At 42.3% G+C, this 72,089-nt stretch overlaps 1 protein-coding gene, 1 long non-coding RNA gene, 1 other non-coding gene and 2 pseudogenes across 7 annotated transcripts; 4 read left to right on the top strand and 1 right to left on the bottom strand.

Annotated features, from left to right (window-relative positions):
* Positions 1-4,215: 4,215 nt before the first annotated feature.
* TRNAS-UGA (transfer RNA serine (anticodon UGA)) lies at positions 4,216-4,297 on the bottom strand. Its single transcript has one exon. It is a non-coding gene; the product is annotated as a tRNA-Ser (tRNA).
* Positions 4,298-41,042: 36,745 nt separating this feature from the next.
* LOC103633557 (cationic peroxidase 1) lies at positions 41,043-42,846 on the top strand. The gene is made up of 3 exons (XM_008655244.3): positions 41,043-41,432; positions 41,577-41,771; positions 42,091-42,846. The coding sequence occupies exons 1-3, from the start codon at positions 41,214-41,216 to the stop codon at positions 42,649-42,651; spliced, it is 975 nt and encodes a 324-aa protein (XP_008653466.1). The 5' UTR covers positions 41,043-41,213; the 3' UTR covers positions 42,652-42,846.
* Positions 42,847-44,580: 1,734 nt separating this feature from the next.
* LOC103633556 (uncharacterized) lies at positions 44,581-49,614 on the top strand. Of its 5 annotated transcripts, none has more exons than XR_004851628.1 (10): positions 44,581-45,231; positions 45,524-45,566; positions 45,763-45,970; positions 46,261-46,414; positions 46,496-46,609; positions 47,099-47,381; positions 47,539-47,684; positions 48,181-48,312; positions 48,931-48,995; positions 49,364-49,614. It is a non-coding gene; the product is annotated as an uncharacterized lncRNA (long non-coding RNA). The 5 variants fall into 5 exon arrangements; XR_556574.3 differs by having other exon boundaries at positions 47,539-47,875; XR_556573.3 differs by having other exon boundaries at positions 47,099-47,684.
* A 2,769-nt stretch (positions 49,615-52,383) lies between these two features.
* LOC109941223 (uncharacterized) lies at positions 52,384-54,600 on the top strand (annotated as a pseudogene).
* Positions 54,601-56,401: 1,801 nt separating this feature from the next.
* LOC109941224 (uncharacterized) lies at positions 56,402-59,119 on the top strand (annotated as a pseudogene).
* The last annotated feature ends 12,970 nt before the right edge of the window (positions 59,120-72,089 follow it).

Below are 72,089 nucleotides of genomic sequence, written 5' to 3'. Positions count from 1 at the left end.
GACGGACGATCTTCTGGTGGCGATCTACCGTGAAGTGTGACAAGTACTTGTCCGCCGCCTCCTTGCGCCGTTCGGAGAGTTTATGCAGCAGTTCCGCCTCTTCGTTGTCGCGTTGTTCGTTCCATTGCCGCATCACCTCCTTCTCATCGCGCATTACGAGGTCTTCAAAGGGCATTTGGTCATCAGCCGGGAGCGCCTCCATGGCCGGCTTGATGATGTTGGTGGTGGAGATCTTGGTGTGATCCTTAGAACCGGCCATCTATGGGCCGATTTTTAGCAGGTCTAGACACATATTCCCCAGCGGAGTCGCCAAAAAGTATGTTGATACCTTTTCGGAGGCGCCAATCACTCAAGAAGAACCGGCGGCGGTGCCCTCTGCACAGGGGCGGACGGTCCGCGCGCAGGGGTCGGACGGTCCGCGGCCTGGTGCGAGGCGCGGTGGTGCTCTCTGCACAGGCGCGGACGGTCCACGGCCAGGGGCCGGACGGTCCGCGACCTGGTACAGGGGCTGGCGATCCCTGCCTGACGGCCGGACGGTCCGCGCCCTAGGGCCGGACGGTCCGCGCGTGCGCAGGGGCGGCGGAAGATCGCCGACGGCGCCTGGATCTCGCTCCCGGGAGGGACCCCGTCGGGGAGGAAAGATCCTAGGAGTTGTCTAGGCTCGGGCAGGCCGACCTAGACTCCTCTAATCGACGTAGAGTCGAGGAGAGGCGGAGAATTTGGGGATTGGAATACTAAACTAGGGCTAAACTAGAACTGGACTAGAACTACTCATAATGCATAAGGTAAAAACGAGTAATAAACTTGATTTGTTCGATTGTTGGGGTTCAATCGGCCGTAGCCCTTCATCTATATAAAGGGGGAGGTCTGGATCCGTTTCCAACTGTTTCCCGATTTAATCCCGCGATTTTAGGTAACAAATCCCGCGAGAAACTAGGAACCCTAACTGACTCTGCGCGCGCGGACCGTCCGCGCCACCACCGCGGACCGTCCGGCCTCGGGGCCGGACCGTCCGCACTGCTCTTTTTAGAGCTCAACAATATCCAAACAAATAAATAGTAGTAACAAAGATGCGCACTGGTCGGTCGTCTCGTCGCCGTACGTCTGCTGCTACGGTGCACGTATATACGTGTAGCTGGACTCCATCGACGTGACGTCCACAGATCACATACAGGCAGTCGGCAGTCCATGCACGTAGGTATACACACATGAAGTTTGCCGGCGGATATTTTTGGTCGTCCAGGCCTCAGTATAGTTTGTGTGAAGACGAAAACCACAGACCCGGGCCTGATGAATGAATGGCATATTTCCTTTTCCAGGGGGTGCGGTGCGGTGGCTGTCACGCAGCGCATCGACCGTACCGTACTGTCCTGGCATGTGGTTCTTGGCGATCTGCCGCAGACTACCTACCTACTGTTAGCTAATAGCTGGAGCAACACTACAGCTAATGGCCTCCGCTTTACATCTGATTTGACCAAACATTCTGTTTATATCTGACTGAATTATCTAATACACATATTATGTCTGTATGATTCTATCTAATCTAATACTCTCTCTGTTATTTTTTATTTATCGCGGTTTAGTTCGAAAATGAAATAGCTGACTCAATATTCGAAAACGGAGGTAGTACCGAAGAGCCAAACATTTTTTTTTAAAAAAAACTTTTTTTCTTGTTCTAAAACGGCTTCCGTTTCGCTCTTTTACTTTTGATTAATCTGTACTTATTTTGATACCATCTATATGTATTGAAGGTGGAAAAATTATCCTTTAGCTTGATAAGGTATGTATACCGGATATGTGCACGAGCGTACAATTATACTTGAAGTTGTTGCAAGTATCCATGACATCTTCAACTATTGAATCAAGAACAACAATCAAAGGAATTCCTGCCGCTTGCCGCTAGGTCGAAGGAGGTAGGGAGGACGTCGCAACTCGCGACATCCAAATTGGGAAGGTGCAAATGGATCAGCGACTGCTCCGGCATGTCCTGGCATCGGAGGACTAGAATGTCGTCCACCTAGACCTGTTAGGCTATTCATAATGGAGGTTTCATGGGATGTTTCATGTATTAATTAGCCTGTCACATCAGCTATTTGGATGACATGTCACATCATTTAAGAAGGAAGAGTTTCATGGAGTTTCATGGGAATGAAACCATGTTAACTCGTTTTCAATGTCTTGGAAACTGTGTGAAACCTCCACTGAGAGTGTTTTGTTTCATCTTCATATAATTGAGTAAATCCTATTGGTTATTTATATGCAGCATTTAAGAAGTATATTGACATATGAAATAGTGAGATGAAACTCTCTATTAAGAGAGAGTATTTTATTCATCCATAAATCTGATGTGGCATTTTTGGAAACATAGATATGAAATCCTCGTTGTGAGTAGCCTTACTCGCAAGGCGCCTCCGTCGCGGTCAAGGTCTCCGTCGCCAGCCATCTGGCAAATTGGGGGGAAGCTGCCAGCGATGGATTGGTCCATTTTTTTTCATTTTTTTGTTTTTCCTTTTTTAAATATTTTTTTCTAAAACTGCTTTCGTTTCGCTCTTTTACTGTCTTACTCTTTGGTCCATTCTATATACAGACATATATATATTCTCTGAACCGCAAATATGAAAATCATAGAGAATTTCTCTCCCCCCCCCCCCCCCCCCCCCTCCTTCACCTTTTCATATTTTGTTTTTTTCCTACCATCCCTATCTGTCCGTCGTGTTTCATCCTTTACACGTGTTTTTTTTCCAGTTTCTCTCTTTCATTTCTCTTTTGTTTGTAACTCTTTTCCTATGTTTTCCCGTTCAGTTTTCTTCCCCGTTCTCGTGTTCGTGTTTGGCTCTGTTTTTTTTTCACCAAAAAAAAATAGAGCAAAACCGATGACTTTGTTTTAAAAAAAAAGTATGTGTAGTCCAATATTAGCTGACGATACGATTTACGTGTCTGTCTACAACCAAACAAATCAAACTGCGTGTCAGCTGACGTTTCAACCACCGTGTAAAATATAACCACAGAGAAAAACGCCCTGGCCCACCGGGTTGGATTCCTGTCCTGGTCCTATTAAAAAAGGCGCTTTCTTTTTATTTTAGGGGCTACTCAAATTCCTCGAAGTGAATTTAGGTTTTCAAATTTAGCCTTAAGAGCGTATCCACGAATTTTCCAGAAGTCTCTCATAAATCAAGTTTTTTTTTGAAAAAACATAAAAATGTGTCTTGAACAGTTCCTATAAAACGTTACCAACTTTTTATAGCTCTTAAAACAACCCTATTTATAGCTATAAATGAGAGTTTTTTCTCTCTAGAAACAATATATCATTTTAAGAGATCTGTTGTATAAAGTATTAAAATCTACCCTCACTATTTTTTCAGATATTCCTTTAAACTAATTTTTAGGACTTATTTTCTGAGCGAGCTCTTGGAGATGCTCTAAACCCGGTAAACCCGGTGATTTGTTTGCCAATGAGATTTCGGTTGATATGAATATGGTCATCCAAATTGGAATCAAGCGAATGTAGTCATCTCGATGATTTTGGTGGGGCCACGCGTCTACTACATCAGTAGGGAAAGGGAAGCCCGAAGCGGTGCTCCATCCGGCCAGCACTCTGGGAGTCCGCGTCGCGGCCGCGGGCCGCCCCGGAAGTTTCTCCAGCGTCGTCGTACGTCGTACCGCAGACCATCAATGAGTTGAGGGGCGCAGCGGAGTTGAGCGGAGCGCGGCCGGCGACGACGACGACGCGCGAACCTTCCACCGAATTTCTCGGCACTGTGTGATGTATGGAGACTGGAAAGTGGAAACTGATGGGCGGCCTGGACCAAACTTGGAACCTCAACTCATGGCGGCATCAGAATCCACTGATGACACAGGCTGCTGGTGACCTCACCTGACCTGACGGCGACGGCGGGCGAGACCCCAGTGCCAGTCGGACTTGTTGCCGGTCGCCCACCGCCGCCGCACGACACGAGCCTATGCGCTTGGTTGTGCGGCTGTGCCCTCGTAATACTCCCGCGACAGCCGAGTTGAGACGATCCTGAACCTCGTCTCATGGGCTATGCAGACATGCAGTACAGAAGAATAGTTCGACAAATCAGGCCCAGCCCAACGCTCAACAATAGTATATATTATTATTATAGTAAATAAATAATTAATAAGAAAAGAACAAAAAAGACAAAAAAAAGCTCAACCGAACGCTCAACAAACAAATAAGAAAAGAGCAAAAAATTTCGTCGACAGCAGGGTTCGAACCTGCGCGGGCGTAGCCCAACAGATTTCAAGTCTGTCTCCTTAACCACTCGGACATATCGACGCCATGTTTATAGGAAAACTTTTAGTATTATATAGCAGAGTATCTTCGTGCTGGTTGTTAGATAAAAGAAAAAAACTACCTCACTCCTTCTCCTTCAGAAGCCAACACAGAAACCAATTGGTCACTAATCCTGTTACATATGCTAATAGCCAGCCATGCTCGTAGCCGAAATTACTCGAGGCAAAACTCTGGAAGTACTATCCTGAAGCCTTCAGCAGGCCGCAGGCGTCCACCGTTGTGTATACGCAAAGGGATTTTGTAGGCAAAATGCACTAGCTAGTCAGCTTGCTGATGACGAACCTTCTTCACAGTTGCGTTTTTATTGCGCCCCTCTAACTCCAAGCGCCTAGCTGGCACAGCTCCAAACTGATTGTCCAACCTGGGACCATAAAACAAATAGTGTTATGTCTATTCATTGTATTGGACCATTCCATGCCCACGTGGTTCATGGTGGAAAAGACAGGTTAGAAGCAAAGGAAACCATATGGTGGCAAAAGACAGAGTTCACAAACCAGAGAGACGCCAGTGGTTACTTGTGAAATCAGATAGAAGAGAAGAACATCTGAAACTTAGTGAATACTTGTGGTACATTTCAAGTTCACACAGCACCTGATAACTACTACCAAACAGAAATATCAGTTACTAACCTGCTATGAAAGAATCAATGATCTAGGCACCTGATAAACGTCACATGCTATGCTAGTAAAATTACATGAACATGAACTAGGGTCAAGTTATTAACAACTAGCAAGGTAGACTACGATAGTTTTCTTTTCGCAGCGCAAGTTGACTCCAGCAGTTCTAATGTGATACTCCCTCCGTTTATTTTTAGTTGTCACTGGATAGTTCAATTGAACTATCCAGTGACAACTAAAAATAAACGGAGGGAGTATCTTTTTCTTCTTGTGCTTCGCCAAGAAAACTGAGAGTCCTGTAAAGGCAAACTTCTTCCTCTTTCCTGAGAATTTCTTCTGAGCAGTTGCGTCGCTGCTATACACGACGGCGCGGCTGCGGTTCAGTATCTGTCCAAGCGACACATTAGAAGCTTCACTTGCATCGTCCCCAACACTTTTGCCATACCCATCTGGTCCCATTAGCTTCATGCTCAATGTCAGCCCTATCGACAATGTTGGTTTCAAGGGGGCCTTTTGAGGCGTCAGCGGTATCCATAATCTGAGAATCTCTGGAACGGGGAGCTGGATGTTTGAATCCATCTGGTCCCATTATCAGGATCGTCGTTGTCGCCGTCTTTGTTTAGTTTCTATTATTTAGTTATTTTTGTAAATACATTTTGCTTATATAATAAAGGTTGTGACACTGGTTTTTATACACCGAGTCATCATTTATGTGAAATTTGACGCTAGCACACATATGAGATGCATCTATATTTGACTTAAATTCGAGTGTGACAATTAATTATAGACTACACGTTAGAAAGCCACTAGGTCATACACTTGCATAAGCTTTATCTTTGAACAAATCTATTAGATGGTTCATTGTTCAATTAGGGGCTACATGTTGGAAAGCCATAAGGGTCATACATTTGCACATTAGCTCATACAATGAACCACTGGAAAGCCATTAGGTTATACATTTGCATTAGGTCATACATTTTTTTACCGGTTTTTATTGTTTTAACAAAAATGCTCATTAATTTTTAAAATAAAAAAATATGGGATATACCAGAAAAGATTTAGCCTTGTATCGTATTTTTCTGTTTTTTCCACGATTTTTTTAATTTTGAACAAAATTTGAAAAAAAAAACTCAGTAGGAAACCATATATATCAAGAGACCGTCGGTTTCGGACTACCGTCATTTTCTGTAACCTTGGCTAGGCTTAACGATGGTTCAAGTCGATCGTTGACATGGCACGACCGGTACTGATCGACTCGACTTTAAAGTTGGTTAGTTTGGACAGTCGATCGATGAATCTATCAATCGATTTAGTTAGTATCAATTGTGTTGGAGCCAAACCGATTAATATTAATTGGCTCGTACGTTGGAGAACAGCTTATGGCCAACCCGAACAATCGATATCGATTTCATGTAGTCATGTGACGTGTTACAGGGATGTGAATTTAAACCCAAAACCCTATGGGTACACGACCCGATGGGGTGGGTGCGGGCGAAGATTTTTAGCTCCACATATTTCATGCATTATATCTGATTTCTCTATTCCGTGGGTGAAGTGGGTTGCTGGGTACGTAAGTACTCACTCTTGCTTATTTGTTGTTTTTCAGAGGAAAGATATCGCTGATCGGGTAAGAGTTACGCATGTTTCCTACCATGCCTGTAGATGTTGGACCGCTGATTTGCTTCACTACGTATATCAGGCCACTTCAGCCCACACTGATGATATATCCCGAATTGTGGACCAACTCTTAAAGTTGATCGCCACATGTATAGATCTGTTTTATTTAAGAAAATATGGAACCATTTGATGTATAAATATGTATACTAGCCTCCTCAGACTAGTATTTGAATCACATTTGAGTCCTAAAAGATTGGGCCGCTTCAAAAGGTGGGACCTGGACCCCCACGTATGTCGTCCGGATCCCCATAGGCGGGTCCTAGACCTCCACGTATACTGACCTACCCCCATACGAGGGTTCTGGACGTCCTCGTTTGACATCTGGACCCTTGGCAAGGGGGTCTCAAGACTTCAAGCCATCATGTGCTCTTGGTCCCCGCTCTCCGCCCAGGTAGGGGTTCGGTGATGCCACATGGCCTGTGGGCACGTGGCACAAGCCTTCGACTGGAAGCAAGCTCCCCCACCCACATTCAATGCGAGCGGCTGAGGCACGCCCTGCTGTGCTCAGGGCATGGGCAGTCTTTTGTGGGATTTCAATATTGATCATTTATTTAATTGGGTTGGTATGCCATTTACTTATACTTAGTAATTGCTAATAAAATATGAGTAACAAAATTAAAAGTTATGCTCAGCCTCAGCTAGTTTCATTGGTAGGCCTTACACTTATTGAGCTCCAACCATAAGTGAGCTCATACACACTTTTTCCCACAGTTGCCGAGCGATGATCGTATGTGAGCTCACCCTTGCTATAATCACACTAGGTCAAGAGCGGGTACCATCGGAGGAAGATCACTATGAAGAGTTTGGAGAGAACTAGACCGTCGTCTCCTAGTTAACTATGGTTCTGGAAGATCGTTGTCGTCATATGGTGTATTTTATTTAATTATTTTGTACATAAATTGATATTGTTTTCTGTACATTGAGTCGCCATATGTGTGAGACTTAATCCTGTCACACATGTGAGATATATCTGGATTTGTCTTTAAATTCAGGTGTGACACCTTAGGACCAAGAGACGACCGTTAGCGTCCAAGTGTTGTCAACTGCTCTAGGGACTGAATAGTTGGAGCACATGTACTCTTTATACACCCCTAAGCCGTAGGAGCCACTGAGAAAGGAGGGGCCCATATGTTTTGATCGCTCATCGATGCCCTAATGCACAAGACACAAGTAGAAAAAAGCTTAAAGTCTACAGTGGTGTTTAATTTTTATAGGCGGTTTCCGTTATCAAGCGCTAGTGCTATTTTTATTGACAGTTTCTTAAGAAAACCGCATATTGAAACCATATTTCTATAGGTTACTTAAGAAAACCGCCACTAAAAACCCATGATTTCTATAGGCGATTTTTAAGAAACTGCCGCTAAAAATCGGTTTGTAGTGGCGATTTTCTTAAGAAACCGCAACTAAAAATCATTTTTATGCTGAATTTTTTGAGTTTTTTAAATGACCTCGTATGAAAAAACCACCAACATAAAATTTACAGATCTTCAAAAGTTATAAAACTTTGTAGTTGTCAACTTTTTTATTTAAAATCATTTTGGCTCTAAAACATTGCATCTAAATTTATCAAATTTAAAATGCAAATTTTGCAAACGAACTCGGATGGGAAAAGTGCCAAAATAAAAATTCTAGAACTTCAAAAGTTATGGAATTTTGTAGTTGACAACTTTTTCGCTTTAATTCATTTACAACCTCAAATAGTCAATTTATACTCTAATTGTTCTAATATGTGGGCAACAAAACTGCAATATAGACATGAAGTAAGTGATAGACGAAGTGGTAGAGGATGCTACACGCGAAGGTGAGGTAGTGGGTTCGATTCCAACCGATCACGTAGTCATGAGTTTTACACGGAAATCGATAGGATACTACGGACCCTAGTCTTTAGAGCGCCCCAGGGCCTAGTGGCCTTTAGTTCACTTGGTGGATCTTCATGAGACTTAGAGACGTAGCTATTCCTTTAAAGTACCTTGATGTCACCCTAGTCTTTAGAGCGCCCAGGGCCTAGTGGCCTTTAGTTCTCTTGGTGGATCTTCATGAGACTTAGCGACGTTGCTATTCCTTTAAAGTACCTTGATGTCAAGTTTACTCGAGACTTAGTGAAAGTGCATTCATCCCTTTTGTGAGTTTTGGTGATTTGGATAACAACACATTTAAAGGTCTAACAAGTTTGCTAAGTGTTGAACAGGAAATTCAGTATGATGAACATACTTGAATAGTGTATAATGATCAGTGAACAAGGTTCAACACAAGGTCAAATAACCAGTGAGACAATGCAAATGGATATAATATGGTCTCTATATTGGTTTGAATATATGGACAAGTCCTGAGAAATCACTATGCATAAATATGATCATAATAGAGGTTGAAGTGATTAAGAGGATTGGTCAAGCCAAAGTGAATAAGATATGAGGAATCGTGAATTGGCTTGACCATATTACTATCAGTCCATATATGCTTCTATGAGAATCAAACTAAAGCTTGATTAATCTTAACAGTTATATTTAGAAGACATTCAAGCAAGGTTCACAATATTGAAGAAATGATTCTCTCAATGAATGCTCAATAGGATGTGACTCAAGAATGGCTTGATAGGGTGAAGATAGCAAGGAAAGGGCTTCGAGGAACTAAGCGAAGGTGAAGGCCAAGCGACGGCTTGTAGACCGAGGTACCATGGCTAAGGTGAAGAAGAGAGTACTTGCACTAAGTCGATGAACTAATCAGCTATGAAGAGTTATAACATGTTGATGCATCAGTAAGGTGACTTGAAACCATGATTTGAACTCATATATGGTGATATGGTACAAGTCACAGGGTTTGATTTGTGTTTGCTTCAAAAGGTGAGACAAAGATGTTTGTGATCCTTATGAAGCAACGCCATAGAGAAATCACACATGAGACACCAATGACTCAAGGAGTTTACTTAATTAATTTTATTTAATTTGAGTATAGGAATCGTCGTACTATAAAGGGGGATCCAAAAAGAAGGTTGGTGTTTGCCAAAGCTCAAGCCTCTATATTCAAAAGCTATTTTTTGAAAACCAAAAATCACTTTAACATTATTTGGTTGACCATGGTTAGGGTTGAGAAACCTAGAGTGTTCTTGCTGAAAAGCAGCTGAACTTCTTCATCTCCAGCTGAGCTTTCCAGCTGAACTTGACTTCAGCTGAGTTGAGCTTCTTCAGCTGCAGCTGAGCTTTTCAGCTGAGCTGAACTTCAGCTGAGTTGAGCTTTCTCAACTTCAGCTGAACTCAACTTCAGATGTGAACCTCTTTGACCATACACCAGCTGAACTTGCCTCCGGGCAGTTGAGCTGGGGTTTTCTCTCCTAAACTCACTGGTCAAGACCGGTTGAACTGGTCCTGAGGGGCAGTTCAGCTGGTCTCTGACCCCTCTGACCTCTGATCTGCAGTCTGCCAGTCAGACTGGCAAACAGGTCGCCAGGAGCTGTCAGGGGCGGTTCAACCGCCCCCCTGGGCGGTTCAACCGGTGTTGGTCAACTTTGACCAGTCTGCGGTCAGTCTGCGCGTCAGTCTGCCAGTCAGACTGGCAGACAGGCTGCCAGGCCTGCCAGGGGCGGTTCAACCGCCCTAGGGGGCGGTTCAACCGGTCTCAGGCAGAAAAATCTGCCCAAACGGCTAGTTTTGAGCTCCACCTATATATACTCACTCCTACCTCTCACCCCATAGAAGCGAGCACGATTTGAACTCCATTTCCAACTCAAGAAACACCTCCCTCTCTCTCACACATCTCTTGCCTCTCCCATTTCAAATCTTTGGAGAGAAATCTTTGAGTGAGCTTGAGAGCTGCGGTTTTTGTGCTTCATCTCTAAATCTCTCTTGCTCTTCTTCTTGATTCGAGCTTTGGTACTACATCGAGTTCTTTGTGGATTCATTACTCTTGGAGCTTCTAGCTCCTAGACGACTAGGTGTCTCTTGTGAGTCTCCAAATCTTGTGGAAGACCACAAGAAAGTTTGTATTACCCGCTCGTTTGAGCAAAGATTATTGTGTGGGCTTGACCTTTGTGGTCGGCAAAGGGAGGATTAGGGTTGAAAGAGACCCGGCTCTTTGTGGGCGCCTCAACGAGGAAGTAGGGCACCTTTTGTGGTGTGACCGAACCTCGGGATAAATCTTGTGTCTCTTGTGTTCTTGCTCATTGTGTTTGTTAGTGTTCTTCGTTCTCTCACCATTCCGTGGAAGATTGTTTATATCTTTTTGGTGTGTGGATTTTGAGAAGTGCCCTTCTCAGATCTACTACTTTGAACCCTGTGGATCATTTAGAACATCTCATTTCCAAAGTTAACTGGGTGAATTTCGAGATCAATTCAGTTTTACCCAGTTTGCTTCTAGTTTTTGTTGAAAAAGTTTTAACTTGCCTATTCACCCCCCCCCTCTAGGCAACTTTGAAAGGGAAATGTGCCCTTGGGCCATTTCTAAGTATTTTGGTGATTGAGTGCAAACACAAGGGCCTAAATGTGAATTTATGTACATGGATGAACAAGGTGAAAATCATGAAGTAAAGGTATGTTTCTAAGCCTTAGTACATTGGTTTTAAGTACTAATATATTTGTCTAAGTGTTAGAAACAGAAAGAAGAAGAATAGAGAAAAGGAGAAGGGACTTGGCTGTGTGCTGCCAAGACCCAGCTCGGTCTGGAGCACCGGACTGTCCGGTGTGCACCGGACAGTGTCCGGTGCGCCAGGCTGGCGCGACTCGAACTGGCCGCTCTCGGGAAATTGGCCGGCGGCGTACGGCTAAAATTCACCGGACTGTCCGGTGTGCACCGGACTGTCCGGTGAGCCAACGGTCGGCCAGGGCCAACGGTCGGCCGCGCAATCCGCGCGGGACACGTGGCCGAGCCAACGGTCGGAAGACGGCACCGGACTGTCCGGTGTGCACCGGACATGTCCGGTGCGCCAACAGCGCCAGATCTGCCAACGGTCTGCAACGGTCGTCTTCGCCGTTTAAGGAAACAAATCGGGCACCGGACAGTGTCCGGTGTGCACCGGACTGTCCGGTGCCCCCGACGACAGAAGGCAAGGATGGCCTTCCGGATTTGCTCTCAACGGCTCCTAGCTGCCTTGGGGCTATAAAAGGAGCCCCTAGGCGCATGGAGGAGACACACAAGCAACCTTTGAGCATTCTTGATCATCCACACTAAGTCTCTGCGCATTCGTTTGTGTTTCTAAGTGATTCGAGCTCTGTTCTAAGTGAGAACTCTGAGATAGTCTTGTGAGCTCGATTCTTGGCCGTGTGTGTGCGCTTTTGCTGTGGATTTGTGTGTGTTGCTTCCCTCCCTTACTCTGTGTTTCATTTGTGATCATATACTTATAAGGGCAAGAGACTCCAATTTGTGGAGATTCCTTGCAAACGGGATAGTGAAAGGAAAACAAAACACCGTGGTATTCAAGTGGGTCTTTGGACCGCTTGAGAGGGGTTGATTGCAACCCTCGTCCGTTGGGACGCCACAACGTGGAGTAGGCAAGCGTTGGTCTTGGCCGAACCACGGGATAAAACCACTGTGTCACTCTGTGCTTGATTCTCTTGTGGTACTGTGTTTTGTTGAGACTGTTGAGACTTCACCTTAGCCACTTGGCAATAATCGTGCTAACACTTAACAAGTTTTTGTGGCTTAAGTTTGAAGTTTTTACAGGATCACCTATTCACCCCCCCCCCTCTAGGTGCTCTCAATTGGTATCAGAGCCGTTCTCTTCACAAAGGGACTAACCGCCCGAAGAGATGGATCCTAAGGGGAAGGGTATAGTGATCAACGACAAAGAGAAGGAATCCTTCGTCAACGAGCCGAAGGACGATAAGCCTACCGACTCCGGCTCGGGCCCAAGACGGAAGGAAGGGAAGAAGAAGAAGACCAGGCGCATCAAGGAGATCGTCTACTACGACAGCGACGAGTCTACTTCTTCCCAAAAGGACGAGGACCACAACGACTACGAGAGAAGAAAACCGGTTAATTCGAACTTTTCTTTTGATTACTCTCATATTCCGCAAAGTTCACATTCTCATTTGCTCTCCATTCCACTCGGCAAGCCCCCACACTTTGATGGAGAGGACTACGGATTTTGGAGCCACAAAATGCGTAGTCACCTATTCTCTCTCCATCCTAGTATATGGGAGATTGTAGAGAGTGGAATGCATTTTGATAGTTCGGATAGTCCCATGTTCATTAATGAACAAATTCATAAGAATGCACAAGCTACTACTGTTCTTCTAGCTTCCTTGTGCAGGAATGAATACCATAAGGTGAGCGGCTTGGATAACGCCAAGCAAATCTGGGACACCCTCAAAATTTCTCATGAGGGGAACGACGTCACCTTACTCACCAAGATGGAGTTGGTGGAGGGCGAGCTTGGACGGTTCGCAATGATAAGGGGCGAGGAGCCAACGCAAACATACAATCGGCTCAAGACCCTTATCAACAAGATAAGAAGCTACGGGAGCACGCGATGGACGGACCACGACGTCGTCCGCCTAATGCTAAGGTCATTTACCGTTCTTGATCCTCACTTGGTGAACAATATACGTGAAAATCCCAGGTACACCAAGATGTCGCCCGAAGAAGTTCTTGGGAAATTTGTTAGCGGGCGAATGATGATCAAGGAGGCGAGATATGTGGACGACGCCTTGAATGGTCCGATCAACGAGCCGCAACCTCTCGCTCTCAAGGCAACACGAAGCAAGGAGGCGCTACCTAGCAAGGTGGCACAAATTGAGGCGGCCGGACTCAACGATGAAGAGATGGCTCTCATCATCAAGAGATTCAAGACGGCGCTAAATGGTCGCAAGGGGCAGCCAAGCAAGACCAAGACCAAGGGGAAGCGCTCATGCTTCAAATGCGGTAAGCTTGGTCATTTTATCGCTAACTGTCCCGATAATGAAAGTGACCAGGAAAAGGGGAACAAAAGAGAAAAGAAGAAGCAATACAAGAAGGCAAAGGGCGAGGCGCATCTAGGAAAGGAGTGGGACTCGGATTGCTCCTCCTCCGACTCCGACAACGAAGGACTCGCCGCCACTGCCTTCAACAAATCGGCTCTCTTCCCCAACGAGCGTCTCACATGTCTTATGGCAAGGGAGAAGAAGGTGAGTACTCAAGACTCCACTTATGCTTCTTCTAGTGATAGTGAGTCTAGTGATGATGACATAGATTATTCATGCTTGTTCAAGGGCTTAGATAGATCTAAGATAGATAAAATCAATGAATTGATTGATGCATTGAATGAAAAGGATAGGCTTTTAGAAAAGCAGGAGGATTTATTGTATGATGAACATGATAAATTTGTAGAGGCACAAAAATCATATGCTTTAGAAGTAAAAAGAAATGAAATGCTTTCTTATGAACTATCTACTTGTCATGAAACCATTTCTACTTTACAAGGTTTTAACAATGATTTAAATGCTAAGTTAGAAGTAGCAAATAAATCTAATTCTTGTGTAGAACATGTTAAGATTTGCACTAGGTGTAAGGATTTCGATGTTGATGCCTGTAGTGAACATCTAGTTTTAATTTCCAAATTAAATAAGGAAGTGGCTAGTCTTAATGCCCAACTTAAGACTAGCAAGAATGAAGTTGATAAAATAAAATTTGCAAGGGATGCCTATACGGTTGGTAGACACCCCTCAATTAAGGATGGTCTTGGCTTCAAGAGAGAGGCCAAGAACTTAACAAGCCATAAGGCTCCCATCTTCGTCAAGGAGAAAGGGAAGGCCCCTATGGCTAGTAATGCTAAAAAGAACCATGCTTTTATGTATTATGATAGGAGAAATGCTAGAAATGCTTATAATGATTTTGATTCACATGTTTATGATTCTCATGCCATGTTTGCCTCTAGTTCTTCTTATAAGCATGATAGGGATATGCCTAGGAGAAATATTGCTCATGTGCCTAGAAAGAATGTTATTCATGCTCCTAGGAAAGTAGTGAATGAACCTTCTATAATTTATTGTGCTTTAAACACTTCCTTTGCTATTTGTAGAAAGGATAGGAAAATAGTTGCTAGGAAGTTAGGGGCAAAATGCAAGGGAGACAGGACTTGCATTTGGGTCCCTAAGGACATTTGTGCTAACCTTGCAGGACCCAACATGAGTTGGGTACCTAAGACCCAAGCCTAAATTTGCCTTGCAGGTTTATGCATCCGGGGGTTCAAGCTGGATTATTGACAGCGGATGCACAAACCATATGACGGGGGAGAAGAAGATGTTCACCTCCTACGTCAAAAATAAGGATTCCCAAGATTCAATTATATTCGGTGATGGGAATCAAGGCAAGGTAAAAGGGCTAGGTAAAATTGCAATTTCAAATGAGCATTCTATATCAAATGTATTCTTAGTGGAGAGTCTTGGATATAATTTGCTATCTGTCAGTCAATTATGTCAAATGGGATATAATTGTTTATTTACAAATGTAGATGTGTCTGTCTTTAGAAGATGTGATGGTTCACTAGCTTTTAAGGGTGTACTAGACGGCAAACTTTATTTAGTTGATTTTGCAAAAGAAGAGGCCGGTCTAGATGCATGCTTAATGGCTAAGACTTGCATGGGCTGGCTATGGCATCGCCGCTTAGCACATGTGGGGATGAAGAACCTCCACAAGCTTCTAAAGGGAGAACATGTGATAGGTCTAACAAATGTACATTTCGAAAAAGATAGACCTTGTGCAGCTTGTCAGGCAGGTAAACAGGTGGGAGGAGCGCATCACAGCAAGAATGTGATGACCACGTCAAGACCCCTGGAGCTACTGCATATGGACCTCTTCGGACCCGTCGCCTATCTAAGCATAGGGGGAAGATAAGTCTGAAACCCAAGGGACCCTCAAACGCTTCCTCAGGAGAGCTCAAAATGAGTTTGAGCTCAAAGTGAAAAAGATAAGAAGCGACAACGGGTCCGAGTTCAAGAACCTTCAAGTGGAGGAGTTCCTTGAAGAGGAAGGGATCAAGCACGAGTTCTCCGCTCCCTACACACCACAGCAAAATGGTGTGGTAGAGAGGAAGAACAGGACGCTCATCGACATGGCGAGGACGATGCTAGGAGAGTTCAAGACCCCCGAGTGCTTTTGGACGGAAGCCGTGAACACAGCGTGCCACGCCATCAACAGGGTCTACCTTCATCGCCTCCTCAAGAAGACGTCGTATGAGCTACTAACCGGTAACAAACCCAATGTATCGTACTTTCGTGTATTTGGGAGTAAATGCTACATTCTAGTGAAGAAGGGTAGAAATTCTAAGTTTGCTCCCAAAGCTGTAGAAGGGTTTTTGTTAGGTTATGACTCAAATACAAAGGCGTATAGAGTCTTCAACAAATCATCGGGTTTGGTTGAAGTCTCTAGCGACGTTGTATTTGATGAGACTAATGGCTCTCCAAGAGAGCAAGTTGTTGATTGTGATGATGTAGATGAAGAAGATGTTCCGACGGCCGCTATACGGACCATGGCGATTGGAGAAGTACGGCCACAGGAACAAGATGAACGAGATCAACCTTCTTCCTCAACTATGGTGCAACCCCCAACCAAAGATGACGAACAGGTACCTCAAGTGGAGGCGCTTGATCAAGGGGGAGCACAAGATAATCAAGTGATGGAGGAAGAAGTGCAACCGGCACCTCCAACCCAAGTTCGAGCGATGATTCAAAGGGATCATCCCGTCGACCAAATTCTGGGTGACATTAGCAAGGGAGTAACTACTCGATCTCGATTAGTTAATTTTTGTGAGCATTACTCCTTTGTCTCTTCTATTGAGCCTTTCAGGGTAGAAGAGGCCTTGCTAGATCCGGACTGGGTGTTGGCCATGCAAGAGGAGTTAAACAACTTCAAGCGCAATGAAGTTTGGACACTGGTGCCTCGTCCGAAGCAAAATGTTGTGGGAACCAAGTGGGTGTTCCGCAACAAACAGGACGAGCACGGGGTGGTGACGAGGAACAAGGCTCGACTTGTGGCAAAAGGTTATGCCCAAGTCGCAGGTTTGGATTTCGAGGAGACCTTTGCTCCTGTGGCTAGGCTAGAGTCAATTCGAATCTTGCTAGCATATGCCGCTCACCATTCTTTCAGGTTGTTTCAAATGGATGTGAAGAGCGCTTTCCTCAACGGGCCAATCAAGGAGGAGGTGTACGTGGAGCAACCCCCTGGCTTCGAGGATGAACGGTACCCCGACCATGTGTGTAAGCTCTCTAAGGCGCTCTATGGACTTAAGCAAGCCCCAAGAGCATGGTATGAATGCCTTAGAGACTTTTTACTTGCTAATGCTTTCAAGGTTGGGAAGGCCGATCCAACTCTTTTCACTAAGACATGTGATGGTGATTTGTTTGTGTGCCAAATTTATGTTGATGACATAATATTTGGTTCTACTAACCAAAAGTCTTGTGAAGAGTTTAGCAGGGTGATGACGCAGAAATTCGAGATGTCGATGATGGGCGAGTTGAACTACTTCCTTGGGTTCCAAGTGAAGCAACTCAAGGACGGCACCTTCATCTCCCAAACGAAGTACACGCAAGATCTGCTAAAGCGGTTTGGGATGAAGGACGCCAAGCCCGCAAAGACTCCGATGGGGACCGACGGACACACCGACCTCAACAAAGGAGGTAAGTCCGTTGATCAAAAAGCATACCGGTCAATGATAGGTTCTTTGCTTTACTTATGTGCTAGTAGACCGGATATTATGCTTAGCGTATGCATGTGTGCTAGATTTCAATCCGATCCTAAGGAGTGTCACTTAGTGGCGGTGAAGCGAATTCTTAGATATTTGGTTGCTACGCCTTGCTTCGGGCTCTGGTATCCAAAGGGGTCTACCTTTGACTTAGTTGGATACTCAGACTCCGACTATGCTGGATGTAAGGTCGATAGGAAGAGTACATCGGGGACGTGCCAATTCTTAGGAAGGTCCCTGGTGTCATGGAACTCTAAGAAACAAACCTCCGTTGCCCTATCCACCGCTGAGGCCGAGTATGTTGCCGCAGGACAGTGTTGCGCGCAACTACTTTGGATGAGGCAAACCCTCCGGGACTTTGGCTACAATCTGAGCAAAGTCCCACTCCTATGTGATAATGAGAGTGCTATCCGCATGGCGGAAAATCCTGTTGAACACAGCCGCACAAAGCACATAGACATCCGGCATCACTTTTTGAGAGACCACCAGCAAAAGGGAGATATCGAAGTGTTTCATGTTAGCACCGAGAACCAGCTAGCCGATATCTTCACTAAGCCTCTAGATGAGAAGACCTTTTGCAGGTTGCGTAGTGAGCTAAATGTCTTAGATTCGCGGAACCTGGATTGAATTGTAGCATACATGTAGTTATGCTTTTGATCATGTTCCTTTTTGCATTATGTTGCTTATTATGGTGCTCAAGTTGTACAAACACTCCCTGGACCTCACAAGTCCGTTGCAAAGTGATGCACATGTGTAGGGGGAGATGTGTTACAACTTGACCCTTTGAGACTAACCATGTGCTTGAGTTTGATAATTTAGTCTCGAAGGAGGATTGAAAGGGAAAAGGTGGGCTTGGACCATGAAAGACTTCCACTGCACTCCGATGAGAGGGTAACTAATTCCAAGTTCATCTCATGAAATCTTATTGCCATTTGCTCTTAATTGAAGACTTTGGTGAGGCAATGAGGTTAAAAGGCCAAGATTGATCCCGTTTTGGTGCTTGATGCCAAAGGGGGAGAAAATAAAGGCCAAAGCGATAAATGGATCAGCTACCACTTGAGAGATTTTGAAAATAGTAGAATAGAGTTTTTGTTTTGTCAAAAGCTTTTATTGTCTCTTATTGTCTCTATTTTCAAAAGTTGGCTTCTTGTGGGGAGAAGTGTTGATTATGGGAAAAAGGGGGAGTTTTTGAAATCCGTGGTCAAATTCTTTTGAAATGACTCTCTTTATGCTTCAATATGTGTGTTTGACTTATAGATAGAGATTTGAGTTTGATTTGCAAAAACAAACCAAGTGGTGGCAAAGGATGATCCATATATGCCAAAATTGAATCAAAACCAATTTGAGTTTTTATTTGAAGTGATTTTGCACTTGTTCCACTTGCTTTATGTTGTGTTGGCATAAATCACCAAAAAGGGGGAGATTGAAAGGGAAATGTGCCCTTGGGCCATTTCTAAGTATTTTGGTGATTGAGTGCAAACACAAGGGCCTAAATGTGAATTTATGTACATGGATGAACAAGGTGAAAATCATGAAGTAAAGGTATGTTTCTAAGCCTTAGTACATTGGTTTTAAGTACTAATATATTTGTCTAAGTGTTAGAAACAGAAAGAAGAAGAATAGAGAAAAGGAGAAGGGACTTGGCTGTGTGCTGCCAAGACCCAGCTCGGTCTGGAGCACCGGACTGTCCGGTGTGCACCGGACAGTGTCCGGTGCGCCAGGCTGGCGCGACTCGAACTGGCCGCTCTCGGGAAATTGGCCGGCGGCGTACGGCTAAAATTCACCGGACTGTCCGGTGTGCACCGGACTGTCCGGTGAGCCAACGGTCGGCCAGGGCCAACGGTCGGCCGCGCAATCCGCGCGGGACACGTGGCCGAGCCAACGGTCGGAAGACGGCACCGGACTGTCCGGTGTGCACCGGACATGTCCGGTGCGCCAACAGCGCCAGATCTTCCAACGGTCTGCAACGGTCGTCTTCGCCGTTTAAGGAAACAAATCGGGCACCGGACAGTGTCCGGTGTGCACCGGACTGTCCGGTGCCCCCGACGACAGAAGGCAAGGATGGCCTTCCGGATTTGCTCTCAACGGCTCCTAGCTGCCTTGGGGCTATAAAAGGAGCCCCTAGGCGCATGGAGGAGACACACAAGCAACCTTTGAGCATTCTTGATCATCCACACTAAGTCTCTGCGCATTCGTTTGTGTTTCTAAGTGATTCGAGCTCTGTTCTAAGTGAGAACTCTGAGATAGTCTTGTGAGCTCGATTCTTGGCCGTGTGTGTGCGCTTTTGCTGTGGATTTGTGTGTGTTGCTTCCCTCCCTTACTCTGTGTTTCATTTGTGATCATATACTTATAAGGGCAAGAGACTCCAATTTGTGGAGATTCCTTGCAAACGGGATAGTGAAAGGAAAACAAAACACCGTGGTATTCAAGTGGGTCTTTGGACCGCTTGAGAGGGGTTGATTGCAACCCTCGTCCGTTGGGACGCCACAACGTGGAGTAGGCAAGCGTTGGTCTTGGCCGAACCACGGGATAAAACCACTGTGTCACTCTGTGCTTGATTCTCTTGTGGTACTGTGTTTTGTTGAGACTGTTGAGACTTCACCTTAGCCACTTGGCAATAATCGTGCTAACACTTAACAAGTTTTTGTGGCTTAAGTTTGAAGTTTTTACAGGATCACCTATTCACCCCCCCCTCTAGGTGCTCTCAAACTTTCAATTGGTATCAAAGCCTAATCCTCGTTCTAACGCTTAACCTCGTGAGGAAAGATCATGTCGGGGGGACTAAGAAACGAAAGTGCTTCTAAGCTTGAAAAAGTTGAGGTTGCCTCGACTTCATCTTTTGGTGCAGATGTTGATCCTAGGGCAATTGACCTTGCCATGAGAATCGCCGAAAGGATGTTCCTCAAAATGAAGGAAGATGAGGCGAAGAACATTATTGAAGAAGAAGAAAATGATCGATGGAGACCAAACGACGAATCCACCTCTTCACAAGGTTCGTCTTTCAAATCCACTTCTCATATGTGCTTTGTTGCTAATGAGAGTGACAGTGAAAGCGAAAGTGAGGATGAGGAGGAGCATGAAAGTGATAGTGAAGATGAGGATGATCTTCAAAAATTCTTCGCTCAACTAAGTAAGAAGAACCGGATGAGCTTGCTCAAACTCATGAAAAGAGCGGAAGAACAAAAGGAAATGCTTCATAAGCAAGAAGATATCCTCATCGAAAAAATCAAAGACTTGGAGAAGTTGACCAAAGAGCATGAGAAGCTAAAGTGCTCTCATGATGATTTGGTCCAAAGGTATGAAGACATTTCAATTGAGCAAATTAAAGCTATTAATCATTCATCATATATTGCTCAATTAGAAAATAAAAATGATATGCTCAAGAACACGGTAGAAAAGCTAAACATTGAAAATCTAGCTTTGCAAGAAAAACATGATATGTTTGTATGCTCTCATAATAAATTTATGGATTCACATATCATGTTAGAAATGACTCATGAGGTTGTGTTAACTAATTTAAAATCATACCAACCTCACATATGCACATGTACTAAAGTAGAAACTATATTATCATGTGCTAACAAATGTTGCTCTCAAGAAAGCCAATCTTCCATTGAGCAAGAGATTTCAGGAATTAGTGATATTTCTATCACACAAAGAAATAAAGAGCTCAAGGAAGAAGTTGGAAGGCTAAGAAGGAGCTTAACTCTTTTGAAGGGAAAGTGTCATGCTCAACCTTCTCAAGATAACCGTGATAATATGGTGAAAAAGCTTGAGAAGGGGACAACCGTAGCATGCACAAAACCCCTTCAAAAGAATACCAAGCTTTCGAAGAAGGGCATGAGCAAAATCCATGGTGAGAAAATTAATGCTCATATGATTTGCTCTAACAATGTACCTATGTGCTTCAACAAAGAAAGATCAAAGAGAAGCGATAGGAGGTGCTATGGATGCAAGGAGAAGGGCCATGAAATTGATTCATGCCCCTACATGAAGAATCAAGACCTTGCACGATCAAGAAAGATGACCATCAAAAAGGATGAAAGCAAAAGGCAAATGCATTGCAAGGACAAGCATCGCATTTGCTACAATTGCCGTGAAAAAGGTCATCTATTCAAGGTTTGTCCAAAGGGTAAAACTCCTAAACCTAACTTGTTAATATATTCAAATATGCTTAGGAGACCCAAATTTGACTCTTGTGCTAGAAAGGTGATGAGTTCACCACATTTTAGGACTAAGGCTATTTGGGTGCCTAAGTCTTTATTGCCTAACCTTGATGGACCCATCATGAGATGGGTACCAAAATGTGTTTGAAACTATTTGCAGGTACCCAAAGATGATATGAAGCTTTGGGGTGCTTGAGCGGTTTAACTCAATTCTTATCTCAAGCTATCAATCTTACATTGTCTATCCTTTAAGATTGACCCAAAGATGAATTGAGTTGTTATATCACTAACTTCATATTCATCTCTAGCAAGAACTTGTGTTGTAGGGAATAAGGATTAATCTTTGTGGGAATCAAGCAAAAGGCCTACAACCAAGTGATATCCAAAGGATGGTAACAATTAATTCTTAAGTGCACATTGCTTTTAATTGGTATATTCCTTTGTGTCTTTTGTAGCCACATAGAAAAATGAAGCACTTGAGAATGAACTTAAAATATTTTACCTTGCTTTGGAAAAGATCTAATTATATGGTAGATTGCAAGTTCATATTTTTATATTGTGACAATCTACATGCTTTAAATTTGGTTGTATGTATCTTGTGGCATATTTCAAGTTAATCATCATATTATTGCCATGACCTAGACATAAAGAGTATTATCCCATGTTCTTAAATGAATAGAGTGCTAAGTAAGAAATTCAAATTCTTAAAGCACTTATCAAAAGGGAAAATCTCTATATGACTAGAGTTGTGAGACTAATGTTTTTATCTGAGTGATTTATGTAGTTTCACAACATGAGAATGTGTTTCCCAAATGGAGTGTGCCATTAAACATTCAAAGAAGATCGAACCAATACTATGTGATGTATTCATTCTTGTTTAAATTGGTTTTGAGTCTTCTACATTAATCACTCACCATGTTATGAACTAAACTTGCTCTATAAACTTAATTAAATAATCATGCTACTTTCATCTTTTTTCAATTGATGTTATGCATGATGCTTGTAAGGGTAATTTAGTTCATGTCATGAGGTTTCCTTATTTTAGTAACCTTCTTGTCATTCATATACTAGAGGTTTCTAAATAGGAAACTATTGCTTGTGTTTCAAATGCAATCTCTTTTAAGATATTTCATGGAAATTCATAAGTAGAGATTGTGCTCTTTCAATTGGTAAAATCACAAGCATTAAAGGTTAATCTTCACCTAAAAGAAAGATTAGGAATGCTCAAGGCAAAGGTATGGAACTAGTTGTTTCATTTGGTATGAGACCAATAATAGTTCCTTTCAAGTGGCATTCTTTCAATTGGTAATAATCTATTCCATGGAAATAAATGTCAATATAAAGGTTAAAATTCCTTTTGGATTAAATTTGTAAATTGGTGCATATTGTTAATTCACTCCTCCATGTGCATTAACTTAAAAGGAATTTAACTTATGCCTTTATGCCTCATAAATGATGATTTGTTTGCAATTCATATATAGATATCATCATTCATTAAATACTTCCTTGTACTACTAATACCTCTTCTCAAAGTGTTTTATCGACTAGTTTTAAAAAGGGAAAGAGATAACAAAGAAGGAAGTCTCCACAAATGATGAAAAGAAGAATACTAAGGTGACACCACCACAGATAGTAAGATCTGTCAAATTGGTATAACAAATAGTACGTTCTATATGGTGGTAAGTATTCTTAGGCATAAGTTAATTCATTGCAAATTTGTCATGCCTTGACCATGATATGTAATGTACTCCCCATGAGACTCTTAACTGAATTGAAAGTGCATGTGACAAGTCATTCAAATACTTGATGCACATATCTAGTGGGAGAACATTATATATCTTGTGTCATAGAGAATAAGTTTCCCTTGAGTAAGCTATACTAAGACAATCCAAAATGGTAAATTTGTATCTCATTAATATGGATTGTAATCTTTGCTTTCTAAATAGCTACTCTTGATGCAGTTTAAAATTCCCTTATCGTTAAATCTAAAAGTGCATAAGAATCCTTTTTGTTGATATTTATGACATACATATGCACTAACATGGATATGGTTTTTAAACTGTAAAAGGTACAATTAGTGATCCATACTCTCTAAATTTTGGAAACCCTTATGTTGATATCTTAGAAATCTACTTTAGTGGGTATCCATATGCTTCACTTTGAATTGGATCACTAAGTTGTAAATTCCATGCATAACTTGTCTTTATGATATGAATGCTTGTGCGACTAACCTTGATAAGCTAGGTGCACCCAAGGTCAAGCTAGGTTCATCATCAAGAAGGCAACACAATGATGTATCAAGAAAAGGAGAAAAGGCTCCTATTCTTAACTCTAGCTTTTATCTATGTGATTAAATATTAACTTGAAACCATGTAAGATGGTTGTCAAGTATATGTGGGTGCCTACACAAAGAGAAAGGTCACAATAAGGATTGTGTGGGTACTCAAGGCTCTTCCTACTAATCTCAAAGGACCCAATTCAAATTGGGTACCAAGATATGAAGCTTAAACTTGTTTTGCAGGATCACGTCTTCAATGGATCAAGTTGGATGCTCGATAATGAATGTATAAATCATATTTGGAGATAGTAGCAAGGGTGGTAACAATTGAATCTCAAGTGCATATTATTTTCAAATATTATCTCTTTTGTGACTTGTGTAGCCACTAAGGGAAAAGAAGCACTTGAGGATATACATCAGTTGTTGACTATAAAATAAAGGTCCAATTGGAAGATGAATGAATATTATCATATGGACAACAATCCAAAATTATGTGACGTATTCTCTATCTAGTTAATTTGGATTTGATTCTTCTATATTAGACACTTACCATAATATGGATTAAGTCAGCCCTTTTAGACTTCATTGAATAACCATGCATATTATCCATGTCATTCAAAATATATTGTGCATGAGGGCTCAAGGGAAATTTAGTCCATATTATGAGGTTTCTCTATTTTAGCAACTCACTTGCCTTCCACATATAAAGGGTTGCAAAATAAGAAACTAGTGCTTGTGCTACTAATGTCATCTCTTATGTTGAGTTTATCCATAGAAAATCTATGTTAAGAGATGGTGCTTGTTTTAAATTGGATAAATCACAAGCTTAAAGGATACTATTCAACTAAAGTAAGAAGTTGATAAGAGGCCAAGGTATGAAAACTTCCTCTCCTTGAGTTGTTTTAGTATTCTATCCTTAGTGGGATGTACCATAGTATAGGTTAAATTTATTGCATTATAAAATGTTCAATAGTGCATATAACTTTGACATCAACTATATGTGTGCACTAATTTAAAGGAATTTAGTCTATCCTTTTGGGTTTCAAGAATGATGGTTCATTTTCATCCACATATAAGGATCATCATTTGTGAAACCTTCCCATGTGTTTTTAATGCTCTCTTTTCTAAGTGTTTGAACAAGGTCCTTCCAAGTGCTTTCAAGATGGATTCAAAATCTATGGATATAAGAGTCTTGGTTATTTCAATCATTGAGTTTCAATGGGTCTCATATCATGTATGATTGAACCATGCCAAGATGAATGAAGTTCAAGATTGCCTGGTTGGATGAAATCATAAAGAGAAAAGAAATCATAGTGATTCAAGAAGGGAGTTACACTTTTTGTCAACCAAATAATGAAGATGTAGTGACATATTTATATGATATCCTTCATTATGAGGTTTAAGGTTCATATTAGCATGCTTTACCCTTCAGGATTTCAATTGATATACTTTCAGTTCTTAAACTTTCAATTGGTTTAATTTTCATCATCTATGTAAAGCATGTTATGTTAAACCAAGATATAGTGCAAACATCTCCTTTAACCTCGTATTGTTGATGTGCATAAGTGTACTTTGTGTACTCTTGCATGCATAAATTGAGGGAGAGTTTAGCCTATATCTTGTGAGACTAATGATTTCTTTCAAGTTCATGTTGTGTAGTCTCACACCCTGGAGAACATCAAATGAGGATGAATGGTTCCATAGAAATGAAAATGAGTTTCTCTTGATCGTGTGAAGAGGATAAGTTTCTCTTTGAAATGTCAAGCCTATCAAAAGCTAAGATGGAAATTCATGATTATAATGGAGATCATGTGGCATAGAACAAAGGTGTGTCACTCCATGAACTATTATATTACATTTGTGTATCTAGACTCTTACATGCTAATGTGTGCATGTAAATGCAATATCTTAAGTCACATCATAAGGTTGCACTTGTGGTGACAATTAAAGAATCTCTAGATATTTGATTAATACCTCTTGTGGTGATATCATAAGTTAGTCTTAAGTCATCTTAGTGAGGTATGAGTCAAACATGCTAACTTCTCAAGAATCTTGGCTTAAAATATTGCATATCAAGTCTATTAGTATACCTTTTGATTATGAGTAATTCTTTCAATTGGTACAATTTCACATTTTCATACTTTATTTGTACCAAGGTTCAAATTGTAGAACTTAATCCCCTGGCCTCATAAGTCCAAGTGCATAAGCTAAACAAGTATTCATCACTTGTATGCACACATTTAGGGGAGAATGGTTTATAATTTGAATCTTTGAGACTAACTTCATTTTCAAGTCTATTATGTGTGTAGTCTCAAATTAGAAAGGAACCTTCGGGCAAAGACAATCGCTTCCACTGCAAATTTTTTATGGGTATCAAAGATTCTTTGCTCCAATAAATGTATCTTCTATACATTTCATAAGAGAATGAGTTTCTCTTGTATATGCTACTCCAACGTCATCTAACAATGGTAAATATGTATCACATCCTTTTGGATTGCAAATGTCTAAAGTAGCATAGCTTATAAATTCTCCTGTCTAGCACTTAATTTATTAAATAGTGCACATGTTCCTTATGTTGCATGATTATGTTCAGTTGATACTCCTTTTATGCTAATGGTACTTTAAATTTCAAATAAGTACTCTCAAGTGGTATCAATTGAATTCATATATATGTGCGCACTAAAACTTGAGGAGGACTTAGTGTAATATGCAATTAGTGGTCTGCTTATCTAAAAATTGTATCAATTGGTGTTTTCAATTGGTATTTTCATATATGATCACTAGTTGTATAATCCATACTTGTGCAATTTTCATGTTGACTCTTGTTGTGTTAAGAAAATGCTAGGTGACATCTAGACTCTAGGTATCAAGATTTATCTTTCAATTAGTATGACAATATTTATTTGATATCTTGGACCTATGTCACAATTATGCCAACAAGAGATTGCAAAATGAACTCTTAATACAACACAAGTGTGGAACACCCCTTTGAAAAGGTAAAACGCAAAGGTACGTCACTTATGACACTTCTCCATTACCTTTGTGCCATATAAGGACCCTTTTCATGATAGTGTGTTCAAATCTTGATTAATCATAATTTCTACCCTTTATACTCTTTATATCTTTTTTGGAGATTAATGACAAAGGGGGAGAAATTGTGCATTAAAGCTTACCTTTAGTATTATGTAACTAAGTGTAAGAAGACTTTTGAAAAGGGGGAGAAATAATTGACAAAAGGGGGTTGAATCATAAGTAAAACATAAGATGAAGGAAATTGATGAGTGCATAATATGTCATGAGCATCACGTTTATTTATGACACAAAGCACCCTATGAATAGTATGATATAAGTTGTCTCCATACTTTGACCCAAATATGTGCTTTTGGCATTTGAGTACAAAATTGGTATTTTCTGAAATGCACATATTTAGGGGGAGAAAATTATATCATAGGATTCAAAATCTTATTTATCAAATCTTATGTAAGCTTTAAATGTGTTGTCATCAATCACCAAAAAGGGGGAGATTGAAAGTGCATTCATCCCTTTTGTGAGTTTTGGTGATTTGGATAACAACACATTTAAAGGTCTAACAAGTTTGCTAAGTGTTGAACAGGAAATTCAGTATGATGAACATACTTGAATAGTGTATAATGATCAGTGAACAAGGTTCAACTCAAGGTCAAATAACCAGTGAGACAATGCAAATGGATATAATATGGTCTCTATATTGGTTTGAATATATGGACAAGTCCTGAGAAATCACTATGCATAAATATGATCATAATAGAGGTTGAAGTGATTAAGAGGATTGGTCAAGCCAAAGTGAATAAGATATGAGGAATCGTGAATTGGCTTGACCATATTACTATCAGTCCATATATGCTTCTATGAGAATCAAACTAAAGCTTGATTAATCTTAACAGTTATATTTAGAAGACATTCAAGCAAGGTTCACAATATTGAAGAAATGATTCTCTCAATGAATGCTCAATAGGATGTGACTCAAGAATGGCTTGATAGGGTGAAGATAGCAAGGAAAGGGCTTCGAGGAACTAAGCGAAGGTGAAGGCCAAGCGACGGCTTGTAGACCGAGGTACCATGGCTAAGGTGAAGAAGAGAGTACTTGCACTAAGTCGATGAACTAATCAGCTATGAAGAGTTATAACATGTTGATGCATCAGTAAGGTGACTTGAAACCATGATTTGAACTCATATATGGTGATTTGGTACAAGTCACAGGGTTTGATTTGTGTTTGCTTCAAAAGGTGAGACAAAGATGTTTGTGATCCTTATGAAGCAACGCCATAGAGAAATCACACATGAGACACCAATGACTCAAGGAGTTTACTTAATTAATTTTATTTAATTTGAGTATAGGAATCGTCGTACTATAAAGGGGGATCCAAAAAGAAGGTTGGTGTTTGCCAAAGCTCAAGCCTCTATATTCAAAAGCTATTTTTTGAAAACCAAAAATCACTTTAACATTATTTGGTTGACCATGGTTAGGGTTGAGAAACCTAGAGTGTTCTTGCTGAAAAGCAGCTGAACTTCTTCATCTGCAGCTGAGCTTTCCAGCTGAACTTGACTTCAGCTGAGTTGAGCTTCTTCAGCTGCAGCTGAGCTTTTCAGCTGAGCTGAACTTCAGCTGAGTTGAGCTTTCTCAACTTCAGCTGAACTCAACTTCAGATGTGAACCTCTTTGACCATACACCAGCTGAACTTGCCTCCGGGCAGTTGAGCTGGGGTTTTCTCTCCTAAACTCACTGGTCAAGACCGGTTGAACTGGTCCTGAGGGGCAGTTCAGCTGGTCTCTGACCCCTCTGACCTCTGATCTGCAGTCTGCCAGTCAGACTGGCAAACAGGTCGCCAGGAGCTGTCAGGGGCGGTTCAACCGCCCCCCCTGGGCGGTTCAACTGGTGTTGGTCAACTTTGACCAGTCTGCGGTCAGTCTGCGCGTCAGTCTGCCAGTCAGACTGGCAGACAGGCTGCCAGGCCTGCTAGGGGCGGTTCAACCGCCCTAGGGGGCGGTTCAACCGGTCTCAGGCAGAAAAATCTGCCCAAACGGCTAGTTTTGAGCTCCACCTATATATACTCACTCCTACCTCTCACCTGAAAGGGAATTAGGCTTACACCTAGTTCCTAAATAATTTTGGTGGTTGAATTGCCCAACACAAATATTGGACTGACTAGTTTGCTCTAGTGTATAAGTTATACAGGTGCAAAAGGTTCACATCTAGCCAATAAAAAGATCAAGTGTTGGATTCAATAAAGGAGCAAAGGGGCAACCGAGGGCATCCCTGGTCTGGCGCACCGGACTGTCCGGTGTGCCACCGGACAGTGAACAGTACCTGTCCGGTGCACCAGGGAACTCAGACTCAAACTCTTCACCCTCGGGATTTCTCGGAAGACGGCGCGCTATAATTCACCGGACTGTCCGGTGTGCACCGGACATGTCCGGTGCTCCAAGGAAGCTCGGCCTCCTGAACTCGCCAGCCTCGGGTTCGCGCGGCAGCCGCTCCGCTATAATTCACCGGACTGTCCGGTGTACACCGGACTGTCCGGTGTGCCAGCGGAGCAACGGCTCCCTGCGACGCCAACGGCTCCCTGCGGTGCATTAAATGCGCGCGCAGCGCGCGCAGAAGTCAGAATCGCCCATACCGGTGCACCGGACATCAAACAGTGCATGTCCGGTGTGCACCGGACACCCAGGCGGGCCCACAAGTCAGAAGCTCCAACGGCTAGAATCCAACGGCAGTGATGACGTGGCAGGGGCACCGGACTGTCCGGTGTGCACCGGACTGTCCGGTGCGCCATCGAGCAGACACCTCCAGCCAACGGTCACTTTTGGTGGTTGGGGCTATAAATACCCCAACCACCCCACATTCATTGCCATCCAAGTTTTCCACTTCTCAACTACTACAAGAGCTCTAGGCATTCAATTCTAGACACATTCAAAGAGATCAAATCCTCTCCAATTCCACACAAAACCCTAGTGACTAGAGAGAGTGATTTGCCGTGTTCTTTTGAGCTCTTGCGCTTGGATTGCTTCTTTTCTTTCTCACTTGTTCTTGAGATCACAACTCCATTGTAATCAAGGCAAGAGGCACCAATTGTGTGGTGGCCCTTGCGGGGAAGTTTTGTTCCCGGCTTTGATTAAGAAGAGAAGCTCACTCGGTCCGAGGGACCGTTTGAGAGAGGGAAGGGTTGAAAGAGACCCGGCCTTTGTGGCCTCCTCAACGGGGAGTAGGTTTGCAAGAACCGAACCTCGGTAAAACAAATCTCCGTGTCTCACTTGCTTATTCGCTTGGGATTTGTTTTGCGCCCTCTCTCTTGGACTCGTTTATTATTACTAACGCTAACCCCGGCTTGTAGTTGTGTTTATATTTGTAAATTTCAGTTTCGCCCTATTCACCCCCCCTCTAGGCGACTATCAATTGGTATCGGAGCCCGGTGCTTCATTAGAGCCTAACCGCTCGAAGTGATGTCGGGAGATCACGCCAAGAAGGAGATGGAGACCGGCGAAAAGCCCACTACAAGCTACGGGAGCACTTCATCGGAAGAGTCCCGCACCAAAAGGAGGGAGAAGAAGAAGAGCTCCTCCAACAAAGGGAAGGAGAAGAAATCTTCTTCTCACCACAAAGAGAAGAAAGAAAAATCTTCTTCCCACAAGCCGCATCGGAAAGGCGACAAGCACAAGAGGATGAGGAAGGTGGTCTACTACGAGACCGACACTTCATCAACATCGACCTCCGACTCCGATGCGCCCTCCGTCACTTCTAAGCGCCAAGAGCGCAAGAAGTATAGTAAGATCCCTCTACGCTACCCTCGCATTTCCAAACATACACCTTTACTTTCCGTCCCACTAGGCAAACCACCAACTTTTGATGGTGAAGATTACGCTAGGTGGAGCGATTTAATGCGATTTCATCTAATCTCGCTCCACAAAAGCATATGGGATGTTGTTGAGTTTGGTGCGCAGGTACCATCCGTAGGGGATGAAAACTATGATGAGGATGAGGTGGCCCAAATCGAGCACTTCAACTCTCAAGCCACAACCATACTCCTTGCCTCTCTAAGCAAGGAAGAATACAACAAAGTGCAAGGGTTGAAAAATGCAAAGGAGATTTGGGATGTGCTCAAAACTGCGCACGAGGGAGATGAGCTCACCAAGATCACCAAGCGGGAAACGATCGAGGGGGAGCTCGGTCGGTTCCGGCTTCAAAAAGGGGAGGAGCCACAACACATGTACAACCGGCTCAAGACTTTGGTGAACCAAGTGCGCAACCTCGGGAGCAAGAAGTGGGATGACCACGAAGTGGTAAATGTTATTTTAAGATCTCTCATTTTTCTTAATCCCACTCAAGTTCAATTGATTCGTGGTAATCCTAGATATACTAAAATGACCCCCGAGGAAGTTATCGGGCATTTTGTAAGTTTTGAGTGCATGATAGAAGGCTCGAGGAAAATCAACGAGCTTGGCGACTCATCCGAAGCCCAACCCGTTGCATTCAAGGCAACGGAGGAGAAGAAGGAGGAGGCTACACCAAGTCGACAACCAATCGACGCCTCCAAGCTCGACAATGAGGAAATGGCGCTCGTCATCAAGAGCTTCCGCCAAATCCTCAAACAAAGGAGGGGGAAAGACTACAAGTCCCGCTCCAAGAAGGTTTGCTACAAATGTGGTAAGCCCGGTCATTTTATTGCTAAATGTCCTATATCTAGTGACAGTGACCGAGGCGACGACAAGAAGGGGAGAAGAAAGGAAAAGAAAAAATACTACAAGAAGAAGGGCGGCGATGCCCATGTTTGTCGGGAATGGGATTCCGACGAAAGCTCAAGCGACTCCTCCGACGACGAGGACGCCGCCAACATCGCCGTCACCAAGGGACTCCTCTTCCCCAACGTCGGCCACAAGTGCCTCATGGCAAAGGACGGCAAAAAGAAGAAGGTTAAATCCAACTCCTCCACTAAATATGAATCTTCTAGTGATGACAATGCTAGTGATGAGGAAGATAATTTGCGTTCCCTTTTTGCCAACCTTAACATAGCTCAAAAAGAAAAATTAAATGAATTAGTTAGTGCTATTCATGAAAAGGACGACCTTTTGGATTCCCAAGAGGATTGTCTAATTAAAGAAAACAAAAAACATGTTAAGGTTAAAAAGGCTTATGCTCTAGAAGTAGAAAAATGTGAAAAATTATCTAGTGAGCTAAGCACTTGCCGTGAAATAATTGACAACCTTAGGAATGAAAATGCTATTTTAAATGCTAAGGTTGATTCTCATGTTTGTGATGTTTCAATTTCCACTCCTAGAGATAATAATGATGATTTGCTTGCTAGGATTGAAGAATTGAACATTTCTCTTGCTAGCCTTAGAGCAGAAAATGAAAAGTTGATTACTAAGGCTAAAGAACTAAATGTTTGCAATGTTACAATTTCTGATCTTAGAACTAAAAATGATATGCTGCATGCTAAGGTTGTAGAATTAAAATCTTGCAAACCCTCTACATCTATCGTTGAGCATGTATCTATTTGTACTAGATGTAGAAATGTTGATATTGATGCTATTCATGATCACATGATTTTAATTAAGCAACAAAATGATCATATAGCTAAACTAGATGCTAAAATTGCCGAGCACAACTTAGAAAATGAGAAATTTAAATTTGCTCGTAGCATGCTTTATAATGGGAGACGCCCTGGCATCAAGGATGGCATTGGCTTCCAAAGGGGAGACAATGTCAAACTTAATGCCCCTCCTAAGAACTTGTCTAACTTTGTTAAGGGCAAAGCTCCCATGCCTCAGGATAACGAGGGTTACATTTTATACCCTGCCGGCTATCCTGAGAGCAAAATTAGGAAGATTCATTCTAGGAAGTCTCACTCTGGCCCTAATCATGCTTTTATGTATAAGGGTGAGACATCTAGTTCTAGGCAACCAACCCATGCTAAGTTGCCTAAGAAGAAAATTCCTAATGCATCAAATGATCATGCCATTTCATTTAAAACTTTTGATGCATCTTATGTGCTTACTAGCAAATCCGGCAAGGTAGTTGCCAAATATGTTGGGGGCAAGCACAAGGGTTCAAAGACTTGTGTTTGGGTACCCAAAGTTCTTGTGTCTAATGCCAAAGGACCCAAAACCATTTGGGTACCTAAAATCAAGAACTAAAATTGTTTTGTAGGTTTATGCATCCGGGGGCTCAAGTTGGATACTCGACAGCGGGTGCACAAACCACATGACAGGGGAGAAGAAGATGTTCTCCTCATATGAGAAAAACCTAGATCCCCAACGAGCTATCACCTTCGGGGATGGAAATCAAGGTTTGGTCAAAGGTCTTGGTAAAATAGCTATATCTCCTGACCATTCTATTTCCAATGTTTTTCTTGTTGATTCATTAGATTACAACTTGCTTTCTGTTTCTCAATTATGTCAAATGGGCTACAACTGTCTTTTTACTGATGTAGGTGTCACTGTCTTTAGAAGAAGTGATGATTCAATAGCATTTAAGGGAGTGTTGGAGGGTCAGCTATACCTGGTAGATTTTGATAGAGCTGAACTCGACACTTGCTTAATTGCTAAGACTAACATGGGTTGGCTCTGGCACCGCCGACTAGCCCATGTTGGGATGAAGAATCTTCACAAGCTTCTAAAGGGAGAGCACATTTTAGGATTAACAAATGTTCATTTTGAGAAAGACAGGATTTGTAGCGCATGCCAGGCGGGGAAGCAAGTTGGAGTCCATCATCCACACAAGAACATCATGACGACCGACAGGCCGCTTGAGCTACTCCACATGGATCTATTCGGCCCGACTGCTTACATAAGCATCGGCGGGAGTAAGTATTGTCTTGTTATTGTGGATGATTATTCTCGCTTCACTTGGGTATTCTTTTTACAGGAAAAATCTCAAACCCAAGAGACCTTAAAGGGATTCTTGAGACGAGCTCAAAATGAGTTCGGCTTAAGGATCAAGAAAATAAGAAGCGACAACGGGACGGAGTTCAAGAACTCTCAAATTGAAGGCTTCCTTGAGGAGGAGGGCATCAAGCATGAGTTCTCCTCTCCCTACACGCCACAACAAAATGGTGTAGTGGAGAGGAAGAATCGAACTCTATTGGACATGGCAAGAACCATGCTTGATGAGTACAAGACACCGGACCGGTTTTGGGCCGAAGCGGTCAACACCGCCTGCTACGCCATCAACCGGTTATATCTTCACCGAATCCTCAAGAAGACATCATATGAACTCCTAACCGGTAAAAAGCCCAACATTTCATATTTTAGAGTTTTTGGTAGCAAATGCTTCATTCTTATTAAAAGAGGTAGAAAATCTAAATTTGCTCCTAAAACTGTAGAAGGCTTTTTACTTGGTTATGACTCAAACACAAGGGCATATAGGGTCTTTAACAAGTCCACTGGACTAGTTGAAGTCTCTTGTGACGTTGTGTTTGATGAAACTAACGGCTCTCAAGTAGAGCAAGTTGATCTTGATGAGATAGGTGAAGAACAGGCTCCATGCATCGCGCTAAGGAACATGTCCATCGGGGATGTGTGTCCTAAGGAATACGAAGAGCCTCCAAGTACACAAGATCAACCATCCTCCTCCATGCAAGCATCTCCACCAACTCAAAATGAGGATGAGGCTCAAAATGATGAAGAGCAAAATCAAGAAGACGAACCACCTCAAGATGATAGCAATGATCAAGGGGGAGATACAAATGATCAAGAAAAGGAGGATGAGGAAGAACCAAGACCGCCACACCCAAGAGTCCACCAAGCAATCCAACGAGATCACCCCGTCGACACCATCCTCGGCGACATTCATAAGGGGGTAACTACTCGATCTCGGGTTGCACACTTTTGTGAACATTACTCGTTTGTTTCCTCTATTGAGCCACACAGGGTAGAGGAAGCACTTCAAGATTCGGATTGGGTGATGGCGATGCAAGAGGAGCTCAACAATTTCACAAGGAATGAGGTATGGCATTTAGTTCCACGTCCTAACCAAAATGTTGTAGGAACCAAATGGGTCTTCCGCAACAAGCAAGATGAGCATGGTGTGGTGACAAGGAACAAAGCTCGACTCGTAGCCAAAGGGTATTCACAAGTCGAAGGTTTGGATTTCGGTGAAACCTATGCACCCGTAGCTAGGCTTGAGTCAATTCGCATATTATTGGCCTATGCTACTTACCATGGCTTTAAGCTCTATCAAATGGACGTGAAAAGTGCCTTCCTCAATGGACCGATCAAGGAAGAGGTCTATGTTGAGCAACCTCCCGGCTTTGAAGACAGTGAGTATCCTAATCATGTCTATAGGCTCTCTAAGGCGCTTTATGGGCTCAAGCAAGCCCCAAGAGCATGGTATGAATGCCTTAGAGATTTCCTTATTGCTAATGGCTTCAAAGTCGGCAAGGCCGATCCTACACTCTTTACTAAAACTCTTGAAAATGACTTGTTTGTATGCCAAATTTATGTTGATGATATTATATTTGGGTCTACTAACGAGTCTACATGTGAAGAGTTTAGTAGGATCATGACACAGAAATTCGAGATGTCGATGATGGGGGAGTTGAAGTATTTTCTAGGATTCCAAGTCAAGCAACTCCAAGAGGGCACCTTCATTAGCCAAACGAAGTACACTCAAGACATTCTTGCTAAGTTTGGGATGAAGGATGCCAAACCCATCAAGACACCCATGGGAACTAATGGGCATCTCGACCTCGACACGGGAGGTAAGTCCGTGGATCAAAAGGTATACCGGTCGATGATTGGTTCATTGCTTTATTTATGTGCATCTCGACCGGACATTATGCTTTCCGTTTGCATGTGTGCAAGATTCCAATCCGACCCTAAGGAATCCCACCTTACGGCCGTAAAACGAATCTTGAGATATTTGGCTTATACCCCTAAGTTTGGGCTTTGGTACCCTCGGGGATCCACATTTGATTTACTTGGTTATTCGGATGCCGATTGGGCGGGGTGCAAAATCAATAGGAAGAGCACATCGGGGACTTGCCAGTTCTTGGGAAGATCCTTGGTGTCTTGGGCTTCAAAGAAGCAAAATTCGGTCGCTCTTTCCACCGCCGAAGCCGAGTACATTGCCGCAGGACATTGTTGCGCGCAATTGCTTTGGATGAGGCAAACCCTGCGGGACTACGGTTACAAATTAATCAAAGTCCCTTTGCTATGTGATAATGAGAGTGCAATTAAAATGGCCGACAATCCCGTCGAGCATAGCCGCACTAAGCACATAGCCATTCGGTATCATTTTCTTAGGGATCACCAACAAAAGGGGGATATCGAGATTTCTTACATTAATACTAAAGATCAATTAGCCGATATCTTTACCAAGCCACTTGATGAACAATCTTTTACCAGACTTAGGCATGAGCTCAATATTCTTGATTCTAGAAATTTCTTTTGCTAAGCTTGCACACATAGCTCTTTTGAATACCTTTGATCATATCTCTTTTATATGCTATGACTAATGTGTTTTCAAGTTTATTTCAAACCAAGTCATAGGTATATTGAAAGGGAATTGGAGTCTTCGGCGAAGACAAAGGCTTCCACTCCGTAACTCATACTTCGCCACCACTCCGAGCAACTCTCTCTTCTTTGGGGGAGAAATGAGCATCAAGGAAAAGGACTTCATCCTTGGGGGAGAGAGTAAAAGCTCAAACGCAAAAGGACTTCGTCTTTGGTATAATCTTAACTCACTTATTTATGACCAAAGGGGAAGATTGCACTTCGAGGGCTCTAATGATTCCGTTTTTGGCGATTCATGCCAAAAAGGGGGAGAAATGAGCCCAAAGCAAAAGGACCGCACCACCACCACCAAATTCAAAAACTTAGTGCTTTCCAAAAGTATTTATCATTTGGTATCCTATTGTGTTCAAAAGAGGGAGAAAGTAGTATTTCAAAAATGGTATATCAAAACCCTCTTGAACACTAAGAGGTGGATCTCTTTTAGGGGGAGTTTTGTTTAGGCAAAGGAAAAGCATTTGAAATAGGGGGAGACAATTTCAAATCTTGAAACTGCTTTGCAAACTCTTATTCATTTACCTTTGACTATTTGCAAAAGATCTTTGAAATGGATTTACAAAAAATTTGCAAAAACAAAACATGTGGTGCAAACGTGGTCCAAAATGTTATATAAGAAAGAAACATTCCTTGCATATCTTGTAAGTAGTTATATTGGCTCAAGTAACCTTTGCACTTACATTATGCAAACTAGTTCAATTATGCACTTCTATATTTGCTTTGGTTTGTGTTGGCATCAATCACCAAAAAGGGGGAGATTGAAAGGGAATTAGGCTTACACCTAGTTCCTAAATAATTTTGGTGGTTGAATTGCCCAACACAAATATTGGACTGACTAGTTTGCTCTAGTGTATAAGTTATACAGGTGCAAAAGGTTCACATCTAGCCAATAAAAAGATCAAGTGTTGGATTCAATAAAGGAGCAAAGGGGCAACCGAGGGCATCCCTGGTCTGGCGCACCGGACTGTCCGGTGTGCCACCGGACAGTGAACAGTACCTGTCCGGTGCACCAGGGAACTCAGACTCAAACTCTTCACCCTCGGGATTTCTCGGAAGACGGCGCGCTATAATTCACCGGACTGTCCGGTGTGCACCGGACATGTCCGGTGCTCCAAGGAAGCTCGGCCTCCTGAACTCGCCAGCCTCGGGTTCGCGCGGCAGCCGCTCCGCTATAATTCACCGGACTGTCCGGTGTACACCGGACTGTCCGGTGTGCCAGCGGAGCAACGGCTCCCTGCGACGCCAACGGCTCCCTGCGGTGCATTAAATGCGCGCGCAGCGCGCGCAGAAGTCAGAATCGCCCATACCGGTGCACCGGACATCAAACAGTGCATGTCCGGTGTGCACCGGACACCCAGGCGGGCCCACAAGTCAGAAGCTCCAACGGCTAGAATCCAACGGCAGTGATGACGTGGCAGGGGCACCGGACTGTCCGGTGTGCACCGGACTGTCCGGTGCGCCATCGAGCAGACACCTCCAGCCAACGGTCACTTTTGGTGGTTGGGGCTATAAATACCCCAACCACCCCACATTCATTGCCATCCAAGTTTTCCACTTCTCAACTACTACAAGAGCTCTAGGCATTCAATTCTAGACACATTCAAAGAGATCAAATCCTCTCCAATTCCACACAAAACCCTAGTGACTAGAGAGAGTGATTTGCCGTGTTCTTTTGAGCTCTTGCGCTTGGATTGCTTCTTTTCTTTCTCACTTGTTCTTGAGATCACAACTCCATTGTAATCAAGGCAAGAGGCACCAATTGTGTGGTGGCCCTTGCGGGGAAGTTTTGTTCCCGGCTTTGATTAAGAAGAGAAGCTCACTCGGTCCGAGGGACCGTTTGAGAGAGGGAAGGGTTGAAAGAGACCCGGCCTTTGTGGCCTCCTCAACGGGGAGTAGGTTTGCAAGAACCGAACCTCGGTAAAACAAATCTCCGTGTCTCACTTGCTTATTCGCTTGGGATTTGTTTTGCGCCCTCTCTCTTGGACTCGTTTATTATTACTAACGCTAACCCCGGCTTGTAGTTGTGTTTATATTTGTAAATTTCAGTTTCGCCCTATTCACCCCCCCTCTAGGCGACTATCATCACCCCATAGAAGCGAGCACGATTTGAACTCCATTTCCAACTCAAGAAACACCTCCCTCTCTCTCACACATCTCTTGCCTCTCCCATTTCAAATCTTTGGAGAGAAATCTTTGAGTGAGCTTGAGAGCTGCGGTTTTTGTGCTTCATCTCTAAATCTCTCTTGCTCTTCTTCTTGATTCGAGCTTTGGTACTACATCGAGTTCTTTGTGGATTCATTACTCTTGGAGCTTCTAGCTCCTAGACGACTAGGTGTCTCTTGTGAGTCTCCAAATCTTGTGGAAGACCACAAGAAAGTTTGTATTACCCGCTCGTTTGAGCAAAGATTATTGTGTGGGCTTGACCTTTGTGGTCGGCAAAGGGAGGATTAGGGTTGAAAGAGACCCGGCTCTTTGTGGGCGCCTCAACGAGGAAGTAGGGCACCTTTTGTGGTGTGACCGAACCTCGGGATAAATCTTGTGTCTCTTGTGTTCTTGCTCATTGTGTTTGTTAGTGTTCTTCGTTCTCTCACCATTCCGTGGAAGATTGTTTATATCTTTTTGGTGTGTGGATTTTGAGAAGTGCCCTTCTCAGATCTACTACTTTGAACCCTGTGGATCATTTAGAACATCTCATTTCCAAAGTTAACTGGGTGAATTTCGAGATCAATTCAGTTTTACCCAGTTTGCTTCTAGTTTTTGTTGAAAAAGTTTTAACTTGCCTATTCACCCCCCCTCTAGGCAACTTTCACTTAGCGACATAGCTATTCCTTTAAAGTACCTTGATGTCACCCTAGTCTTTAGAGCGCCCCGGGCATAGTGGCCTTTAGTTCTCTTGGTGGATCTTCAAGAGACTTAGCGACATAGCTATTCCTTTAAAGTACCTTGATGTCAAGTTTACTCGAGACTTAGCGACATAGCTATTCCTTTAAAGTACCTTGATGTCACCCTAGTCTTTAGAGCGCCCCGGGCCTAGTGGCCTTTAGTTCTCTTGGTGGATCTTCAAGAGACTTAGCGACGTAGCTATTCCTTTAAAGTACCTTGATGTCAAGTTTACTCGGTGTTGAACCTAGTCTCTATCTAGGACTAGGAGAGATCCCAAAACATCAGGCCCGGGAGTGGTGGTCCTATCACAATGGACGACCCTATATATAGTAGTCTCCTGCATCAGGATCTATGGTTGAGTACTTATTGGCGGCAACAGGAAGTATAACCTTTTAGGGCTGGTTTGATGGATAGAGATCACGTTCTGGTGATCAAGGATCAAAAGGAGATTCCTTTACTATTCGCGATCCATGTCCACCAAACCAGCCCTTATATATATATATATATATATATATATATATATATATATATATATATATATATATATATATATATATATATATATATATATATATATGTAGAGAGAGGAGGACATGATGATAGTATAATTAAAGAAAACTTTTTCTTTCTTAGCATATTCTTCACCAACCCTGCTTAAAAGCGAAGTTCAGGATAACTAACGGACCTGATGAAATTATTCTATATACACTTATACAGCTGTTGGATCGGAGACGGATATAAATAATGGTGTTTGGATGGTTTCTTTTCGTGTTAACTGACTACAATGACAGGAACAGGATTTGATGGCTTGACGAGCACACATATATGCAGACATGAAGTGAAGTGAGTCGGTGAGCAACATGCTTGAGCACGAAACGCTGCGCTAACCAACTCATTGGATTGGTAATCTGATGATCTTTTGTTTCGACTCTTCAGTTAGACGCCGACCGCGCTTGCTCGCTGTATATGTTTTAAATCATGAGCTATTCGTCTGTCCTTTTTATATAAGCTGTATTCACTATATACACATCTAAACACAATGTGTATATCTAAACGTACGTAAATTTTTTAAATATATAAAAACTAAAATGATTTCTTGATCCATAGATGGCAAATAATGTGCATCTAATAAATCACAAATCAATGCATCCATAACAAATAGTGCTGGGAATATGGGCTGGGCTTTTCGGGCCAGTACGAGCACGGCCCGAAAATAGAAGCCCAAAGCATGGCCCAGCACGAAATAATATGGGCCGGACTAGCACGGCATGAAGGCGGGCCCAGGTCGGACCTCAAATTCCGACCCGTCGGGCCCCCAGCACGGCCCGCATAGATGGGCCAGGCTTGGACCGGCACGGTCCAATTAAGACCAACTTATTTAATTCCTTTAATTTAGTAAGATATCAACTTTATATTGTTGTTATATTTAGAGTTCATGTGGTCAAATGATTCTAAAATTGTTTAGTATCTTTAATTTAGTAAACTATGAACTTTATATGGTTGTAATATTTTGATTTTATATGGTCAAATATACGGGCCAGGCTTGGGCCGCCACGGCCCAACGAAGACACGACATGGTTTAGGGCCGGACCGGGCTGGGCCACTGTTTTTACACTTCGGACTGGCATGGCACGGCCCAAAAAAATTTGGGCTTTACTGGCCCGGACCCGTTTAGCACGAAGCACGATGGGCTTGGACCGGGCTGGCCCGGCACGGCCTAATTCCCAGCACTAATAACAAATATATGTGTTATTAGATTAAACACAATCCTGCAGGTTGCAGACAGACGTAAACGGATGCATGGTCCATGGATGGATTGCTGAGACGAGCAAGAAACTGCTCGTGGTCGACAATTGCAAGTCCCTCGCACACGCCGAGTAGACTATACAAGCACCGGTTGGTCGCCAGCTGGCTCATGCATACACACAATGGATGCATGCATGCTAGCTGATCACACTTGGCGTTGCTATATAAGCACTCGCACCTCCTCCATCGTCCCGGCAACATCATCACCACACGCCAAATTTACAGCTAGTTAGCTGAATTCGATCGATATCCAGGAACTAATAATCCACCGACCCCCCTCATGGCGGCTTCGTCGCGAATGGGCTTATCCGTCTACCTCGCCATCATGGCGGCGGTGCTCGCCTCGGCGCTCGGAGCGGAGCTCACCGCGGACTACTATAGCGAGACGTGCCCGCAAGCGCTGACCACCATCAAGCTCCTCGTCGGCGCCGCCATCCTGAGGGAGCCCAGGATGGGGGCGTCGCTGGTCCGCCTCCACTTCCACGATTGCTTCGTCAATGTGAGCGAGCGAGACGAGCTACCTAGCTGGCCATGCATACATAGCTTCTTGTACCTAGCTAGCTAATCAAGCCACCCCGCCGCCGCCACCGCGCCATGCATGCCAGTCATATAAACTGTAACTGTAACCTATACTACGTTGCAGGGCTGCGACGGCTCCATCCTGCTGGACGACACCGACGACATGGTCGGCGAGAAGACGGCGAAGCCTAACAACAACTCCGTGAGAGGCTACGATGTCATAGACACCATCAAGTCGGCGGTGAACACGATATGCTTGGGCAACGTCGTCTCCTGCGCCGATATCTTGGCCGTGGCCGCTCGCGATTCCATTGTCGCTGTAAGTATAGTTCACCTGCTGGCCACTCACGCACTCACGGCTCAAATGATTGCCTGCCCTACAAAAAAGGTCACGGAACCGCACTACTAAAACCGTGCAATAAGCAAGCGATACGTAGCATAAAGCACTAGCCAAAATCTTCTTCTCCAGGTCCAGCAGGCAACTTGCAAAAACCCTTTAAACCAAAAATCTTCACACTCCAAAGTCCAAAGTGACACCACTGACAGCAGTATGACGACTGACGTGACCCAAAGTTCACATATAAATTATTATTTTTTGTCTGTCCATTGCGCGCGCGCGCGTATGGCGCTGCTTCCAGCTGGGAGGAACCTCGTACGACGTGCTCCTGGGGCGGCGCGACGCGACGACGGCAAGCATGGACGACGCGAACAACGACATCCCGACGCCGTTCATGGACCTGCCGGCGCTGCAGGACAGCTTCGAGTCCCACGGCCTGTCCCTGCACGACCTGGTGGTGCTCTCCGGCGGCCACACGCTGGGCTACTCCCGCTGCCTCTTCTTCCGCGGCCGCCTGTACAACGAGACCGGCACGCTGGACCCGGCGTACGCCGGGTCGCTGGACGAGCGCTGCCCGCTGACGGGCGACGACGACGCGCTGTCGGCGCTGGACGACACCCCCACCACCGTCGACGCGGACTACTACCAGGGCCTCATGCAGGGCCGCGCGCTGCTGCACTCGGACCAGCAGCTTTACCAGGCAGGCGGCGCCGCTGGCGATCTGGTGGAGTACTACGCCGAGAACCCGACCAAGTTCTGGGAGGACTTCGGCGCGGCCATGCTCAAGCTGGGCAGCCTGAGCCCGCTCACCGCCGACGAAGGGGAGGTCAGGGAGAACTGCCGGGTCGTCAACCAGGTGTGAGTGTGACTTCGCCGCCATCGCCGTCGAATGAACGAGGCATCAGCTTCGTTCCGTACGCACACTGTGGCTGCTAGCTGCACCGGCAAGCTATGCAGCAAGATTCTGTAGCGTGTGTCTTATATTTGTATTCGCGTGCCTACTTAATTTTGTGAGAAATTGGTCTTATATGTTTGGTTAACATATTTTTGATCGAAATGCGCGAAGAAACGGAGGCAGCCAACGGCCGACCGACTCCCTCCGTTACCAAATGAAGTTATTTTTTATCGAAACGCTCGGTCCACTCTGTAGCCTAACAATTCATACAGATAAAAACATTGTACAAGCAATAGAAGCTATACGAATTAAAGCCATTGTAGAATTAATAGAAGTTGGTATGAATTAAAACCAAGCAAACAAGTCGTATCTCTAGGGCTTGAACCCTGTTTTTATGAAATCAGTTTCTATCTTTTAGCCAGGAGAGTTTAACTTCTTGGTTTTTAAGAAAAACTAATAGCAACTCCAACAGACTCAAGCTCGCTAAAAAAATAAATTCGTCTTACAAACGCCTTCCAACAGCATCTCCTTCGACCTCGCCATCTCATCTCGCTCGTCATCGCCTCCCCGTCGCTCGGTATCTCTTTGGCTAGCAGTCGGGCCTCGCCATCTCCCGGTGACGCACGTTCCAAACCTCCTACTCCCTCCTGCTTAGGTTCCCGCCCCCGCTTTATTTTTGTGGCCACGCCCTAGAGACCTCACCGCCGTGGAGATGTCGCGCACTCGCGCCCTCCCGCTCCCACACCCTCTGGCATAGGTTACTGTGGCCATGCCCTTGCAACCTCGCCGTCGTGTTCAGCCCCTGACGCCACCTTCTTTCCTCGCCCGGAGTCAACCAAGTTCAGGCCGCCGCATCTGTATCCAATATTAATGGAGGCTGAGGAATCGACTGTAATAAGGATCAGATCTGCAGACCTTTCACAATTTGCGCCAAGCACGGTGGAATAGGAGGCAGATCATCCTCAAGTGGAAGTCATTGTTGGGACGAAGGCGAAGACGCCACCCTTCGCTCGATGTTTTCGCCGACCTCGCTGCACCAACGGAGACAAGACGACGGACAGACTTACCCTTCGTCCCACACGTCACCGGACGAAGACATGTGACGAGGTCGTCTCATCTTGCGACCTCGTCCATCATAGAGGCCCACGTGTGATCCGGCCCATTGTAACAGGTCCTACGTGGCCGCTGCGCATTACGGGTCTAATTTATAAAGGTCTCCCTGTAATTACGGTCTGTAACCCTACTTTATGGGAATATTACGGAGATAACCTAGGTGCCTGGGGACACATGCGTCCTTAACACTGGACGCTGGGCACTCAAATACCTATAAATACCCAGCACAGTGCTATTGAGAGGCTAGATTAACAGAGCTATTGCCATCTCGAGCAAAAACACTGTTTACGTCGCTACATTCCCCCGTCGGATCAACTTGCACCGGAGAGCAAGTTCCAACAGTCATTCATTCTGGTGAATAAATTATACCTTTTCTGTTGTTCCTCATGCACGAGCAGAGATTATTATGTATTGTCCTGAGGTGGAAGTCGTCCGTGTTTAGAAATCTTGTGTTTCTTTAAACTACTAGGAGACAAATCATATAATACAATTTTAGAGATATTTGCTGAAAGCGTAGTAGTGCTTTGTTACTCATGAGTCTAATCTGGATTATGTATTGGTACGTACAACTGACTGTTATCTGCATATGATGGTCACTTTTCACATTTCTTGAAGGGAATGATGGGCATAGCAGTGCCTTATTTCCTTATTATTAAAGCAGGAAGGATTCCCGCTCCTACATGCGTCCACGTCGGCAAAAAATGCTTGGCCGTTCGATCGTTGGCCAATGCTGGATGTGTTGGCACCACGAGTATTCTAGAGTTCCTCTGCCCCGTCGTCGTCGCTTCTTCACGTCCCCCCTCAATCACATCACCGGCACTCCCCATTGTCCTTCATCTGCTGCCTGCTCCTCCGCGCGGCCATGCCCGAGCTCGCGGTCCTCGTTCTCAGCCACGCGCTCTTTCACGCGCGCCTCCGTTGCCGCTCTTGCTCCCAGACTTTGCCGTGGCCCTCTCCCGTCTCTCATTGGCATTTTTTTATGTAGGGTTACTCACACTGTTACAAGGGTCATTCAGCGCCTGTCACTGCTCTGGCTGATAGATTGCTTATGGATGGTGAATCTAAACTGCTTGCAAGTGGAGGGTACCAATCCACCTTCCCTACCCGTCCAGCTGCTCGATGCCTCTGAAATTGATGGAGCGATACCTAGCACGCGGTGCATGTTGTTCTGAAGATTCTGCTGCTGTTGGTTGCCATTCACCCTGACAGTATTGCCAGTGGCACCGTCAACTATTTCTTCCCTCTCCGCCCGAGCCTGCAGATGAATGTTTGACGGCACTTCTCGCCTACTGTCCTCACTGGTGTTTCCAAAGTCTGCAGTGAGTTCGGTCTCAGCTCTAATTAACGAGGAAGTCATGCTAGGCACCCTCTGGTCTTCTCGTCTCCAACCAACCACTACCGGCGTGTGGATGATAGCAGGTTATCTGTTGCGTGGTATGCACTGTCAAACTATCTGAATGAAGTTCGCTATACTGTAACAATGTGTATAATGCTGCTGTCCAGAACATACATGTTCTGGCACTCTGCTTCAAGTAATAATTTTCATATGATTTGATTCTCATAACAGTTTCCTTCAGGATATGTATCTTACTTCACACTGCTTCATGTATCATTATATGTTGAAGGAGAAAAGCTAATCATATAGTATGCTATGACATCTTCAAACATTGTCATTAAAACAAATTCCTAGTTTGAACCATTCTTTTCCTTTCCTTTTATCTTTCAGGCATAAATCGTCCCTGTTGGTGAGCTGTTCCAAAGACTCAAAGGTAATGGGACCATCTGTCGCAAATGTATCTGCCATGCCACAATAATAAAAAAAGAGATAATTTTGTCAATGACCATATCTTCTATTCTTTTTGACTGGCTTTACCTTATGGTCTCGGAGAGTGGTTTGATGCTGATGCAAGTCTTTTTTTCTTAGTAACCATGTTACATTTTTTTCATGCTGGTATGTTGCATCAGGTTAAAGTTTGGGACACAGTGGCTCCTTCGAGTGGTTCATCACCATGTGTAGGCAGTGCTCACCTCAACTCAAACAGGCCACCAATTGCTATGAAATGCCATGAATCCCTTTGCTATATTGCTGCTGGAGCTCAAGTGACAGCGATTGACTTGAGGACAATGAAGAAGGCTTCTGTCCTTGCACTCCAGAACCACAGAATACTTTCTTGTGAGATGATGCCTTCTGAATGGTTAATATGTACTGCCATTATATAATCATTCACCATGATAAATTATTGCAAACTAACCCCTAATTTATCTCAACCCTTTCACCCTCCGAATGTGCCATGGTGCCCTAAGATGACATTTGAAACACCTCTTCCACAGTGTTTTTTGTTGCAAATTGATGCACGTGTTTATACCTTGCAACTCTGTGACTTATCATTTTCAAAGAGGGGCAAATTCATTCTTTCAAATTGATGTTACAAAGTCACAAACTTATTTCTTTTATCATTGTAGACGGATACGTCAATGGCTGTGCAGTCCAAAAAAATGAAGAGAAGGGAATTTGACATTGTCGTTCAAGCTTCAACATTGATCACTTATTGGTTTTCAGGAAGTCTTTCTGAATGTCAGTTGCTATAGGATTATTTGAACAACATCTCTTCCAATGGTAAAAGCACTAATAGTAGCGCTTCTATTTTTCTCTTCTTCACTACTGGTAGTACAAAACATGAAAATGCTTTCTGTGCAGGTGATATATTTTATGATGCTCAGAATGATTTCTTGACACCTGAATGGGACAGTGAGAATTTACAAGTGGTACTGATGATTCTATCCATGTTCAAATCATCAAGATAGTCATCAGGTTTCACAGACTCATCTTACGCTACACCTTCTCACAAACTCATCTTACACTACACCTCCTTGCTCTGAAACTTACAATATAAGAAAAATAACAAAATCAGATGATGGAAGTAGTTCAACTGAAGAATCATCAGCAGAAACTGTGACGTCGTTAAAACATTCATTATCTTCATGTTCATCGTGTGGCGTTGATAATAATAATGTTAAGCCTCTACTAGAGCCTAACATATATAAGAATGTACTGATCTGCTTTCGCTTTGATGATCATGACCTTCCATTAGATATGTTTTGTTGTTCATATTTTTAAGGAAAGCAACACTGCACAATCCAAATGTGTTTTTCTTCAGTATGTATGCACCTAGAAAAAATAAAATATTTATGATGTCCCTTCTCAAATGTTAAATTTCATATACAACGTTACTTTCCCATTTTTCGCCATTCAAAGACATATACACAATGAAACTTGATTTTTTTATTCCTGATATTGCAGGTTCCTTCAGTAATTCAAACCATCACTAATCCCTTCTGACGGGCTATATATTCTATCGGACCAGGCACAACTATCCAAATTTCTTTTCTATATAACAAACGCGGACGTAAAGTTGCTCAACCACGCTGTCCACGTCGCTCCTCCGTTTCCCAGCCATTGGATCGGCAACCAACGACACAAGAGAATTCCGTGCGATTGTTTCTTAACGTGAAGTTTCTGGACAGCGCCGGACAGATAGAGAGAATAGAAGAATATACACATCTTCTTCCTCTCGCTTCCAAAGGTGATGCCTTCCACGGAGAGGAGATCGTGCGACCATGATGGCAGCGACTCTTGATTTTGCCCATCTTCCCACGCTCAAACGGATAACAGTCTCCTTCCTTCTGTCTCTTCCAATCGTCTCTTCCTAGTTCCATAACACTCTCACAACACGCTAGCAGGACACTCATTCTCTCAATCGGCTCTTCCCGCTGCGCTACACGCCACCAAGAGCCTCCCCAACTCCTCCCCGTCAAACGGCGCCGCGTCGCAAGGAGCACAACCACCCCCCGTCTCCTTCCTCAGACGCTGTCGCGTTTCTCGCGCGGTGCGCCCCCTCCCTGAAATTCTTATATACAGAGCAAGGAGCAAATATGGGATTCCATGATGTCCACGTCGCTATTTTTTGACGGCTCAACTTGATTGTGCCGTGAATTGTCTGTTAGCTAGGGAGTCATCATTTCTGTTTTGGCCTCTAAAATAACGTTTACAGCTGGAACCGAAGTATGCTTGACAAATGTAAGCAGAATATTGTCAATTGATGTTTCCTTCTGCGCTATTGAAAGGAATTTACAAATTACGTCACATTAGCAACTGGTAATAGGTATAGTGGCCATCCAAAATTTTTAGTCCCAAATTCTAAATGTTTTGTTTGACAAATATAAGAACATTTTTTCTACCCCTTGAAAGGACTAAATATGGGTGTGAGGCAAAGAATTCATCGAACTGATAAGATCCAACATATTTTAATAGGACGTCTATGTGGCCTTCAATGGTAGAATGATACCAAGGGATGTGATGGAGCTCTGTTCCTTTTAATGTAGGGTTATTGCCCACGGAAGCTTAAATACTTGGTGCTGAACTGCTGAAGTATGATGTCTCACTGAAAAACAACGAGATGGCAATGAGAAGTGTTCAGGAAGAGGGGTAATATTTACTCAGAGCAGCAAAGGAAGGTGCTACTTCATGGTCATGAGTATATGCAAAGAGACAATGCTCATAATAGTTTGCTTTGATATTTGTTGTTCATGCTAAGGATGCCACTTACTTTATTTGCAAACAAGCTATTTCAGATGATTGACAGCTTTGGCATGACTTTTCTTTTCCTTCTTTTGCATTGTTTCATATGTGTGAGGATTTTAGGGAGCATATTAAATGAGATACATGAGTGCTCAGTCATCATAGTAAGACTGCACAGGTAGTCATGTGTTATACCTGGCCATTCCATATTTATCAAAAGCCATTTCCTTTAAATAATTGTATTCTATAGCCTCAATCATTCAATCAAGTTATTGTACCATGACTCATTTTGTGTGCAGTTTTCCCTTTTTTGTGCTAACTCTAATGAAATTTCGTTTAAGGGGACAAGTAAACATGAGCGAAATGGGTAATTGAGTAATTGATTTGAGTTGGTTTCAGTTACTAAAGTAGCAACCTCATAAAAAACTTAAACATGAACAGATCAATACAAGTACGCATCTTAAGCACTTTGTCAGTTTGATTAGTAATTGCAAGAAAATAATTTACGTACATTACTCTGCAATTACTAATATGTCCTCTAATTGATGCTACAGGTCGCCCCACCAAGCTGCCATGATATTCCTCCACTTACCAGTGTTTCAAATTCCAATGACATCAGGTTTGTTTATTCCGAAATTATCATACACAATCCATGATCAACGTAACCTATTTGACTCTTATCTATGTTACTTCATAAATTACGTATGAAAGAATACTGCGTAAATTTTTTAGATGGAAAACCACAGTACAAACTGTAACTAAACGCAATGTCTTTCTTTTTGTCATGTTAGTTGTTAGGTGCTTTCTGTGTAATGTCTTTCTTTTCGTCACCCACGCAAATAACAATGTAACCTATTCATGGTGCACACTACGCCTTAATTCCAATAATATGTTACACTACCACAAAAAAATGAGCATTTACATTTACAAACTAAAAAACAATCAATTTCGTACTATTATTTACTGCTTCACAATATATATGTATAGGTTGAAGAAAGGAACTTCACACATGAAAAGAGACGATCCGGACGACCATGAAGATTAAACGTTGCTGTTAAGAAAAGCCATATTTTCTGTATTGCTTCTAAGCTGTTTTATGGCCTTTAAACCAATACTTTTGCTTGGCATATATGTAGCTATAACTATTGTAATATAATCTCTGAGCTTCTCATGCTGCTATTCAACATATCATTACTCCTACCAATATATGTACAGTTTCAGTTGACTTGCTTGCTTTCCGTTCTTGCCTTATCAAGCTAATTAGCTAAACTACAATTCAGTTTATTGAATCCTGATGCAATTGTGCATCAATGTTGTACTTCAGCATGTGCATTTTACGTGCACTTTGATTTCTATGTTGTTTACTGTCCATGAAATGCTTTGACTCCTGTTGAGGTAATGTGCACTTTGATTTATATGCTATTTAAAGTCCCACCTTTGTTCCAATCCAAGAAATTATGTAATTCCTATCAAGATAATGTTCAGGATAACATTATGTAAGCTTCTGATGTTGTAATTTGAGTTGCTATCTAATTTAAGATATATATAATTCAACTGTTCAAATATAACATTTATAGAACTCGCGCGAAGCGCGAGCAAAGTACTAGTTAGTTATTATTTATGAAAGGTATAATGTTATCTGCATATAATTGAATAGAACATTTTTTGGTTAACGGAAAGACACCAGATTTGAGTTAAATTTATCTAGTTTCATAGATGTGGATATAACCTATTTTGATAAGAACCTTTTTTTTAGTGTTGTCTGTTGCATACCTTTATAAATTCACATATTTAAATTCAAGCAGATGGAGGTTGCTTACTAAACTACACTAAGGATCACAATGGTCTAGTTGTCTGCCGGAAGTTCTTGGAAAATTGTAAAATGTAAACACAGAGATCTAGACAATACGCCGTACGTATTGGTTTATTGCCACAATTGATGGCGGCGTGGGCGCCTGCCATGGCGGAGTAGGGAGCCTGCGAGCGTCGAGAGATAAACGCGTAATTTGGTGATTCTGTTGGTATACCCCACTCTCCAATCAGCTATCTATTTTAAAAGTCTTTTACAAAACTCTATATTTAGCTAATATTTTATATAAGCTCTTGAAGATGCTCCTATAAGTTGAGTCATAAACTAGTATATTTGGAACCAACTCAATTTCTATAAACTGTTTTAAAAAAAAACTGGGTGCTTCCAAATAGAACCTAAATGAAACGATTAGGGCTGGGCATTCGGTCTATTAGGGTAATTCGGTTCGGTCTATTCGGGTTTGTGAAATTTCGGGTTCTGAAAAATGAGAACCGAAATTTCCAAAAATATTTTAGGAACCGAACCCGAATAGACTCACAATTTCGGTTCGGTCTATTCGGTCCACCGAATAGACCCGAATTGTAGAGAGACTAGTATATTTTGTTAAAATATATACAATGAATAATTAATTGAAAGTACTATTACTACAACAAGTGACTATAAAAATTAGCATACAAAGATATATATACTATTGTTAAGATGATATCATTATTTCTAGCTAATAAGTTCATAAATCATATAATAATACCATCACATATTAAGAGTTTTTTTATATTTCGGGTTATTAGGTCTATTCGGGTTTTAAAGGTTAGGAACCGAACCCGAACCCATAACCCGAAATATAGCACATATAGGAACCGAACCCGAACCCGAAAACCCGAATAGACTCACAATTCGGTCTATTCGGGTTCGGTTCGTGTTCGGGTTCGGTTTTCGGTTTTAAAATGCCCACCCCTAGAAACGATAGAGTAATCACGAGAGTTTTTATTTCTTTTAGCAACTCTTTGCATCCATAATTCTCGTACCACTCCGATGATTACTCTTGTCTTTTCGATCTTTTGGGTTTTGTCTGCTCGCATCTCTGTCCCTTTGGCATAAGCACATGTACAATCCAATTAAATGAGGGGTCTCTAAGTGGTTAAGTGAAAAAGAATAAAGAGACGGGCTCTTCGTGAAGAGCGTGTCTCTACACGACTCTCTATATGTATGGTGTCTTGATTGTATTTATTATCTAGAAAACCGAAAATCGTGTTTTCGGTGGGCCCTGGTTTTTTCCATTACCGCCCAAATTATTCAACACTTTTGATTTTAGCTGGCCCAATTCTAAAATTATGTGTCTGGGCTACAAAGTGGAGGACCAAAACATCACCCACATATAAAATTGGAACCCTAACTCACTCACCCCGCGCCTGGCTGGAAGGAGTTGGTCGTCGCCCAGCTGCCGCACATGCATGGCGCCCAGAGTGCGTGCGCACAGCTCGCCTGAGTTGCGTCTCATCCGCTCGACGCCCAGCTCTTGCTCGAGCTTGAACAGATCCACGCCTCTACCTGCCACAGCCCGCAACAGCTACGCTTAGCTCGGTTCTCTGCTTGCCGCGACGCCTGCATTTAGGTATGTCAGCCGCAGCTCCTCCCAAGCCCACCCCCTTCAATCTCGCAACCACTGTCGGGATCAACATGGTAATTGTGGTGGTGTTGGATCAACATGGTAATTGTTTCATTGTTTTATATATAAATGTCAAACTTTAGATTTAATTTTGATAACATGGAATGATGAAATGTTGTACAATAGGATATGAATTTCAATCTAATACACATATTTATGACCATTGTAAGATACCAGTATACTATTTGTTACAAATTTTTGAAGAGTACTTTTGGATTTCTGTACAAATTTATGATCTGATAGGTTTCTATCTAATGCACATATTTATGACCATTGTGAGATACTACTTGTTACAAATTTATGTATAATGCTATTTATGACCAATGTTAGAAATTGTGAGACCTTGCATAAATGACGTATTTGCTAAAATGGTGTTATATTTGCTAATGTAGGGAAACCAGTGAAGTTAAATGGACCAATTGATGTGACTTGGAGCCATGGTGAGACATATGCTGGGCCTCATGGGGCTGGCTTTAAGTGCTTTTATTGTTTGACCACCAAAAAAGGTGGGGGTGTCTCAATTATGAAGACATGAAGGCTCACCTGGCTAAATTCAAAGAAGATTGGAAGGATTATGGAGTTATAGTCATGTGTGATTTTTGGACAGGTAAACATTTGTTAAGTTAGCTGACCTTACTTTATGTTGGTATTCATAAATGACCTTACTTTTGTTTTCTATGTCATGATTGTACAGGTCCTACCGTGATGTCCATTATTAATTTTATGATCTTTTGCAATGGGCCATGTTCTTCCACAAGTCAGTAAATGCAACTGGCCTAATTCAAAATTCTAATTATATGCATGGAACTATATCTGATGTGGTTGCTAATATTAGGATCAAGCATGTTGTTCAAATCATCACTGATAATGGCACAAACTATAAAAATGCATGTCAAGACTTCACAACAAAATATCCACATATTACTTGGCAGCCATTTGTTGCACATACCATAAATTTAATGTTGAAGGATATAGGACGATTTCCTGATGTTGCAGAAGTAGTGGATTGTGCAAAGAGAATTTGTAGATTGTTCTATAATCATAATAGGTTATAGTTCAATTTTGTACTTGGTTTTGTCATATTTTGTTGTTGTTTTGTCATAATTCATATCCATTGTTGTTTTTTTATTGTAGGTTACATGCTATGATGCGAGAAAAATTGGTGGAGAGCTAGTTCGGTGGAACACAACTAGGTTTGATACTATTTTTATTTTCCTTCAGAGTTTTTTGGATAGAAAAGATAAATTTAAGTTGTGGATGGCATCAGCTGATTGGGAGCACTGTAAGTGGGCTGGTGAAGAAGATCATGACTTCACATATGATTGTTTGACAAAAAATAAATGGTGGACTGACATGGCAAAGGTTTTGAAAGTGGTGTCACTAATCTACTATGTACTTTGTTTAGCTGATCAACAGAAGAGTGTGTCTATATTGTCTTTTCTTCCAAAAATGATGAGTGTTATGGCTAAAATACGAGTCAATTTGGTGACGATCAGATCAACAAAAATTTGTGTGATAGGTTAATGCAAGTAATCAATAGAAGACTTGAATATATGCTCAATGATACTCTTATGCTTGGAGGTATGTGGTAAAGCATGATAGTTATTGATGTTGTTGCCGCCCTTTTATTTTTCTAGCTGTTGCCCTTAATCAATTATTGTTGCCTTTCAATTTTTTCTAGCTGATTAAACATTATAATTATTGATTTGTTGCCGCCCTTTTATTTTTCTAGCTGTTGCCCTTAATCAATTATTGTTGCCTTTCAATTTTTTCTAGCTGATTAAACATTATAATTATTGATTTGTTGCCGCCCTTTTATTTTCCTAGTTGTTGCCCTTAACCCTGAAGCGCTATATACTTCTAAAATGGCAAGAAAACCAAAGTTCCAATATGTTGTGACAATGGCCATAAAGAAACTCTCAAACTCATCTTCAAAGGTTTTAGCTGTAGTTGATCAATATACTTTCTTCAGAAAGCAAACTGGGTTATTTGGAGAAGAGGCTAAAGATTCAGCACTTAATGGTCGCGCAAGTGCAGGTATGTCCTGTTGTCTAGATTTATTCTGGTGTTGTCCTTGAGAGTTGCCTCTTTATTTGTGATGATTATTCTATTTTTCATATTTTCCTAGCTGATTGGTGGGATCAATATGGTGGAGACTACCCAGAATTACAAGAGTTTGCACATCGTATTGTTTCTCAATGCATGTCCTCCAGTGGTTGCGAATGTAATTGGAGTACCTTTGCTTTGGTTCATACCAAATTGAGGAATTAATTGAGTTATGATAAGTTGCATAAACTGGTTTATGTTCACTACAACTTGAAGTTGCACATTCAACATTTTGAAACTGATATGGAAAGTCTTGGACAAATGAAAAACTCTAAAGATAGAAACATAGATCCATGTAGCATCATGCTAGATGTTGCTATGTATGATGAAGGCAACCCGATTATGGAATGGTTGTGCAGTTCTAGGAGTGAATCAGTGTCGACACTTGATGAAAATGATGAGCCTGAATCACCTAACAAACCAAGTGGATTCGTTTTAGAGGAGTTAGGAGGATTGAATGATGAAGAGATGGTTCTTTTAAATTCTAGGATTGGTTCTAGTAGGAAAAATGTTAGGAAAAGAAAGGTTGTAGAAGAAGATATTGGAGATGATTTCCTATCAGATAGTAGTCAGGGAGAAGGTGGCCCAACTTACAACGAATCTTTTATTATTTATGAAAGGTATAATGTTATCTGCATATAATTGAATAGAACATTTTTTGGTTAACGGAAAGACACCAGATTTGAGTTAAATTTATCTAGTTTCATAGATGTGGATATAACCTATTTTGATAAGAACCTTTTTTTTAGTGTTGTCTGTTGCATACCTTTATAAATTCACATATTTAAATTCAAGCAGATGGAGGTTGCTTACTAAACTACACTAAGGATCACAATGGTCTAGTTGTCTGCCGGAAGTTCTTGGAAAATTGTAAAATGTCAACACAGAGATCTAGACAATACGCCGTACGTATTGGTTTATTGCCACAATTGATGGCGGCGTGGGTGCTTGCGATGGCGGAGTAGGGAGCCTGCGAGCGTCGGGAGATAAACACGTAATTTGGTGATTCTGTTGGTATACCCCACTCTCCAATCAGCTATCTATTTTAAAAGTCTTTTAGAAAACTCTATATTTAGCTAATATTTTATATAAGCTCTTGAAGATGCTCCTATAAGTTGAGTCATAAACTAGTATATTTGGAACCAACTCAATTTCTATAAACTGTTTTAAAAAAAACTGGGTGCTTCCAAATAGAACCTAAATGAAACGATAGAGTAATCACGGGAGTTTTTATTTCTTTTAGCAACTCTTTGCATCCATAATTCTCGTACCACTCCGATGATTACTCTTGTCTTTTCGATCTTTTGGGTTTTGTCTGCTCGCATCTCTGTCCCTTTGGCATAAGCACATGTACAATCCAATTAAATGAGGGGTCTCTAAGTGGTTAAGTGAAAAAGAATAAAGAGACGGGCTCTTCGTGAAGAGCGTGTCTCTACACGACTCTCTATATGTATGGTGTCTTGATTGTATTTATTATCTAGAAAACCGAAAATCGTGTTTTCGGTGGGCCCTGGTTTTTTCCATTACCGCCCAAATTATTCAACACTTTTGATTTTAGCTGGCCCAATTCTAAAATTATGTGTCTGGGCTACAAAGTGGAGGACCAAAACATCACCCACATATAAAATTGGAACCCTAACTCACTCACCCCGCGCCTGGCTGGAAGGAGTCGGTCGTCGCCCAGCTGCCGCACATGCATGGCGCCCAGAGTGCGTGCGCACAGCTCGCCTGAGTTGCGTCTCATCTGCTCGACGCCCAGCTCTTGCTCGAGCTTGAACAGATCCACGCCTCTACCTGCCACAGCCCGCGACAGCTACGCTTAGCTCGGTTCTCTGCTTGCCGCGACGCCTGCATTTAGGTATGTCAGCCGCAGCTCCTCCCAAGCCCACCCCCTTCAATCTCGCAACCACTGTCGGGATCAACATGGTAATTGTGGTGGTGTTGGATCAACATGGTAATTGTTTCATTGTTTTATATATAAATGTCAAACTTTAGATTTAATTTTGATAACATGGAATGATGAAATGTTGTACAATAGGATATGAATTTCAATCTAATACACATATTTATGACCATTGTAAGATACCAGTATACTATTTGTTACAAATTTTTGAAGAGTACTTTTGGATTTCTGTACAAATTTATGATCTGATAGGTTTCTATCTAATGCACATATTTATGACCATTGTGAGATACTACTTGTTACAAATTTATGTATAATGCTATTTATGACCAATGTTAGAAATTGTGAGACCTTGCATAAATGACGTATTTGCTAAAATGGTGTTATATTTGCTAATGTAGGGAAACCAGTGAAGTTAAATGGACCAATTGATGTGACTTGGAGCCATGGTGAGACATATCCTGGGCCTCATGGGGCTGGCTTTAAGTGCTTTTATTGTTTGACCACCAAAAAAGGTGGGGGTGTCTCAATTATGAAGACATGAAGGCTCACCTGGCTAAATTCAAAGAAGATTGGAAGGATTATGGAGTTATAGTCATGTGTGATTTTTGGACAGGTAAACACTTGTTAAGTTAGCTGACCTTACTTTATGTTGGTATTCATAAATGACCTTACTTTTGTTTTCTATGTCATGATTGTACAGGTCCTACCGTGATGTCCATTATTAATTTTATGATCTTTTGCAATGGGCCATGTTCTTCCACAAGTCAGTAAATGCAACTGGCCTAATTCAAAATTCTAATTATATGCATGGAACTATATCTGATGTGGTTGCTAATATTAGGATCAAGCATGTTGTTCAAATCATCACTGATAATGGCACAAACTATAAAAATGCATGTCAAGACTTCACAACAAAATATCCACATATTACTTGGCAGCCATTTGTTGCACATACCATAAATTTAATGTTGAAGGATATAGGACGATTTCCTGATGTTGCAGAAGTAGTGGATTGTGCAAAGAGAATTTGTAGATTGTTCTATAATCATAATAGGTTATAGTTCAATTTTGTACTTGGTTTTGTCATATTTTGTTGTTGTTTTGTCATAATTCATATCCATTGTTGTTTTTTTATTGTAGGTTACATGCTATGATGCGAGAAAAATTGGTGGAGAGCTAGTTCGGTGGAACACAACTAGGTTTGATACTATTTTTATTTTCCTTCAGAGTTTTTTGGATAGAAAAGATAAATTTAAGTTGTGGATGGCATCAGCTGATTGGGAGCACTGTAAGTGGGCTGGTGAAGAAGATCATGACTTCACATATGATTGTTTGACAAAAAATAAATGGTGGACTGACATGGCAAAGGTTTTGAAAGCGGTGTCACTAATCTACTATGTACTTTGTTTAGCTGATCAACAGAAGAGTGTGTCTATATTGTCTTTTCTTCCAAAAATGATGAGTGTTATGGCTAAAATACGAGTCAATTTGGTGACGATCAGATCAACAAAAATTTGTGTGATAGGTTAATGCAAGTAATCAATAGAAGACTTGAATATATGCTCAATGATACTCTTATGCTTGGAGGTATGTGGTAAAGCATGATAGTTATTGATGTTGTTGCCGCCCTTTTATTTTTCTAGCTGTTGCCCTTAATCAATTATTGTTGCCTTTCAATTTTTTCTAGCTGATTAAACATTATAATTATTGATTTGTTGCCGCCCTTTTATTTTCCTAGTTGTTGCCCTTAACCCTGAAGCGCTATATACTTCTAAAATGGCAAGAAAACCAAAGTTCCAATATGTTGTGACAATGGCCATAAAGAAACTCTCAAACTCATCTTCAAAGGTTTTAGCTGTAGTTGATCAATATACTTTCTTCAGAAAGCAAACTGGGTTATTTGGAGGAGAAGAGGCTAAAGATTCAGCACTTAATGGTCGCGCAAGTGCAGGTATGTCCTGTTGTCTAGATTTATTCTGGTGTTGTCCTTGAGAGTTGCCTCTTTATTTGTGATGATTATTCTATTTTTCATATTTTCCTAGCTGATTGGTGGGATCAATATGGTGGAGACTACCCAGAATTACAAGAGTTTGCACATCGTATTGTTTCTCAATGCATGTCCTCCAGTGGTTGCGAATGTAATTGGAGTACCTTTGCTTTGGTTCATACCAAATTGAGGAATTAATTGAGTTATGATAAGTTGCATAAACTGGTTTATGTTCACTACAACTTGAAGTTGCACATTCAACATTTTGAAACTGATATGGAAAGTCTTGGACAAATGAAAAACTCTAAAGATAGAAACATAGATCCATGTAGCATCATGCTAGATGTTGCTATGTATGATGAAGGCAACCCGATTATGGAATGGTTGTGCAGTTCTAGGAGTGAATCAGTGCCGACACTTGATGAAAATGATGAGCCTGAATCACCTAACAAACCAAGTGGATTCGTTTTAGAGGAGTTAGGAGGATTGAATGATGAAGAGATGGTTCTTTTAAATTCTAGGATTGGTTCTAGTAGGAAAAATGTTAGGAAAAGAAAGGTTGTAGAAGAAGATATTGGAGATGATTTCCTATCAGATAGTAGTCAGGGAGAAGGTGGCCCAACTTACAACGAATCATGTGACAGTGACTAATGATGGTGAGTTCACTTTTGAGTTAATTATGCACTATTTGTCATTTGTCCTTTTTATGATTCAAAATTATCTTCAATATCATTGTGAAAGGTGGTGGTGATGATGAAGATGGTGACCCCAGTGGTCCAAGTTCTGTAGCTAGGCCACCAACTCATGTAGCTATAGACCAATATAATGCTCCTGGTAAGCAAGGGAAATCAACAATGTATTTGCAAATAATTGGTTCAAAAATGTATTTTGTTTTCATATTTATGCATCTTTTGTAGGTCAAGATGAACAACCAACCCCTCTCCGGCCAAGATCAAAAAGGCAGAATAAGCTCTCCGTCAAGGGCATGTACATGTTTGAGAAGGTTAAGTACATCTTGGATTATAGATGTGTTGTCTCACTGTTTCAAAAAGTTCATTTTACTAATTAATTTGTTGCCTTACTGTTGGAAAATATAGTGATATGATCTTCAAGCACAAGCACAAGAATATGTCGTATGCATGGATTGATTCAATGGCAAGATTTTGAACATGTGGCCCTATTGTATCAACTGTGTGCTCTATTTCAGTTTCAGCACAATATTGTTGCCATATTTGGTCCATGTGGCCTACCAATATTTAGAACTGTGATTTATTTCTATGCATTATTTGAACTATGGACTATCAAATATTTGTGACTTGACACTAGTGTTATATTCACTGGTGCATGGATGCTGCCAAAGAACTTTATTTATGTAATATTTGGTTTATTTGGACTGTCTCATTATTCTATGTTCTCTATGGGTATATAACTAGAGTCAATTTGTGATTTATTTTTGCATTTATAGAACGGTTACATGTACGCAGTGACATTAGGTGGTTTAGAAATGATCTATATGTTATTCTGATTAAACTGAGTTGTTCTTTCTAAATTTCGTCCGATTTTTTTTTGAGAAAAACGAAAAGATCTAGAAAATTCGAGAAACACTTTTCTCGGTGAGGTCCAGTTTTTTCCTGCTACCGGTAAGGTAAACCTTGGCCAGATGATAGTAAGTTTTTTGTGAGCATCTAGCGGCTGCTCGTTGTCAATCTGGTCGATGCCACCATCTTATTCTAGGTGATGGTGGATGTTTGCAGTACTGCACTACCCACTACGTATGTCATCATGATAGGACCTATATGGCTAGAGGGATGGTGAGTAACCTATAAAAATTATTTTACAAACTCACAAGTCACTAGAGCAAAGTTTGATTAGTAAACAAATAGTATTAAAGCAACTACTTTGCACCAGCACTAGTTCACCTATACAAGCCTCTAAATAAATTTAATAGCTTGGTCTTTTGTTTATATTGGTCAATGCAAGCTAATTACTTAGCAAAAGATACTAATCAAATACAATTATAACTAGTTATAGTCTACACAAGGCTAGCTGAGCATATCATACAAAAATTAGATAAATGTAACTGCAAAAGTAAATACAGTGTGGAAAGCACATTCGGCAATAAATGGCATAAGATATATCTCTAAGGTTATGTTGCTTGTCGACAACCTACGTCCTCGTTACAGTGAGTTCGAGCTAGGTGGTTCCTACATTAATTGGTATCACATGCCAAGCTTATAATTAGGATGTCGTAAGAACTACACTAGAGAGGCTCTCCAACAAGCCACTAATCTACTAGGGTTGCTCTTCACCAATCTTGCATAGGAAATAAGCACAGGAGCCCCTCACAACGATGATCGAAGCCGACAACAATCTTTATTAGCCGCTCGACGATCCCACGAACTTCGAGCCATCTAGGTAACAATAATCATAAAGAGTAATAAGAGTACAACCAGCCCAAGTCACTCAACTAGTGCCACAAATATAACAATTATATGTGATGCATTAGAAGATCTTCGATCTCATCTAAATAATCGATACGATGCAAGTAAGTGAAGTGTGTTTCTTTAGCTTTAAGATGTGCTCAAAAGTGTATCGAGTGCAAGGATGTGGACCAAGACTGGCCAAGTAGTCTATATATTGAAATCTAACCTTTACCTCTTGATAGGATAAAATCGAGAGCATCAGACATGTCTAGTGCACTGCTAGTTTCTGCATCAGATATGTTCGCTGCTATCTCTATAATCTCAATGGCTATAAACTAGTTGTTACCCTTTATCGGGTATTTGGTGCACACGCTGATCACATTCGATGCATGTTAGTACTAAGTGCGCAATTTACGCACTCTCTGAGAACCATATCCAATGTGGCATTATTTGGTGCTACACCAGATATACCTAATAATGTTATAGCGATTTATAGACTTATATGCTCTCTGAGTACCTTACCTAGTGTATAATCCAGTGCAGCATCAGACACGTCCAATAAGCCCTAGCTAATGCACAACAGACTTTACTATGCTCGACTGAAAAGTGTGCAGCGAGTGTGTGCATGCCTTGTGTCCATTGCACACACCCGATACACCACTGGACCATACTTTGCATGCTGAAAAACTACACTGAGAGCGCTTTCTCATCTCTTCTCAAGCATACTAACTCTCAAATGTTTTACCAAACATATTAGAGCATAGTTGGCATTTTTTTAAAGAGTTTTCAATAAATATTTTTGCTTGCTCTTATAGTGTGTTACTAGGCCAATATGCAATGCACGCAATTCAAAAATCTAGTGGCACTAGATGACCAAATTATCTAATTAAGCTCCCTCTTAGTTGTACGACCATCCATCCTAAATTCAATCACATACTCTGTCGTGTTTTGGTCGGTAAAACAAAATGTCATGGCTATATTGAGCCCTTGCATTTTGTTTTTCTCCTTTGTCTTTCTATGTTGACTACTTGATTATGTTTTGTGGTTGTCATCATCATTTCCGTGATTTCCATTCTTACTTCAATCAGGGATCTAATCTAGCTCATTCACAATACGAGTATTGAAAAATAACTGGCTTAGAATCCATACCTTTGTCTAAGGTTCTTTGATGGAAAATTGAGTAAGTATACATACTGTTGGGGACTTGTTCTCAAATGCTATGAATTAAGAACAAGGCAACATAAAATGTTAAATGTTAACGTCCTTCGTCCACGAAACATTATTCCCTTGAGGATAATGAGCCTTGGACGAAGGTTAATGAGAATATAATTACGAAGCTTAAGTCTTCGTAATAAAATTTCAATAGACTGTATAAGACAACATAAAATAAAGGGTATAAAAGGGTAAATAAATCATAGACGAATTATATTATATTTACTTAGTATATTGAATCATTGAATACAATAATACCTCTGCCTTGGCAAATGTTGATTCCCGAAAGATGCGATTGCAATTACCAGAAAAAGCGTGAACAGTAAAGGAATACTGTTCACTATTTATAGGCACAGGACGCAGCCTGTGAGAAATTACAAGTATGCCCCTTATAAAAGTTTACAACATTGACTCAGACCTTTATGGACTAAAAGGTCATTCTATCTTTAAGTCGGTTTGTAATACCGAAGCTTCATGAAGAGGAACCTTCGGCCATCTCATACAAACAGCTTCAGCCGAAAGCCGCTTCTTCCTAGAAGACCTTCGGCGACGAAGCATAGACCCAACAGTAGCCCCTTTCGCGGTGCTAGATCGTTTTTCGTAACGAGCTTGATCCGTGAAAAAAGTCTCTTAAGCTTCGGGCGCCGAAGGTCTAAAAAACACCTTCCCTGAGCTCGTTGTCGAGAAACGATTCAGTTTCCCAGCGCGTAGCGGTCCCACCTTGCAGAGTTACTGTTTGGTCTCTGCGGTCCACCACACAGTGAGTGGAAGCGGGTGTCCGCCTGGTGTAAAAATCCTGGCGCTTCGCCTTCTTACCTGCAGTACTATATAAACAGACGAGTAGGTGTGAAGTTACCACAGCATTCATTGCTATTTGTACTGTTTTGCTGCCAAAATTTTTAACCATCGCCGAAGCTTGACTCTCGGAATCGAACGAAGCTCCAACTTGAAGCCTGCTTCGTCAAAAGAAAAAACTTCGGAAGAAAAAAGTATTAAATTTCCACAAATTCATAATTAAATGGCCAGAGTGCGTTCTACCGCCAGGGTTGAGCGTGAGGGGGGCGAAACTGAAGCTTCGGAGACTGTTCCCATCTCCGAAGCGATGCAAAGATCCGGACTGGTAACTTTGGAAAAGATCCCCAGTGATGATGCAGAACAAGCAGAACAAGCAATTGCCGAAGCAGAAGAAGATATTGAGGAAACTGATCCCGAAGATGATTATCACATTGTCATGCCAAGCAAGCCCAGCCACTTGGACTTCGGAAAGTCTACTGTTTCGAAGGCTGATCTTTCCAAGATGGTAAAGTCGGGCTTTTTTAATGAAAATCAGAAGAAGCTATTACGCTTCGGGGGAGAAGAGACTACCCCAAAGCCGGAGAAGGATGAAATTGTTATTTTCAAAAGCTTTCTAAAGGCTGGATTAAGATTCCCCCTACATGGGATTATTGCAGAGGTACTGAAGAGGTTCGGTATCTATTTTCATCAGTTGACTCCTAACGCTATTGTTAGACTTAGTGTTTATATCTGGGCCCTCCGAAGCCAAGCGGTGGAGCCATTTGCGGACAGCTTTTGCCGAGTTCACGAATTGCATTATCAGACGAAGGCTAGAAAAGATGGATTGCATGACAATTTTGGTTGCTATAATTTCGCCTATTGGAAAACCACAAAGTTTCCTGTAATCAGCTACCGGAGCAAATGGGCAGCAGGCTGGAAGTCGGAGTGGTTCTATGTCAAGGTTGATGACGACAAGGAGAAGCTTGTGCAAAGTCCACTCGAACTAATCTTCGGAGAAACCCGACCTCGCTGCAACATGACACCAGAAGGTCCAACACAACAAGCATTAAATGAATTCAGAATTATTGCAGAGCATATCAGTACAAGAGACCTGGTTCAGGAGTTTTTGGCTTTCAAAGTTTTTCCTAGTTTGAAAGAATGGGAAATACCGAAGCTAAAGGGGGAGAAGAAAGAAGGTGTGCGTTTACCTTACTATTTCAAGTTTAAGAAATACTTTAAAACGCCTTGCCAAGAGTGGCTGGATACAATTGAAGTAATGTGCAATGAAATACTCGGCAATTATTCTAAAAAAGAAGATCAGTTAATGACCTCGGCCTTCGGCACCCGTCCGAAGCGAAGACTGAATCGAGTGCTGGACGCCCTGGGTTTCGAATACCCTGACTATGAAAATCTGAACAAAGGTGCTGGGGGCCAAAAAAGGAAAAGGATGACTGAGACCTTAAATGAAGATGAGAAAGAACCATCAAAGAAGAAAATTCCGAAGAAGAGGAAAGCGTCTTCTCCGAAGCAAAAAATGTCCGACGAAGAAGAAACCCCCGCATCACCCTCTGCCGCTGACGTGGAGGAAATTTTGAAGGTAATGACTGAATCCTTGCCTGCGAAGCTAAGTCCATTGGGGCCTCAACTGACAAAGTTTTTTCAGAAGGACAAGGAGCCCAAAAAATCAAAGAAAACAATTAAAGCAAAGAGACAAAGAATTATCACTGTGACAGAGGTCATTGACAAGACGCCACCAAGAGCTTCAGCTCAGAAGGCACCAGCGGCTGAAGAAAAAACAAATATTGAAATCACACCTTCGGAGGTCGCGGCTGCCGAAGCTGCCTCAGCTGAAGATTTGAACCTGGAAAGCACAATCGAAGACATTGAAAAAATGCTACTAGATATGGCCACAGAAGAAGCTACCACTGCCGCCGAAGAGGCTATAGCCGCAGTGTCGGGGAAAGAAAAGGAAATTGCTGATGAAGCTTCGGAGGACGAGGCCTTCATGTTTCAGAATTTAGTTGGAGAGAAATTATCAAAACCCGAAATATAAGAGCTAAAAGAGTATGCCAAATCTTGCGGGTACAAACCAGGAGCACTCCTCTTCGGAGGCATTGATGATGAAAAATTAGATTGTATTCGAGATCAAACTGGAGCCAAAGTTATCGGTACTCTGTCAAAGAGTATCGGTTTTCCGAAGCTAGAAACGGACATTAGCCGCTACCGACGACAACATATCGTCGGTAGTTTATTTTATTCCAATTTCAAGGTGAACTACTTTTCGCTTAACTTTTATTGTTTTTAATAATGAAAACATGTCTAACGAAGGTTGTTTTCGTGCAGAGTATGCTGTTGAGCAAAGCCTTGAAAATGCAGCAAGATTTTGAAGACAAGAAACACGAAGTTATAATTGAAAATTTAGAAAGCAAAATAAAGGAGCAAACAGCTGCTGCTGAGAAGAAGAACTTTGAGCTCCAAGCAACTGAAGGTTTATTGGCGGAGGCCGAAGCTAAAATAACAGAACTAAACGCAAAGCTTCTCCGCCAATCTGAGCAGTTCGAACAATAAAAGCAAGATCTGAATGCAAAACTTGAAGCCGAAGCTCAACAAAATTCAGATTTGAAAAAACTATTGACGAGCCTTCAAGAAAAATGTTTGGAATTTAGCAACAAATGCATTCAACGATTAAGAAAAGTTTTCCACTCAGTTGGAGCCAGCAGCGAGAAATTCACCCCCTCAGCTGAAGATCTACCGAAGACCTTCGAACACATTGAGGGTGAAATTGACGAGCTCGACGAAGTTATAGCTGGGCACGGTGACTTCTGTGCCTGGGTAGCTTCTCGGGGCACTGCTGCAGCTTTCCTAAAAGCTGGCTACGATCATGGAAAGATTGTCAATAGGCCAAATTTCACTTTATCACCATCAATCCTAGATGACATTCCTGATCTCGCCCGAAGTATCTCCAATAGATTTGTAAAAATGATATGGACAAAAGGTGGGCGAGAAAAGGCTGGAGACGAAGCTCGTAGTCATCTTGAACCAGTAAGAAATCATACCTTGTGCTTACCTCTTCCTTCAAGCTCGATTTTGACTTACAACAACTTAATTCATGTAGGATGACGAAGCCGAAGCCGATGATTAAAAAATGACGTCGAAGCTGAAGCTCCTTGGAGATTAAATAGGAGTAGACTGTAGACAGACTTAAGAAACTTTTGAGATAACTTTTGTAAATGTAACTAAACTTGTCTTTAATGAATTCTGTTCATACCTTGTAATATACTCTTATCCTTCCATTGATGTATGAGAAGTGCTTTGATGTGGACGAAATTTTCTTTTTTGAGCCGAAGGCGAAAAAACACCTTCCCTTCTTTTCGTACGCAGCTAAGCATAGAAAACAACATTTCCCTTTCTTCCGAAGCTCTCCTTCCCTTTTTTTTCTTTTTGCCGAAGCCACCACTTATGCCATGATTATCCTACATATGCCTGGATGAATGTTTATGAATGCAAATGCTATGATGTAATGTGATGTGCAAATGAATGTCCAAACACATATCCGAAGCCATACTCATAGCCATTATTTACTTAGAAACAATCACACCTCAGCTCTGCATTCCCTTAGGAACGACTTTGGAGCTTCTTCGCCTTTTACTTTTGGCGGAATCAGCGTTGACTTTTCGCTGTAAGCTCTGCATTCCTTTAGGAACGACTTTGGAGCTTCTTCGCCTATACTTTCGGCGGAATCAGCGTTGACTTTTCGCTGTAAGCTCTGCATTCCCTTAGGAACGACTTTGGAGCTTCTTCGCTTTTTACTTTTCGGCACTCGATGGTGCGCTCTCAGCTTTTACATTTACATTCCTTGGGGGATTTTGCTCTTATAGAACTAAAAAAGGAAATTACATATGATGGCCCCATTAAAAACCTTTCTCCCCCTTTAGAAAGGAAAAGGGTGCCATAAAAAAGAAAAAACATAAAAAATTACATCAAGTTACACATAATAACGACGAAGCTCATCCGCATTCCAAGATCTAGGAATGTCGTTGCCGTCCATATCCTTCAATCTGTATGAACCGGGTCTTGACGAAGATGCTACTAAGAAAGGTCCCTCCCATTTCAACTGTAATTTGCCCATTGTGTCTGGGTTGGCCACTCTCCGAAGTACCAAATGTCCTGGCTCAATATTCTTTAGCCGAACCTTTCTATCTCGCCATTTGATTGTTTCGGCTTGATATTTATTGATATTCTCCACAGCTTGAAGCCTGATCCCTTCTAAAGCATCTTTTTCCACAGAATAAGCATCTTCAGAACCTGATTCTGCCGAAGCTACTACTCTTTATTGATCCAGTTTTAGCTTCCTCCGGAGTTATTGCTTCGTCACCGAATAATAACTTGAATGGAGTAAAGCCTGTAGACCTTGATGTTGTTGTGTTGTGGCTCCACACCACTTTGGTTAACTGATCTGGCCACTTTCCCCTGGGTTGATTGAAGATTAACTTCATTATTCTTGTCATTATAATGCCATTGGCTCTTTCAACGAGTCCGTTTGACTCCGGATGCCTGACTGATGCAAAATGGATCTTCGTACCAATTTGATCACAGAAATCCCTGAAAGCTTCGGAGTCAAACTGTGTTCCATTATCCACAGTGATAGCCTTTGGTACCCCGAAACGACAAACAATATTCTGCCAGAAAAACTTTTGGACGGTGGCCGAAGTTATTGTGGCTAAAGGCTTTGCCTCAATCCATTTAGAAAAATATTCCACAGCCACTACAACATATCTTAGGTTCCCTTGGGCCGGTGGTAACGGACCTAACAAGTCAAGACCCCACCTTTGCAATGGCCAAATGGGTTGTATGAGCTGTGTTAAGGACGAAGGTTGTTTTTGATCTCTTGCACATTTCTGACAACCTTCGCACTTTTAAACTAATTCCGCTGCATCCGAAGCTGCCTTCGGCCAATAAAACCCTTGGCGGAAAATTTTTCCAAGTAACGGCCTAGATCCAATGTGAGATCCACACAGGCCTGCATGTATTTCTTTCATTAACTCTATACCTTCGGTTCTAGATAAACACTTGAGTAGCGGAGCACAAACTCCATGCTTGTACAACTCCCCTTCTATCATGACATATGGACGAGCTCTTGCCTCTATCCTTCTGTTATAAGCTTCGTCATCTGAAAGGAATTTACCCTGTAGGTAAGAGATGATCTCAGTTCTCCAATCTTCGCTGTAAACAGGAGATATATTGAGGACTGCTCTTTCAAGGAGTTCCACTGAAGGTGCCTTTATTGTTTCGAAGAACACATCCGAAGGTAAAGGCAGCCCCTGAGCTGCTGACTTAGCTAGCAAATCAGCATGCTCATTTTGTCCTCGAGGGATATTTTTGACAGAAAATCCTTCAAAGGAGGCTTCAACTCTTCGGACCATGTCTAGATATTTTTCAAGCTTCGGATCTTTAGCCTTGCAACTCTTGTCGATATGACCCGAAACAACCTGGGAATCAGTTTTGAGAATGGCCCTTCTGATTCCCATTGCTTTTAGCTTCCGAAGACCCAAAAGTAGGGCTTCGTACTCGGTAATATTGTTTGTACAATTGAAATCGAGTCTTGCCGCATAACAAGTTTTAACTTTGGATGGTGAAACCAACACAGCAGCTGCTCCTGCCCCGAAGGTTCCCCAAGATCCATCGCAAAACACTGTCCATACTTCGGCATCTTTATTTGTTTCTTCATCCTGAGCCCCTGGCGTCCAGTCAGCAATGAAATCTGCTAACGCCTGGGACTGGATCGAAGATCTATGCACATAATCAATGCAAAATTCATTGAGCTCTGTAGCCCATTTTCCAATCCGCCCAGTAGCTTCTTTATTTCTCATAATATCCTTCAACGGCTGCGAAGAAGGAACAACAATATTGTATGCTTGAAAATAATGCCGAAGCTTCCTGGATGCCATCAAAACAGCATATAACACCTTCTCTAATTCTGTGTAGTTTTTCTTTGATATACTAAGAACTTCAGATACAAAATACACTGGGACTTGCTTCCTGACTTGGCCATCAAGCTTCTCCTGGACAAGTGCTGCACTTACCGCTGAGTGCGAAGCTGCCACATATAATAACAAAGGAGCCCCTGGCGTTGGTGGAGTTAATGTTGTTAAATCTATCAGATATTGCTTCAGTTCTTCGAAGGTTTTTTGCTGGCTTGGTCCCCATTGAAAGACTTCGGCTGATTTCAGCACTTCGAAGAATGGTAAATTTCTTTGTGCTGATCTGGATATAAATCTATTAAGAGATGCCAACCTCCCTGTTAATCTTTGGGCCCCCTTTTTTGTAGTTGGTGGTTCCATCCGAAGTATAGCTTCAATTTTACTTGGATTAGCTTCAATTCCCTTTGTTGAAACCAAGCATCCAAGAAATTTCCCCTTCTTTACTCCGAAGACACATTTTTCTGGATTCAACTTTAAGCCAGCTTGTCTGAAACTGGCGAAGGTCTCCTGCAAATCAGCAATATGATTCTCTTGTTTCGTGCTTTTTACAATGATGTCATCAACATAAGTTAACACATTTCTGCGTATCTGAGACTGGAGAACCTTCGCAGTCATTCTGCTGAAACTTCCTCCAGCGTTTTTGAGCCCCTCAGGCATCCGAAGATAGCAATATGTGCCACTTAGAGTTATGAAGCTAGTCTTCGGCTCATCTTCCTTCTTCATCCAGATTTGGTGGTAGCCTGAATAACAGTCTAACAGACTCATGAGCTCTGAAGAAGTTGCTGCATCAACTAAGGAGTCTATCCTTGGCAATGGGAATTCGTCCTTCGGACAAGCCTTGTTGAGATCTGTAAAATCGATACACATTCGCCACTTGCCATTGGCCTTTTTTACCATAACAATGTTAGCTAGCCATTCTGGGTACTTTACTTCTCTGATAACTCCTGCACTGAGGAGTCTTTTGACTTCATTACGAGCACCTTCGGCCTTATCATCAGACATTTTCCGAAGCCTCTGCTTTCTGGGTCTGAAGGATGGGTCAACATTGAGCGAGTGTTCGATAACATCCCTATTAACTCCGCAGAGATCATTGGCTGACCATGCAAAAACATCTTTGTTGTTGAACAAAAACCTTATCAAGGTTTTCTCCTGCTCTTCGGATAATTGAGAGCCCAACAGCACCTTCTGCTCTGCTATGTCCTCACATAAAAGCATGGGCTTCGACTGATCTGCTGAAGCTGCTTTCTCCCTTCTGAATTTGTACTGTTCACAAGCTTCAGCTCCATCTATGTTATGGATCGCTTTTGAGTCAGTCCAGTTTCCTTCGGCCCTTCTGGCAGCTTCCTGACTTCCATGAATAGCGATAGGTCCTTGATCCGAAGGTATCTTCATGCAGAGATAAGCAGGATGAAGAATTGCTTCGAAAGCATTGAGGGTGCCGCGACCAATAATTGCATTGTAAGGGTATTCCATGTCAACAATGTCAAAGACAACTTGCTCAGTTCTAGTGTTGTTGATGAACCCGAAGGTCACTGACATGGTGATCTTGCCCAGTGCTACAATCTGTCTTCCTCCGAAGCCACAGAGAGGATGTGTAGCATCATGAATCTTATCTTCTGGCTCTTGCATTTGTCTGAAGGCCTTAACAAATATGATATCAGCTGCACTGCCTGTGTCAACCAAGACATTGTGGACCAGAAATCCTTTGATAACACAAGAGATAACCATGACATCGTTGTGTGGGTAATCCTTGAGCTGAAGGTCCTCTTGGGAGAAGGTAATAGGAATGTGAGACCATCTTGATTTGATGAAGGGTCCTTGCACCCCAACATGTTGTACCCTTCTCTGTGCTTCCTTCTTCTGTTTCTTGTTGGCTGGCTCTGAGGACGAACCACCTGTGATCGGGAGCACCAGCTTCGAGTCCGAAGCAGCTCCAGCTTGATCGTTGAACGAAGCCATCAGCTCAAAAAGTGGAAGTGAGTTCACCGGAGGTGGGCGCCAATGTTGGGGACTTGTTCTCAAATGCTCTGCCTTGGCAAAGGTTGATTCCCGAAAGATGCGATTGCAATTACCAGAAAAAGCGTGAACAGTAAAGGAATACTGTTCACTATTTATAGGCACAGGACGCAGCCTGTGAGAAATTACAAGTATGCCCCTTATAAAAGTTTACAACATTGACTCAGACCTTTATGGACTAAAAGGTCATTCTATCTTTAAGTCGGTTTGTAATACCGAAGCTTAATGAAGAGGAACCTTCGGCCATCTCATACAAACAGCTTCAGCCGAAAGCCGCTTCTTCCTAGAAGACCTTCGGCGACGAAGCATAGACCCAACACATACTCAATGCTTTCAAAAACATTTCCAGCCATGCGGATCTGTATATCTCCAAAACATATCAATCTGAGCAATTGGTAAACAAAACAGAAAACTCCAAAGATTATACAAATAAAGGACACAAAACCAACCTGCCCTCTGTTATCCTAATTAGGCCCATCACTAAATACCGTGTCATCAGGAACCTTCCCGCATGAACCACAGCTTCTGATTGCTAAACATGTTAGTTGATGTACCAACAAACAAGGACACTAGCCAAAATTGCTTGATGGACATGCATGCATTAACAGAGTGGTATGCAATGCAAGCCCATGTCCATAACAATGGTAACACTGACTGGTTTTGTATTGAGAACAGGGAGGTCTCGCATGTATCCTTTGTCTGGGTCCTTTATGGAGGGGCAGCTATCATCCACAGTGGTTGCAGTAAACCATTGCTGAAGGAAACATATAGCACAGAGGATGCTCGGCAGCTCACACCAGCCTATGAAATTTTGAATGAATTTCCTGCTCATTTCGAAGCAAGCGCATATGAAATCATGTTCATTTGTGTACAATACTTGCAGACCGAGAAAAGGGGTTTTGGATCTATATTTGTTCCCCCACTTCGCTCCCACTTTTTCTTACATGAATCGAAGTTGAATGAATTTCCTGCTCAGTTGGAAGCAAGCGCATATGAAATCATGTTCATTTGTGTACAATATTTGCAGATTGAGAAAAAAAGGGTTTTGGATCTTTGGCAAAACTGCAAAAGCATGCCTTGCTTTTGCAGGAAGCAGAGGGTTTTAGTAGGAGAGACCGTGCTGGGCCTTATGCCATGCCGGCCCACTGCGTGTACAGGCTGAGCCCAATTGGGTAGAGCTCGCAAACGAGCGGGCGTACTGATGGAGTCCATTTATCTTAGGTGCCTGATTTTTGTGTCGAGTTGATGATGTTGGTGTCGTTGTAGATGTGGTCGCGGATAGGCACTCCACTCCACTCCACTCCACGCACTTTGGGTCTTTGGCAACAGCATCCATCCAAAATTGGCGCCTAACTTGTCTAGAAAAAGAACCGTCAGTACCGACCAAAATTCGTGCAAAACGGGACCACGCGAGGTGCGATTCGATTCGATTGGATTAGTAGTTCAGAACGCGCGCACGGATCCCAGGACAGGCCAAGAAAGTGACCACAGGTCCGCCGGTCAGGTTAAACTATTGCTGCCACTCGCTCACACAGCCACACTGACCCACGCCAACTCAAGCGAGCATATATAAGTCTCAAGACTGCAAGTTCATCACACATGCGTTCCTCGAGGAAGAATATCCGAACAAATTAATGTCACTGTCATATAATATACCGTTCGTGTCGATTTGGTCACTAAACACTATAATAAACTGCCGGATGGTACTTAACACCTTTAGATCATGTATGGTCGAATAAAGTTGAAGATATTTAGATCATTAAGTCACCTCTATAAGGCAAAACAGCAACGAACCCTACGTCCTTCTCGTGATGAGCAATACCTTGGGTTCG

The sequence above is a fragment of the Zea mays genome, chromosome 7 (assembly GCF_902167145.1).
Source record: "Zea mays cultivar B73 chromosome 7, Zm-B73-REFERENCE-NAM-5.0, whole genome shotgun sequence".
NCBI classification, from domain to species: domain Eukaryota; kingdom Viridiplantae; phylum Streptophyta; class Magnoliopsida; order Poales; family Poaceae; genus Zea; species Zea mays.
This window is presented reverse-complemented; position numbering and strand designations above follow the sequence as displayed.

Bases quoted from the DNA above. Each gene is read 5' to 3' on its own strand.
- LOC103633557 (XM_008655244.3), top strand. From the start codon at position 41,214: ATGGCGGCTTCGTCGCGAATGGGCTTATCCGTCTACCTCGCCATCATG. The intron at 41,433-41,576 runs GTGAGCGAGCGA...ACTACGTTGCAG, and splicing joins TCCACGATTGCTTCGTCAAT to GGCTGCGACGGCTCCATCCT. The intron at 41,772-42,090 runs GTAAGTATAGTT...CGCTGCTTCCAG, and splicing joins CTCGCGATTCCATTGTCGCT to CTGGGAGGAACCTCGTACGA.